Genomic DNA, 72,089 nt, shown 5'->3' on the forward strand with positions numbered 1-72,089 from the left:
GTATAAATAGCACATAACATTAGGTATCTCACTTCTGTCTATTAAAGGTAATATTTTTAATATCACCAGATAGCAAAATGGGACTCCAAATCTGTCTGGATATTTTAGATTAAATTCCTGCATCATCAAAATAATAAAAATAAAATGTACAAAGTTCAAACTAATTGATAATTATTTGCCTTTTGTGATCCACAACTTGTTTTTAGGCATGCATTTCATTCTCCCTCAGACCTCACCCATCAATTTCTTCCTTTTCTGTAATGTTTCTTCATGTAGATAATTTCTACAGTTAAATAATCATCAAATTTAAAGCAAAAATTGAAAAAAGGATTTTATTTGTAAAGTTTTTTTTTCTATATTGATATTGTTTCTGTATGATTTTGAATGTTTGATGGTGAGATTGTGAGATAAAAAAATCCTTTTGCCATAATTTGACTGGCAGCAACAAAAGCTGTGTTTAAATTTTACTGTGGACACTACTAAAAAGCCCCACTTACTCCATTCAGAAACCTGGGAGAATTGTACAAACACTAATACTGTTCCATGATCTAATTTTCTAACCTGACAGAAAAAGAGTTAACAGGTTTTATATAACAGCCAAAATTTGCATCCAAGGAAGAAAAGAACACATGCAAACAGGTAGATAGACAGAACAACAGCTACGTAATTCTCAGAGGATAAGTAAAATTCCTTAGCAGTCTTTTTCTCCAGGGAAGCAAGGTTTTTAAAATAACTACCTCTTAAATAGAACTAACACATACAAAGCCAAGTATGTCTTCAATCTATTTGTCCTTTTCATTTTTTTACCTCTTTGCTCCATGCAGGTATCTCTTTTTCGCGTGGCTTCTTATTTATTATTTCTGCGTCAAAGACTGTAGCAAACTTTTAGATGCTCTGTAGAACTTCTGAATGGCTGAACTTATTTTAGCAGCTAAATTTGGCTGAGATAAAATCTACCTGGGCTGCTTAGCTTTATGAAGAATGAAGAATTTTAGTAAGTTTCCCTAAAATACTGACTGTATGTATTGTGTTGTTCAACAGAAAATCTGGTTCCTACTTGCAAGCCCGTTTCTTCCAATCAGCAGCCAGACACAGCACCATGGTTCATGGACATCTATTCTGTTATTTCATTGTCTAGTGAAAAAAGTAAGTTTCAAGGTCCAGAAAAATGGAATTTACTTGAATAATAGCAAGTTAGCTTCTTCCCTTCACAATTGCTGAAAGGAATACACAGCTTCTTGCTGTTTTCTAAACCTGCTCTATTGGGAGCCCAAAAAACTGCACGAATGTCAAATGAATGATACTGAACAGCAACACATTAAAGGATTAATTCTGCAAATGAAACCAAAAAATTAACATTCAGGAGATACAGATTCAATTCCTGTCTCTGCTTTTGTGATGTTTGTTGAGGTCATGTAATTTCTTCGTGTCTGAGATTCCCTGTAATAAAAAAAAGAGATGTTACTTTGCATGTTAAAAGTATGCAGCAAAGATATTCCTTTGAATATTTATGGAGTCTAAACATATCAAGTCTGGAATACAAACACCTTTGGGACAGTCAATCATCTTATAAAAATGCATACATTTTATACTTCAAAATACTTTACACATCACACTGTAAGACTAATTCTTCTTATTCATATATTCCCTGCTTAAGAAGTGGAAAGTGAATCAGGTTGAATTTTAAATAAACCATGTTCTTTCAGAATCAAAGCTAAGATAACCTGGTCTCCTACAAGTTTGAAACTTTTTAAAAAAATTACACAAAACTAAGGATTTGAAAACTTTTCCTAAAAGACTCATGCAAAACTTGTGGAAATTAAAAATCTTCCATTTAGAAAACATCATTTGTCATGTAAGGGAAGCAGATGTTATTAATTATCAAATACAGACCATGCTCATACCGTGTAAAAGCATAAAAAAGTGCAGTAGCACTGTAAGTGAACCAGAAAATTACAATGTGCTGTTTTTACTAGAGGTGTTAAACCTAACATCGTATTCAGTAAGAAGGAATGTTGCTTTTCCTTTAAAAATGGTTACAGGAGAAATCTCTGTAAGTTATGTCTCTCAGTTCTCTTTATCTAAAAGACTCTTTCTGTTGCATTGATTTCTGGTTTTACAGAGTTACAAAGTGGATGAAGTTTGCACTAGAGCAGTGACAAATTGTGACAGAGTCCAACAAGTCAGCGTGATGTGGTTCTGCTTCACTGGCTTCCCCTGAGCCTAAATAACCTGAAAAGCTCGTTTTTCTCCCCTTCCTTCCTTTCCTTTCTCAACTGTTTGACAGAACTTACTTTATAGCACACCTGAGTGTCAATTAATATTATAGACACCAACCTCAACTGCTGAAATATCAGGAGATAGAAGGGGTTTTATTCTTATTTTATTTGCACTCAATTATATCCAGAATGCCCAAGATATCTAATGTATTGACATAAAATTGTGTCAGCTCTTTTTCTCCCAGCATCTTCTATAAGCCAACACACTGGATCCCAGCTTGCCACTCCTTCATACTTGCAGTTCTTTACAAATCATATGAAAAATTTGACTTTGACCCATTTTTATATTAAATTTTGACCCTTATTATGGGGTTGTTACAAGATTTAAAATTGTGTAAATATATCAAAATAATAACTACAATAAAACCACATAGAATGACAGAATAAGGGGAAAAGACCATGTAATACAGCACAGGACTTGTATGTCTTTCTTTAAATTCATTTCCACAGAAAACCAAAGCACTTTCTGACAAATGCAGAGTAAAAAATGAAAGCAAATAAATGCCTGAGTCAAACTCATCAAACTTTTTAATTTATGATATTGCTTTTGATTTGCCACTGAATTCGCTTTCCAAAATTGGAGACGCTCTCTCTCTCTCTGGGTGAGAATTACTTATATTTAGTTTAATTATTTATTCAACTTAAGCTAGACATTGATAGAAATTGTAAAGCATTAAAGTGAGGAGACAAAATACAGACCCTTTAAACAATAGTCCATCAAAGTTTACAGACTTACATATGAAAATTCATGTTTCAAATTGCTTGATTTGTAATTAAAAAGAAAACAAAGTAAATATTTTCAAAATCTATTATTTCATTTGTATATGTGAAACACACTTTTTCCTAAATACATGGACAGACCATTTAAAAATGAAAAATAATTAACAAATTTAAAAATCTGTAACCGAGTTAACATTGTATTTACAAATTTCTTTGTACAGGAAACTGCCACATGAGAAGATCCTTTATATAAGGAGCACAATAACCTGTTGGGGCCTAAATTCTCCAAATTACCTGCTGCTGGGCTATTTTGTAAGGATATCCTGCCAGACCCAGTAGCTAAGTTGGAGGCAGTGGGATTTCACTGGAAATCTTCTTGGAAACAGCAAGAGCTCTGCTTGGCAAAGCTGTGTCCTTTTCACACAGTCTGCAGTGTGCAGCTGCAAACGTGGTTTTGTGATAATCCTGAACATGCTCTTATCTTATACCGGGCCAAAGTAGGCACATTCTGCCGTGGAATTATGCACAACATTAATAATAAAGTTGGAAAAACAGGGTGTGAAAAAAAAGCTCAAAAATAGAGGGGTTTTTCTTGGTTTACAGTAAAAAACTGTACAGCTTTCATGTATTTCTGATCATTTTCATGCATAAAAAGTTGAAAACATGAGTTTCCAAACAGGCAGAAATTTTCCACATGGCTTTTCAAGATTTCTCAACTTTCAGGTTGAAGACCTTTGGAAACAGAATACTGAGTTTCATTTCTGTCTTTCTGGACCATGACTTTTAGCTTAGATTTTTGGTCTACATGTGTTCTGTCTTGACTTTTATATGAAATCATAGTCCAATACTTTATTATTTCAAAAAAAAGTATATTTAAAGTTACATGGAATATATTATCCCTTTTTAATATACAAATGACACTGTGCTATTTATTTAACATCATTTCCTGTTTCTGCTTCATCAGCATAATTTAACTTTGATCAGCTCTTTGCTTTTTATGCTGTAACAAATACTAACAGCAATACTGTTTCCTGTTTCTTTCCCTCTTTCTGTGTGAATTGGCATTTTAATCTGCACCAGAAAAACAGGGTGGCTTCAAGCAGATCTTGCCAAGAGAGGAATCATTTCCTCTGTGATGCAGATTCCCTCCCCACCTTCTGAACCAGCCTCCCTGGAACTTTGCAGAGTTGCTAAACAGGGAACGGGGAGAAGCAGGAGAAGCAATGTCTATTTGCAGCTGGAAACAATTGGATATTTAGAGGCAATGGAGTCATGGTTTGTCAAGATATTTCTTCTTCCCTTAGTGAATAAGCACCTTTTGACTTAGAGGCAGCAGACTAACTGATGGTCTCACTTCTATCCATAGGTGGCTGCTCTAAAAACAGGAAAAAATTTTGTGTGGGGTGACCATAGGTTCCAGTGTAGCGAATGGAAATGGAAAGTAATAGGATCTGTATACTCTATAATGACACTTGTTAGACTTTTTGAATATAAAAATTCAGCTCTTTGAATTACTCATAGTGAAGTAGAATATGCTCAGAGTATGTCTAAATTACTCAGGTCAACAAGATCATTTGTACAGAAGTGAGAAGTGAAGTTTTGATGAAAAAGATAGCCCAGGACAAAATCACATTACTTCCCCTTGAGGATATAGTGATGTGATTCTAATCCATCTACTAACAGAAATATTCTAATAAAATGATTGAGCAGCATATTGAGTTTATATACACTTAATGAAATTTTAGAGAATGAAAGAGGGTGGCTGCAAAAGACCATTGGGTTTTTTTCAATGACTGATATGTTTCCTAAAGCAAAACTTTTATGGTGGATCACAGTTGTCAAGCCCAGAATTTTTTCCTCTCTGGTGGAGGGAACCAGATAATTCAGAGGAGGATTGAAGGAAACTGTTAGGAAATATGGAGCAGCTTTTCACAGAACATTATCCCTTCTGCCTTGTTTGATGAGAATTACCAGCCATGATAACAACAACACCAACAATCCTTGATGAATGTATTCTCATAACAAGGCAGAAAAATCAGTCAGAAACCAGTAATCCTGTCTATGCTGCTTATATCCAAAATATTAAAATTGCTTTTGCTTAATAGTGCAGTCTCTGATAGTTCAAATGCATTGATGCTTTTATATTCTGTCGAGATCAGGACAGAGATGTTTCAGAGAGCAGAAGAAGATAAAAGATCAGTTGAGTAATGGCAAGAAAGATCTTTATTTTGATTATATTAATGACTTTTTTGGCTATGAGATCACATTCTTAGGCAATTCTGGTCTGTTGATCACTCTTAGACAAGACTGCCCAGAAATTTTTTCACTTTCAAAAGAAGAAGAAAAAAAAAGCAGTCCAAAAATATATTGCCTACTAAATCTGGCCAAGTAAGTATCAAACTGTGTCACCTCACCCTGACCTAAATTAGATCCTTAGTTCATAAGAAGTCCCATTAATTTCTCTGAGACTATTCCTGGATACAGGTGATACTAAGTCTGCTTAAAGTCATTCATCTGTTTTTAACAAAATCCAACTGAAGAGAGCCTGAAATAGTATTCATAGATCACACATATTTTATGTAAAAAACCACATATCCTGAACTTGTCCCATTGGCTGCACAATTCCTTCAGTTCTTCAACCTATCCTGTGAATACTGAATCAAGTGCTACTCTTGCAAGGAGAGAGAAACACAGAGTTTGCTCTGACACTCCCAAAGTTAAGAGTAATGTTTGTGTATTTCTTTAATATCATCATAGGCAATGAGTAAAAACAAAAAAAAAAAAGTGTATTATGCTGCTTATTAATAGTTTTTCCTGTGCTGTTATTAAGCCTTTAAAAAATGGGAATAAAAATATCAAGAACACTTTAATCTTGCTGTCAATAATTAAGTGAGGATCCAAATAAAATTGATAAATTCTTATTCCTTCTTTAAAAAATTCTTTCTTAAAACTAATAAATTCCTATTTCTTCTTAACACAATCATGTTACAGTCTAGGAGGGGGCATTGGATTCCCCACTTGTAAATCCCCAAAATGAAACTAATCAAATTTTGGAAACTGGTCTGTATTCACATGGAATTATTATCTTTCCTGCAGGAAAAGCTAGTTTATTTTTTATATTGAGTTACACTTGAATTAGATGTACTCTGAATTTTTCAGAGACTGAAAAATATGAGTTAATGATACTTAAGGTATTTATCAATGACATACTCATCAGAGACCTGTAACAGGGTCTGATATATCTTAAATTTGTCCTTTTCTAGGAACATGCCCATACTTATCAAGCTGGAGAGAGATTTATGCAGAGTTTGGTGTCAGGCCTTCTGTTCTCCAGGTATTTTCCAGGATGTTACATCCATGTGATGCCCATGAAATATGATTTTTCTTCCGTCATCACCACAAAGGATTCCAGCTAAAGCTCTGTTTTGTCTAACAGTGACCATTATGCAGCGCAGGGTTCCTGATGTTTGCAATGACAGCTGACTTTTGCTTATCTGACATAATCTTTCATTGCTATAGCTACTTTTCAGGAGGTTTGGTGCACTTGGCCGGCATCATGCATTATAACCATCAAATCCCCTAGAAACAGTTGTGGAGGCACTGAGGGCAGGCTGGCACTTCCTTGCATGGGGCTGGAAAAATCTGTTTCCAAATGGATAGCATGGCCCCAAATAGAGCACAGTTATAGTGGTTCTTTTATTGAGACTGACTTATGTAAAATCTGATTTTTGTAACAGTCAGCTAACCTTCTGAGTAGCTTAACTTCCAAAGGGACTGTGGAATACAAAGCCATTCTTTGGCTTTAAGGTTGCTACCAGCAACATGTAATAATAGACTGTAAGTCAATGGAAAACAGGAAAAAAAATGTTACATACTCAAGGCACATCTCTAATCCAGACAAGTTCTTTTTGTTTAGATTTTCATTTTATTCACAATATGGATCTTAATTGTTTTTATTGATGTTAATCCTAATGACTTTAAAGCTTTGAATCCCATTTTAATTGTAAAATCAGAACAGAGATTCATTATCGGGACTTAAAAACCAGAAGACTGTACAAGGATGTGTAACCAAACAGACAGTATTCAAAATGTGCAGTGATTTATTTTTAGGACTGTGCTTGCTGAATATCAATCACAAAGTTACCAGTGTTGTGGCAGTTGAAAGACAGCAGATTTTTCCGCTTGTAAGTACATGGGTGTTTCAGATTTTCCTTATTTCCTTTCTCAAGCAGCTATGCTGCTCTCTTCTTTCTAAAAGCTCCCTCAAAATCTGGGAATAAAAACCTTTGTGACACTTGCTATTTGCTCTAAGTCCCATCAAACCAGTGCACAGCCACTCTCTGTGGAAGGCTCCCCAATGTCCTGTTCAGCATCAGTTTGATTGCTTCCGACATGAAGGAAGGTTTCCCGAGGAAAGCATTACAGCAAGACTCTATTCAGGGCCACACAGCCACCTTCTTCTTTTATTTAGATGTCTTGGATTTGTCCCATTTAAATTCTCTACTAAAAGCATTAGGTAAAATCTTTGTATGACACCACAAACTAGAGCCGAAGAAGTTATTAAAATGTTGACATAGGAGTGTGGCAATTGCAGTCAAGGTTAAGGTTACTTGACTTGTGCTATTAAATAACTGATAATATTTTACTCAGTATTTAAGAAACTCAAAGTTTGTTCTAAGAGTACCAGCTTAGCATTAAGACAGATTTACTTTCTGGGTTAGCTCAAGTTGTGTTCTTCACTAATAAACAAGCTAGTAACTTGCTAAAATTCTTGGTGCATGAAGATATAAACTGTGTTCTGGTATAATCTTTCAATGACAAAAAGGAAATGAAAGTAAATAGATAGCCAAGATCCATAAATATTGTATAATAACACCCTTTCATTTATTCTTTGTAAAACTATTTACAAAGAAAATTAAATGTAGTATCTTGGAAGGAAGTGTTTTTTGCATTGCATCGGACAAAAATGTGTGACTTTATCTGGACTCTCTTCTTGGTTTTGGGCGCTGATTCCTGTTTGTCAGTGTTAATCCCTCATTGTTCCTACCTTAAAAGCTATCTGATTGAACTTCTTAATTCATTCTCTAACAATTGGGTTGATTCAACACATTCATTCTTTCCAAGACGAGACAGGACATGAGGAGAAATAACAAGTGTGTTTTCTTCTTGTATTTCAGAGAGACCCAGCAAGTCATTTCAGATACCCAGTGCAAGGTCTCTTGGGCAAAACATGTAACATCAACTTTTCTACTCTGGAATAAGTGGATTTGTAAAACATTTCTTACCTCCAGTGTACAGCCATCATTTCCATTTGACAGCTTCAGGTACAATCACATTTCTGCAGGGAACTGGGAACAGGTGAGGAGGTCAAGAGGCATTATTGTGCCGTGAAAAAAGGCAGGACTTCTGATAGAGACAGTGTGAGCACACTGTGTCCATTAATGCCATCGAAAGCATTATACCATATCTTGTTAGTGCATAATATGTGCTTCATTTTATTGCAATATATTCCTTTTGATCTGTGCAAAAAGGAAAGAAAAACCACTAAAGTTCCCACAATAACCTTTTTTGTTCTTGGTCAGCTACTATTCCTAATATAGGCTTCTTGAAATTGGAGTATTGATCCTCATCTTTTGCTGATTTATAGAATACAAGAGGGTGTTATGGGCTGAATAGAAGTGGCTGATTTTCACATTAAAAGTTGCAGAAAGCCACGCACACAGCTACAGAGCGGGAGCCATAGTGGTGGCCATCCAAATAATCTGTGCTGTACTGCTTTTCCCAATTGCCAGAACTGAGGCTTTTCTATAGGAAGAGTTAAATGGGAATTGCAAGAAACCGGATCATTTTTATTATAAAACTATGGCCAGAGATAGTTTTAAATTTTTCAAGAATTGACAAACAAGGTCATCTCTAGGAAAATTTGTCTATGTTTATCTGCTGTGGGAATGTGCAAAATGCAGTGTGCATTTATTGCTCTAAAGGGGGTGGAATGGGGTGGAGAGAGAAGCAAGAGGGAAAGAGAGCAGAACAGAGTAAAGTATTTTCTCTTTTGAAGTTAGGGCATCTTTTTTATCTCCTCATGTAAGTGATCGTGACTGTGCTGCAGAAGCTCAATTAGGCATGAACTATGATCCTTTGGGGTGCTGTACTGATGTTAAACTGAGATTAAGTTCTCTCCCACACAAATCTATTTCACTTTAGAGTTTAATATGGATGAAGTAGCTTTTATAAACCTTCCAACTGGAGAAACATAAGATTCTGACAACTCAACTAGCAAGTGTCACTTTGCAAATATATAAAGCTAGCAATTGATTTTCTTTCTCTTAGTCTTCTAGAACCAAGGTTTAGCTGACAATTCTATGGATCAGATCCATAATGGCATAAGAAATCAAGGATATATGCTCTTTTCTTGATAACAGTAGCAACTGGAATTAGCAGCCAAGATGTAGTTCTTCTCAACATGTTCTGCAAATATGAAATACTCTCCATGTAATTACTGAAATTTTCAAAAGAACTGAATGAAGAAAAAGGTCACATTTCAAATTTACATCTATTATCTTATTTGTGGCTTGAACTTACATAGAGAAAGATAAGCATAAGTCAGGAAAGGATTTACTAAGGGCAGAGGAGTAGCATCATTGCTGGAAATAGAAACTAAAGATAAATTTTGTCTCACCTCTGTTTTTACATGTGAAAGTTAGACTTCTAACTTGAAATCCATGGTGTCTGCTGAACAGTCATAAGCAACAAGGATCACTTAAGAATCACATACAATCAGCTCTCAAAAGAAGTCACTATTTCTTTTTAAATTCTAAAATATTTTTATTTGCTTAAGTATTCAGCAGTAATAACTATTCTATAAATAAATAAAATATAAATAAATAGAGTTTTGATATTTTTCCAGAAAGTCATGCTATGAATTTTCTGCACAAATACTACTCTTATTGAAGATAATTTTTGGAGGAATTTAAAATTAATTTTGTAGGACTCATGCTAAAAAGGGTCAGATTAGCTTGCAAGTTAGACAAAATCCACATATTTCATGATACTTGTGACTTTTTGAATAAAATCAAGTAAAGTAGTTTCTGAAATTCAAATAAATAATATTCAAACTTTACCCACTTGCAAATTAGAACCTTTCCTTCAACCGACATTGCACCTTTATATTTTATGAGAAAGCAAAAAAAAAATGTATCTATTAAGTCGGAACCATACCCAGTGAATGAGACTCTGCCAGTTGCTCCCTACCCTGAGTAGGCTTTATGGATGCAGCGGTACAAATTTCAAATCTGGGGAAAGAAATGTGCTATTGAGTGGATACATTGTGCAGTTCATATATAAAACACATGCAGGAAGTAGCATTGTGATTTTCACTTTCCTATATTACTCTTAAACCTTGACATTCGAGACACTTCCCATGAAACTGGGGCATCCTGTGAAGGTGTAGGGTACACCCAAGACTCTGTTCTCTGAAACATAACTCTGCTTGTGGGCAAACAAACACCAAAACTGCTCCCTTGGGGCAGCAGTTATTAAAAGAAAGTCTATGTTAATGGCTGCAATTATACCACGACTTAAATTCTTCTTCCTTTGCTATAAAACTGCTCAGAGAGTCAGGCCAGTGTGTTCCTAATATTGGTAAAAAACTAAGCATTTATGACCCAAAAAAAGCTCTATTTGTTAAAAATTCTGTAAAGTTCAAAGAAATTTCTTTTTCAGTGTCAAACAGGGCTGGCTACACTGGGCTGAGCGTTTATTACCACTCTTTTCACCACTGCCAATTAGCACCTACCAGTGAGCACAAAGCCAGATGGTCATTGCCACTGAGGGCTTGCTGTCAAGAATTTCCCTTTCCTAAATATGGGTGTGTGAAGGAGAGGGAGGGGGGGAGGTTGCATGTAAAGGAAGAGAAGTTGTATAAAACCTGCTTTGTGTTTTTACAGAAAGGAACCCAGCAAGAAATTTTATGATGTTATCACAGCTACTTCTAAAAAAAGAATTACATTTAAATGGAATAAGAGTTCCATTCTTCATCTTATTTTTGAAACTCTGTATAATAAAACCTGAAATGGATTTAGCTCAGGTACCTTGAAAACAGGAAGATTGACAGCATTGTTTTGGACTGCTTTAGCAGGAAAAGCAGTTCACAGAAATTCTATCTTTTACTGTTTAGAAATGAAATCATTTAACCCTTCAAAAAACATCACAAATCATTGCACTGCAAGGAAAACTCTGACCCAAGCATCAGGGATTTTTTCTGCAGCAATTAGTTACTAATAATTATAATTATGTATAAGAATACAAAATATGTCATGTTATGTTATGTTATGTTATGTTATGCTATGCTATGCTATGCTATGTTATGTTATGTTATGTTATGTTATGTTATGCTATGTTGTTATGTTATGTTATGTTATGTTATGTTATGTATTATGTTATATTAAAGAGAAGCACAATATTGTATTATTACAGAAATTCTGAGAGATATTATCCTTTGAGTAAGATGCAAATTTACTAAAGCTATATTCAAGTGGCACAGAGCCATTATTATTTTGGATCTTGATGAAATTTCACTTGACTAATTGCTCCTATATTTTTTACACTGATATGAAGATTCCTTATTATACTCCTACCTTCTGTGTCATCTTGTTGCACATTCACAAAGGATTTTGGATTTTTTTCTTCAGCCATAGCTGAATTTCATTAATAGACACAGAGACCTAACATATTTGCTATAAAATTTGAGTGCTCTTGGGTCTTTGGATAAGAATTGTTATATGCAAGACTGTCAGCTAAATGAAACACCTCTCACTGTGCTCTCCAGCTCAGCATTTTTTCTTCCAAATATCATGTCTTACTACTTTTGCCTTATCTGCCATCACAGATAGTTGGCTGATAGGAAAGCAGTTGAATAAATTAGAAGTTAAACCCTTGCCTGGTGGTGGAGGTTAATGGGGCACAAAATACAGATCATACTGATGGAGTGAATTAATAAGTAACATGTGTACTATTTTAATATATCCCTTTTTATTACAGTTGAGAAATCCTTCATTGTAAAGGAGTCAATGGTGCAATGTTGCTGAGCTCATCAAAATGTAGGAAAATGAATGCTGGTTTCTGTTGGTATTTGATAAGTCATCTATGAGAAACATAAATTATTAATTGCTTAGAAGATATAGGCTTGTACTGTTTACATTTGAGTGTGGTTTTTTCCTTAGTCTCACCAAATAAGTGTTTAAAGTTAAAATTGTAGAAATTTATTTTTAATATATAATATCTTATTATCAAATAAGTTACCAAGTTGAAGAGGGTGCCTCAAGAGCATGTATGCCATTTATTTAGAGTGATCCTCATTGAGACTCCCTCTGAACATTGAAATTCCTACTGAGATTAGAGCATGAACTCCAAAAATGAAAACGTTGTTCAGTATTTATTTCAGTCTGGGGACAGTATGGGAGGGTGGATGCTAATACTGGACTGTGCTAATATCATTATGTAATTAGTTGCTATTTTGGATCTGGGTATCTGTCACTGTAACTCTTTAATTATGCTTATGTATTTACATGGGGTGACATGTACACATTTACATCACAAAATAGTTTTCCTCTTTGAGAAAAATTTCAGCATCTAGTTAGGTGAGAGATTATGATTACTAGAAGATTGTCTTCCATAAGCAGAGCAGCTTAAGCTGTGTGATATAGTTGTCCACTGACACATCAGTACTTCAGGAAGCACATGGGATGCTCTGATATTTAACATTTCATTCCCATTTGTAGGTTGAGAACAGAAATTCCTTGGTTTAGTTTATTTTGTATTCCTTCTCTTGTCCTTATTTTATGTCTTTTCTACCCCTTTCATTATTTTAAAGACATCTTAGAAAGCTTCTGGTCCTCCAGTGAAATATTCCAGTCTTGGAAATCTGACCTTTTATGTGAACATTGCAGAAAAGGAGCAGATTCATGGCCTTTAAGTCCAGAGGGGACCATTCGATCATCAAACCTGACCTGTATAACACAAGCAAAAGAATTTACCCTCTATTGAGTCCAATAATTTGTCTGTAAAACATCCAGTAACAGGATGTTATGTTTTAAGAGTAGTTTAAAGCTCTACAGGTCTCCTTTTAATTTTTCAACAGTGGTTTCAGTATATAATTCAAGTAATACTTATAGAATATGTCTATTAATATTCCTGGGATTTTATATAGATCTTTGGCTAAGCCTTAATTTACTTTATTAATCTACTGGTGAAACATATGTTGCTTTGCATTTGTGTGGTTTCAAATCTGAGTCTTAAAATGCTCCAAATCAGACTGTGCTGCCATTAGACCAAATTATTTCATCCTTCTCAGAGGCATCCACTTGCACCCACATAAATCACCAAGTTTGAATTCAAGACTTTCTTGTTAGTTGTGAACACTGCACAGCTTTTCCCCGATTCAGCTTTCACAGTCCTATACAGCACAGAAAATGCAAGGGCACTATTGAATTGCCATTCACATCTATAATTGCCACATTATATATAATAGCAATTATCTGACCTTTATTTAGCTCTGACTCCTCAGCTGCCCACAAGTTGATGGGAAAAGTTGCATTATGCAAGAGCAGAGATGCATGCTGTGGAAACAGGCTCAGATAAAAGACCAGCAATGAGTATCATGTTCAAGCTATACAGTAGTTTTGTTTTTGAAAGTGTGAACACCAAATGCTCTGTTGAGTTACTGTGCAAAACGGTTCCTCTGAGAATAGGAGTAAATGGCTAACAAAGAGATTTTGGGATGAATCAAACCCAACTCAATCCTCCTAACCTGTAAAAAAAAAAAATTGGGAAGGAAGACTGCAATTCCCTGTCACAGCTACTGTTGAGTGGAAGATCTTTTCATTTTCACTGAGTAACACTCAGACTCACCTACTGGTAAATTTTTGCTCCAGAGTACAGTATGGGGACATACAGAGAGACACTAATTTTTTAACAACTCATCTCAGTTAGAAGAGAGATCAGTAGCTACAGTCAGATTGAATATAATGTAAGAGGTGTAATGAATGTCATAAGAAAGGCACAAATCACACTCCTCAAAGCTGACACATAGTTAACTACTGCTAGCACTGGTTGTCTGAATGTGATACAAACCAGGGAAAGTCATCCTTGGACACACTTAAAGCCTTAAGCAAGGAAGCCACAATTTACTGCTTTGTCAGAGCTGACTAAGAGACTTGCTACTTGTCAAGAAATAGCACACAGTTTGCAATTAAGCTTCTGGAGAATGAGTGGACATTGTCTGGGAGTTAACCAGCATCTTAGGGATGGCCAAATGCATTGGAGTCAAAGTCTCCAAAGTGAAGTGTGAATATGTTGTACAGGTCACTGTTAAGAGCTATTTTCCTGGGGAATTGGAGGGGCATCTATGTTTTTATATGGGAATTATCATCCTGCGTTGCCAAGTTAACTGTCAGTGATGCTGGCATATCACATCACAGGCTTGCTGGGCAGGGGGCCAGGACAGGAGCCAGGGTCATGAAGGAGCTGCTCAAATTGCCTTTTAGAGAAGCCTGCTCACACACACAGTCAAAGGGGAGACACAGGAGTGTAGTTACATTCTCCCCAGTCTGAGCTCCTGCATCCTGCTTTTTGTCCTGCTGGATTTTGCACGGCTGTGAGCTGGCTCAGAGCACAGGGAGGGACAGCCCCAGAGGCACAGCTTGGTTGTCCCTGCAATTTAGAGGTAAATGCCATCTAGACATGTATAGCAAGTACCATCTAATCATGCTCATTGTGGCCTCTGAAGCCACTGACAAGATATTTTAGAATCCAAACTGAATTTAGACATGAAAAAAGAACATTTCTGGAACTGCATGATCAAAAGATCATCTGAAAACTGTTAAAAAGCCTATGCAAACCACATAAAACTCTGGGAGATAAAGAAGCTACTAATCAGGAACAAGAAACAGAAGGTGGCAAAACCCTCTCACTGTGATTCACTAATTAGGTCACAACTGGGGGAAGATTCTGCAACTTGCAGCTTACAAACAAGGGAAAAAGCAAACAGGTATTTTAACTCAGCAGGGTAATACTCAAATTATGAAAAATATACAGTATATATTATATAGTATATTAAATACACAGTATATATTATAAAAATATACAGTATATATAATATACATAGTACTAAACTATGTGTTCTGTACTTCTTTGTCTCCTCATGAAGTGTTTTTTTCAGATCATGACTACAAGTAGAAAGAGTTGAATGAGGAGAAGAATCCACATGGATAGCAAGCAATTAATATTTGAGTGAATTTTGTATTCCACTGAACTCCATTAATTTTCCTGGTGCCAAATGTTTATCAACTACCCAAAGTAAGAGCTAGTCTACAGAGCTGGAAGTTCATTTCTGAACCACAAATGTCTAAAGATACAGTTAGGGAAAAATATTTTAAAGACTACTGAAATAGAAGGGTGACTCTTAGGCATTATTCATATTTTAAAATAACAGAACAGATAAGTAAGATACTGAAAACTAGAATGAAAAGATTCAAGGAGTCTTTGAAAAAAAATTATTTTGGGAAAGTATGTTTGTAGACACAGCCCAAAGTATTTATTCTAAAAATAAATGCAGAAACAAAACAGAAGTTTGAATAATAGCTATGCTATTAATATTTAGTGAATGGTAAACATGAAATGTTTATGAAAAGTGAACAGGAAATGAATGCAGAAAATACTTTCCAGGATAAAAATATTTATGACTTGTATCTGCTGCCTCTCTCAGAGACACTGCTTCTGCAGGAGTTGTGAACTCAACAGAGCTGGGAGCATCTGGGAGACAAAGCCTGGGAGCCAGGGCCTTATGGAGGGGCAAGGTGTAGCAGAACCCTTGGCCATTGGTGCTTTGCCTATGTGAGAACAGACGATTCCCCAGTTACTCCTCTCCTCAGTATTTACAGGAACACAATGGGGACAGGAGCCTGACATGGGGCAGGCAGTTGGATCATAGAATGATAGAATATCCTGAGTTGGAAGGGTCCCATCAGGGTCATCAAGTCCAACCCCCAGCCTGGCACAGAACATGCCAAGAATCACACAGTGTGTCTGAGAACATTGTCCAAATTCTTCTTGAGCTCTTGGTGCTGTGACCACTTCTCTGGGGAGCCAGTCCCAGCACGCAGTGACCCCCCAAGTGAAGATCCTTTTGCTAATATCCAAATTAAAACTCCCTTGACTCAGCTTCATGCCATTCATGTGGGTCATCTCACTGGTCACCAGAGAGATCAGTGCCTGCCCCTCCTCACCCCCTCATGAGGAAGCTATAGACTGCAATGAGGTATGAATTTGGTCTCTGAACCTTTATATGTGTTTTTTTTTGTACCCAAGGGGAAGATGTAAAGTTCCTTGCCTGAGCAGAGACATGTAGAATGGCAGTTCTATCTCGGCATTGTCAAGTAACTCAAGGCAGAGAATCTGAAACCTGGATTTTCATTGCCATCCATCCCAAGTTCATGCGCAGTTGTCAGGCTTTAATACACAGCATGCAGGAGTGTAACCCTTTTTCGTGCTTCCCTATGTACTGAGAGCATTCAAGAGAAAAGAGACAATCAAGAAATGTGGTAAACTTACACAGAATTTTAGAAGCTTTCAGGCTGAGAGACACAAGGTCAAATGAGAAGATAAAGCACAATGGCAATGAGCAGAATACAAAGGGGTGATTAACATGGAGAATGGATCAACTGAGATGGCACCACAAACCACAGCTGTGATGATTCAACAAAGTGTAAGACAAGCACTTTGAAGCCCTGAAAACATCAGTGATGTGGTTTTACTGGGAACAACTGCAGTGGCCTCCTTCTGTCCTGAAGCATTACTGTAAAGTCTTGCTAGTGAAATAAAAGCCAAGAAAGGTTTGCAATGCTGTATTGTTAATACAATACGAGACTAGAAAGATGCTGAGATATTCATTAAGGCTTTCTTTACAACTACTCCAGCAAACTGAGTTTGAACCATACATCCATAGAAATGTTGCAGTGAGGTCATAGAAACATAGAATCTTGGTGTGGTTCGGGTTGAAAGGGGTCTAAAAGATCATTGAGTTCCACATCCGCACACTCCTCCTCCTCACACAGGGACCCCTTCCACTATACCTGACCCTTTCTGACCTGGCCTTGAACACTTCCAGGGATGGGGCATCCAGAGCTTCTCTGGGCAACTTGTGCCAGTGCCTCACCACCCCCACAGGGAAGAGCTTCCTCCTTCTGTTCAATCTAAATCTACTCTCTTTCAGTTTAAAACCATGACTCCTTGTGCTGTCACTGTAGTACACTGTGTTATGCTTCTAAACTTCTTTTAAGTATTGGAAGGCTGTTCTAAGATGGCCCTGCAGCCTCCACTTCTGCAGGCTGAACATCCTCAACTTTATCAGCTTTTCTTCATAAGAGAGGTGCTTCAACCTCCCCCCCACCTCCCAAATGTTTTTATGCTGATTATCCAAGACCTGGCTAAAATCAATGCATGCAGTTACAGGAGATGCATAAAGTATTTTCCTCATCTATCAGAAAATAAACTTCCTTAACAACATGCAGTGTGCCAAGGAGCACAGTTTTTTAATGAAAATGATTTAGTAAAATTTTTTGAGCTGTACAGGAACACTTCCATTTCAACTAAATTGCAATTGAAAGCGCATCTTCAAAAAAGATTTCTTCATCTTAAAACATTAGTTGTATTTGGAACATATCCTACGACAATTCCACTGATTCTCAGCAGAAGCCATTGCTGTTCCACACCTTGCAGCTTTTCCTACAAAATCAGGTGGGTTATGAATACTAAGTGCCATACAGAAGTAGTAGAAAGTACCACAATACACTCATCAAATTGAACAAATAATCTAACAACTTGAGGGTAAAAGAAATCCATGAGGCAATGAGACCTTTTGTTTATATCACCTCTGTTCAGGTAAAATGATCACTCTGTTGATTTTACAGGCTTTGCTTTCATCTCTTCTTCAGGGCAGCAGGAAAATCCACCTTCTCACATGTGCTTTACCATAAGTACATTTAAAGGTTTTATTGCAAATAAACTTTGTGGTATGCAACCCAAATTGGGTTCATGCATTTATTTTTCATTGTTACTGACTCCACTGTATCTAGTTTTAACAGAAGAACTCACACCTTTTTTTTCTTTTATATTTTTTGGCTTTGCAAATTTCTTATTCAGCTTGCAGAGATCAAAGACTGAAAACTGGCCTCTTCTTCAAATACAGCATGAGTTATTGGCCAATGCAGATGTGAGCAAAAGCACCTTAACCTTTCTGTTTTCATACAGACAAAAGTATTGTTTTGCTGACACTAAAATGGGAACGACAATCAAGACATACATAATCCTTTACAGTACAATAGGCACCATATTTGTTCCTAAAAACAAATATCAAATAGTTCCTGTAGGATTTGTCACTACACAGGAAGTTTGGACAACTGCATGATTTGAAATGTACTTATTGTCCATGAAGATTTGGCTTGCTAAACCACGTGCATTTTCCTATTAACACGATGTGAACCACAACAGCCCATTCCTTTCTAACTCACACAAATTACTTCAGTGACATGCCAACATATGCAACATACTTGATGCTGTTCATATTCAACCAACTACTGCAGCAAAACCCCCATAAATTGCAAAATCTATTGTAGAACAATTGCTGTACTGTGATGGTGTTCACAGGGGTCTTGGATGAGGGAAGAGACGAAGGATCTGACTCCATATTTCAGAAGGCTTGATTTATTATTTTATTATATATATTACATTAAAACTATACTAAAAGAATAGAAGAAAAGGTTTCACCAGAAGGTTAGCTAAGCTAAGAACAGAATCAGAAACAATGATAACAAAGGCTTGTGGCTCGGCTCTCTGTCCGAGCCAGCTGACTGTAATTGGCCGTTAATTAAAAACAAACCAACATGGGCCAATCACAGATGCACCTGTTGCATTCCACAGCAGCAGATAATCAATGAAGAAATATGAAACATTTTGTTGCTGAGGCCTCTCAGCTTCTCAGAAGGAAAAATCCTAAGGAAAGGATTTTTCATGAAAAGGTGTCTGCGACACCATATCTTATACTGAAACTATTCTTTGTACAGCTCATCCCAGATCCAGCTGCTTGTACCCCAAATCTACCAAGTCATGGCACAAATTCCTAACACAGCTCCATGCTGAGTCACCCTCTGGCCCTGGTTTGGAAGGAGCTGAATATTTCCATAGGATGGGAAACTTCTGCTTCTGTACAACTGTTCCTACTCAAACTCTACCAGAAGCAGAATTAGTAGTACTTTCCAATTTCTTTTTTTCATTATATTGCACAGAATTATCTTAGGAATGTTCATACTTTATCCTTTTAATTACCCTTTTTGTAGTCCTACAAAAGCTAATCAGAATTAATAAAGGCAATTCTAGGACAATTAAAAAATCAAAGGCTGCTTCTCTAAAAACAGATCAGAAGTAAAAAGTTTTGGTGGGTAATGAATTTGCAGTTAAAGAAAAAATAATTGAAACTTATTTGAATGGAACAAAGAGCAGTCTTTAAACCTAAAAGTAAAATTCCTATCCAGAAGCAAGATGTTCAGCTCCATGAGTGAATGAGATTTACATTTAAGGACACTTAGAATTTTGCAGTATGAGTAGGACATGTATATTAAAACATTTTCATTTTGATACAGTAATTTGGAAATATACTAATATTAGCACTATTTATTCCCCCATAGCAGTTTTAGCTTGAGAAATGTTATCTACTTTCTCAGACACAGACATTTTCTGTTATATACTATATTTGATGTTAAAAACACTATTCCAGAAATACCCAGCTGACACACAGAAAAAATAAATAGGGGTCATTTGGAAAAGGACCACTTCCCAGTAGGAGTTCTTATAAATCCCTTGTGAAATGAGACTTATATTGTCTTGCCTGATACTAATAAGACATAATGAGTAGAATTTCTGAAAGAGCTATTGTAGTCTATCTGCCAAGTGGAAAACTGTACGTCCAAACCACTAATTAGACTGTTGTCATAACTTACACAAATTGAGAATCTAAACTGAAGGAATCCACTGGGGCTAGTAGAATGCTCCTGGTCTCCTGTTCACATAAATTTAAACCTAATGACTGTGCTAACAGAACTCATTTGCTCATACAGGTCTACCCCACATGTGCCATTTTAACTTCAGAAAGTACCTCCAAAAGCAAAAGTGAAATGGTGGGAGAGAAATTCTATTCATAGCAATTGGGATCAATTAACTGACTTTGTTCATGCCAAATCAGTATGATATGCCTTTAGCCATGAAATGCGTTTTTAAATAATATTTTGCAGATAAAATTAAGTAAAATGAGTCTTCCTTAAGGAAGTCTCTGTTTATTGAGGTAATAGATTTACTCAAGAATATATATCTCCCTCTTCAATTGTATTTAGATATATATATATATATGGGTGTATATATGCATGCATATAAATATATAATTGCTCTTCTTGTGTATGTATATGTATATGTATATGTATATGTATATGTATATGTATATGTATGCACAGACAAATACAGAAAGAAAAAGAAAGAGAAAAGTCAAAGTGCACAGACTTCAGGCGGCTTTTCTTGGAAAAGTAATGAGGAGAAACCAACTTAACTTGTGCTATAAACAGAATTATCTAGGCCTTTCCTTTATAATTAGCTCCCTGAAGAAGACTACACGGTTTTTAAGTCCATAAAAGTTACATTTTCATGAGAAAGAAAACTAGGATTCCTTTTTATCCAGAGGAATAATTGAGAACTATCTTTATCCAAGGAGTACAGGAAAGGTGAAAAATATTTTTGCACCAACTTCCCCTATCCCCATGTGCCCTTGCAAGTAGAACTTTGCTTTCATATCATGTTGCAATTAACTCAACGGTCTTTGAAATGCAGTAAACTTTCATGCCACATAATCCCTGGGGAGTTTCCCATTTGTTTCATCTAAACCTTGGCTGATCAGTCCATGAGTTTCACACCTTCATCATCACTGAGCTGCATTCCCTCAGTCCCGCATTTAAAAGATTTTGCCTGCCATCCTCTGAAGTCTCCGAAACTTTCTGTCTTTTCTGCCATGTGATTCCATCTCACCTAATCTTGAAAGAGAAAAATACATGACCAAGAAAAAATATGAAACACATCTCACCCATCATAAAGACTAAAATGCATGAAAGACTGAGGTTTGGAGGATAAAGTCTGGGAAAGAGAGGAAAGGGCCTTAAGTAAGTCTAGAATGTTCAGAAGCACAACCAATCAAGTTCTGAAATAAATCATTGTATCCATCCAAAAAAAGATATTCTCCCTTGAACATTAACAAATGCAAATCTCCTTCCAGACAGTTAAATGGAGTTATTTCCAGGCACCAAGTTGAGCTTAAATTAGATAATGTGGTGAATAGACTTCACAATAAACCTTCTGTAGTCAGTGATCTGTCTGCGTGACTATTTATTCCTCGTGAGGAGCTGTTACTGCTGATGCACATAATTACAGAGCTTATTTCAGCAGAATATGGGCCGCAGATTTGTTCAGGACTCATGCACCTTATGGATTTTACACTTCTATATTTTTGTATGGAAGTAATAATTATACACTTGCTTTCAGCAAAGTCAGGGTTTTTTTTACTTCTTAAAACTCACCTGTTTCCTGAAATACAAAAGTTATGTATGTACTGCCCAGAGAAGTGTTGGATGTCCCATAGATGGAAGTGTTAAAGGCCAGGTTGGATGGGCTTTGAACAACCAGGTCTAGCAGAAGGTGTCCCTGCCAATGGCAGGGGTGTTGGAACAAGGTGATCTTTAAGGTCCCTTCCAACCCAAACCAGTCTGTGTTTCTATGATAACACCATCAAAACACTGCAGAACTTAACAGCTGATGACCTCTTTCTCCTGAGCCCAAATAATTGGCAATCTGTTGGAAGAAGAAAAACTGTAGCTGATTATGCAGGTTTTCTGAACAAGCACTAATATTCCCATTTTCTATTCCCAATGTCAAACTCTATTCTGAAATTTTGTGACAGAAATAAAAAAAAAAACAAACAAAACCTACAAAAACAATCACAGTTCAAAACCCTTTATTCCCCTCAAATCAATAAAAAAGAAACAGAAGGCATGTGGGAGAAATTATTTAAAAATCACAGTGACAGTATTGAAACTCAGAAGCTGCTGCAAATACATTGCTAGAATTTTTCTTTTGTCTCAAGGTTCATTATTAAATACAATCATAACCTCATCAATTAAGGGATTGCTGTTTGGAATAACATCCTGTTAATAAAGAATGGGGATGGAGAACTGGCTAACCTCCAGTTTCAAATTTATTTTCACTGAACAAATATTCCAAATGTTATTTGCTCATCAGAATATGCTAGATTTTTAATCAATGAATGATGATTGGAAATCTAACTTTTTTCAATAAATTTTATTTATTTTTCACTTTGCCAGGCCACTTATACTTTAGGGCCAGGCTTTCCTGAGTTACTCTTGTCCTCATGATTGGAAATGACAACCCAGAAAAGCAGTATTCACTTTGTCTTTAGTTTAGACATGGCAGTGAGGCTCAGAAAGTGTAGGTTCAGTGTTTGACACAGAGAGTCAGCCTAGGTCCCGAGTCAGAGACACGTGGAAAGTCACAGTGCCATAATGAGTTACCCAATATAGCTGAACTGCAGCAGCATTTATCTTCAGTCTCTTAGCCTGTGACAAGTGTGAAGTGATTTACATCTCTTTGGTCCTCAACGAAATATGTGATGAAAGAGGATGAGGATTATTTGAATTACTTCACATTTGCCACAAACCAAGGGAACACAAAGGGACAGTTAAAGCAAGTTGGTTGCTCTTCAGTAGCTTGTTATCTCTGTGGGAACTTGTCCGTGTGCCTGAGCCCATAACTCTACTTCTTGAAAAGAGATAATACACCTTCTTTCTCTTCTCTTTTTGTCTCAAATGATTGTAAATTCATCAGGCCAAAGGACTCTCATAATAGGAGAGTCTATTCATCTGGTGATTGTAAACTCATCAGGACCCAAGGGGTCTCTTTTGTTTTGAAACTTCTTCTATATTAATAAAGGAAGTTCAGCTAAAGTTCAGTTCTTCTATATTAATAAAAGAAGTTGCCAGCGAAAGATATTTCCATTTTCAAATATTATCATGTGATAAATCACACACTAAACATGGGATATAACATCTACAGCAGTTGAATCTTACAGCTTGACCATTATCAATATTATCAAATTTTTTTTTAATCTCTAACTACTTAAACATTGGAAATTTAAAGGCAGAAATAGAAAATTTCTTCCCTAAAATTGTCTAGCAAACCAAAGGCAGGATAGAAACTATGTAAAATTTTCAGGCCATTTCTCTGCATAGCAGATAATGCTACTCTGTTATATGTTTGGCATATGGAAATAGAGCTGTAACAATTTTTGTGACAGAAACCTATTTGTACTCTGAATATTTTTAAAAGCATACCAATTTTACATTTTACAATAAAAAATTCAAGTTTCACAACTTTCTTAATTACTTCTGAAGTGTATCAAGAGCACATTGGAAGGGTAAATGTATTTTCCTTACAGTGTGGTAATATAACATCTAGAATAGAAAAATTTTTCAGATTGAAGTTTGTAATATAACATCTAGAATAGAAAAATTTTTCAGATTGAAGTTTGTCAAAGGAAAATGCCATCAGGAAAAATGACAATTCAAGAGGAGAACCATTTGGCAGCGGCCTCTTATGCTGGTCCAAAATGGCAAAAGCAGTAAGATCATACAGGAAGTTTTTCCCATACTTTGTGTTATTCTTGGTGGAAAAACACCTTCCTGGCCTTGGCATCAAAATCCCACAGCAGAGCAGTAAATCTCAACTTATGTGTGGCCAGAGAGTCCTGGCTGCAAGACTAGAGTGTTTTGGGAAGTGAGGTGAAAGAAAACATGGATGTTGGAAACCTGTCAGAGCAATTTCAGAACCAAAGAAGGGCTGGATGACCTGAGAACAAATTTGTTTCACAGCTACTTCAGGAAGTGTACTTGCAAAGTACAAGTGTGGTTCACCTACTTTTGTTTTCACATCTTGCTAACAAGAGCACCCAGTAATTTCCATCATTGCATTTAGTTAATTTCAGTTCTGACAAAGCTGGCATTTTAGAGTAAAATTGCATGTCTGCCATAGGTCACATCTTTCCTCTGAAGGTTTCAGTCACACAAAAATGTTCAAATTATTGAAACGAAAAGAAAACACGTAACAAACAAGAATAAGTCTGAAAATAACACTATGTGACTACTTAAATTCTTTTCTTCTACCCTATCTTTGAGAAGATCTTGCCTTAAGCATTTGAAATGGTACGAAAGAAACTGGAATATGACCTTTGTGTTCAGTGCAGAAACAGCTGAGGCAACAAAGCCACCAAACCTTCATAGAGGGGAAATTTGACTGAAACAGAAAGAGACAGGGGGCTCTACAGTCAGAATTAAAACTGGGAGAAGATGAAGTGGAATTAGCAAGATCTGAAAGGTGCCACTTGAATCTTGAAAGAGATAAGAAAGTTGGAGAGGAAACGAGGAGAAAGGTTTGAACTCAGTATTTGGCTCCACAATGTTTTGCAGTGAAGCCCAGTGGCAAAATGTATGAGTATTCATTCATCTCACCCACATAAAGAATAACAACCTGTGATAAGAGATAGTTAATAAGTGTTTACCTGTGCTGGTCAACGTCTGAACAATGAATCTACAGTTCACACCTGTTAGGGGATGAGAAAATGATAATGTAACAGAGTTCTTATTTTAATCAGTCTCATACTAGGCACCTGAAACACTCTTTAAATACACTCTAAAAATTAGGAAATAGGAGACATTCTTTTTCAAGTGAAATATGATGTAGTCTTTAAATATATGGTTAATTTGCTTCAGTCAGAGGAGTATATCACCACAAGATGTTTATTTATCTTTATACAAGTAAACTTAACCTTCCTAATTCCTTAATTGTCTGAGGCTTTTTTAACAATCTTGTTTTAACATAGACACATATTCAATAAACATACAGTGCTGAAACAACCATTATCTTATTCTATTTTCAATGTGTTTCCATTTACTGCTTCTCATTGGTTGAGTGCTTCTCCTTCTTTGCTGGAAGGACAGGAGATGAGTCCCATGTCACAGTTTTGCAGATACAGGGCTCAAACATAATGCTGATGAAAAAAAAAATCCAAATTCTTTCATAAATATGAGGTGAGGCACTTTAATTAAAATATTTTTAACATGCTTAGACCCAGGTTCACCATGAGTATACAGGATATGAAGAGTCAGTAGCTCTAGTTTGTGACAGTCATTGATTCAGGAAGCACTTACCTTTGACTGAGTTTAGATCTCATTCATAGTCTGCTAAATAGAAATAATCAAAGTACTAAAAGCTTATAAATCTAAAGCTCAAAATTGTGTACTTTTGAACAGTTGTTCTTGACTTAAATTTCTCATTCAACCAAAATTCTCTCTGTAACAGTAATTCTCATATCTGTGTTTTCCCAAGTGTTTTGTTTGCTGTCGCCATTTCATGAGGAAATGTTGGCTACAAAAGATCACCACAGGAAATGTTACTACTTTAATTTAATTTAATTAATTAATTAATTAAATTTTTTTTTTATTCATAATTTCCCTGATGTTTGTCACTGAGAATGGGAGAAAACATACAGAAACATTAAAAACTTATGCTCTCCAAATCTCTGTTTTCTCCACAGGGAAAACATTCTAACTATTGGGTGGGTCCCAATATTCTTTTTCTTTTAAACCCTGTGTAATTTTGGTTCTTCATTCAATTTTTACAGCTTTTGCTGGAACTATTCAACTAGCAGTATCTATATTTCTACGCACCTCTCTGCAGCTCTCTAATGAAGTCTGGGTAAGCCTCTTTCTTTCAAGAATTTGGCCAACAAAGGTAATTAGGAAAGTTGTTCGTGCCAGCTTTCCAGGGGGAATATTAAAGAAAATAAGGAAGAATGGAAAAGTAAATATTTTCTCTAGCTTAAAAAATTCCACTGAAGGCACCTGCACAATAATTCATCTTTTTCCAAATTTCAGATCACTGGATTTAAGGTTTTGAGAATGTTAAGTGTCAATTTGAGCAAGGGCATTTCTGCATCACTCAGATATAAACTAATCTCAGTCTTCTCAGAGGCAATGAGAGTCTTAAGCTCAGAAGCTTCATCTTGGTTCATTTCAAATCTGTCCATCTACTGTAGTATATTTGAAAATCATGTGGATTCAGATTTTATCTCCTTCATCAGTCTTTTCTCCAAGGTTATTTCTTGCTTATATATTGGCATATTCTTTGATGCTTTGTGTGAGTATAACTTAATTTTGTTTTCTACATTTACCGGCTCTTCTAACTTGTCTGTAGCCTCACAATCCATTTCCATTGGTAGTTGTTTGCTATCTCTCTTTTGTTTTATACATTTATTTGCTTCAGAAATTCCTTCACTTCTTCTAACATCGCAATAAAAAATTGATGTTTCTTCTTTTGCTCTTAGGACATTCCCATTCTCCCTATATTCTTAATTAACTACTATCTTACTCAGAAATTATTACTGGTATTCTTTAAATCACATTTTAGACCAATATTTATAGTTGATATTATTTTTTAGCTTCTCCTCTGTCTCTGTGGCTGATCTTTATTAGGGCACACTACATTGCATTGATGTAGAATCCCCTTTATTGGGAAATTCTCATTTTAGCAGGCCTTACCAGATTTGTCACTTTGGCCTCTTTATTGGGAGAAAAAAGGCATCCAATTACAAATGAGACAAATGAGAACCACTGAGTCTTCTTATTTGTATTAAGGACAAAAGGAATTTGTATAATGAAGTTCCTACATACTCCCCAGATGGCTTTGGGCTTCCACAATATTTTCTGTTTTTCAAGCTTATGAGATGATGCTTGGTTTATAATTCATGTTCTGGCCCTAAGTGCACTGAAATCATAAACATTTTTAAATGACTCATTTATGATATACATAGACAAAATGTTGCACAATAAAAAATAATATTTCTTTAAAATAGCATATAATTACCCATTATTTCTAAATTTAAAAAATTTAAAAGCTCTATCCTCCTCTAAACAATGTATTATGTTCTTCATTCTTACACAAAGTGAAATAAAGACCTCTGCCATGTACTTCAGTCATACTGGCTTCATAGCAGTTTACAAAGCTTCATTGTAAGGGTGAAAAAGAGATATTTCATTCATGCAGGCTGTATGGTTTTTTATTTGAAGGCTTGGCTGCACTTCAAAACAAGGCTCTAGGGTCAGTAAGTTCCCATTTACCTTGCTACCAAATTCCATCTTGTCTTGGACCAGAAGGAGAATTCTCCAAAACCAAATTCACATAACTATTCTGCAGTACTCAAATAAGACCAAAACTTATCTTTTTTTAAATAAAACTCATGAGTCAGAATTATTATAATCCTTGAAAAAGGTCTGTATTCTTAATGAATGAATATCTTGATATTCATGAAGAATATCAAAACTTAACTCCGTGTTCAAATTCTTATACTAAATTTCTGTCCTATGGTCAATACAAAATAAATCTCTTTCCCTGCCTCTCTCAATTGATATGAATCTCTTAACAAAGGTAGATGAGAGTCCCAGCATGATGTATTTCATCATCCCAAACTCAAAACCAGATGCTATTAGCAGTGACACAGCAGAAAATTAACGTGACATGAAATATTCAGCTTGTAAGAATAGTCAGAGTAGTTCTAAAAGTTGAAACATATTTCTTAACAGACTATCAGGAACATGTTAAACCTCCACTTTTTAATCTGCCATCCTAACAGACTATTAAATAAAGTTATTTTGTCCAGGTATTATTTTTATGTCATTCAACATTTTCACTCAAGTTAGTCAACAGATCTTGTAGTGGCAGATGAATAATCTGTTGGCAAAAAATTTCATTACCCAAGCACAAAAGTAAGGATTTTCTCCTTAGAACATTGGGGTTGATCAAAGGATAAATCAGAAATTATGAATCAAACCATACATCTTCATTATTTCTCTCTGATGTCAAATCTGAAGGAAAAAAAATCTCTAATATAAACATATTGCAGCGTGATTATGTGTAAGTAGGATTAAATAAACCCTACTATTCATAAGTGGAAGCATAGAAATAAAAATATTAGAATGGACAAGAGCAATGTAATTTTGATTATAAAGGTCACACACAACAGGAACAGCTCCTACAACCCTATAAAGCAAGACCTCAAAATATCTGTGAAGAAATCTGCATTTATATTCTGCTCTTGACCATGAAGGCTAATTATTACTTTGTAAATTCAATTACCCATCAAATGGGATAGAAAAATGCTTTCATAATGTGTGTTAGATTATAGGATTAAAAACGAATAACTCTAAGCACAGGAGCCCAGCATCATTCAGAGGAACAATGCAAGGCTGAGAATGCTCAGTGGATCAGAGGGAAGAGGACACCAAGAATCACTTCCTTGAGGATTTTCAAGAATCAGGTTGGGAGCTTTGTCTTTGGTGAGAAACCCACCAAGGACATTCATTCCTGCTCAGTCTTGGTAGACCTTGAACATGGAATCACAACAACCTCACCTTCATTGTTCATGGATTCAGGAGCCCCTAATATTTTAAAATAAAGAATTTCTAATTCCTTGGGTCTTGAAATGGTGATCCATTAGCACACCCACAGTTAGAATTGCTGGTCCTGTTTTATTTTGACACGTGCCACTCTCCCTCTCCACCCACAAAATATAATTAGAGGAAGTGCATGAAAATCCTCTCAGCAACAATATCACACATCCTCTACCAGAACAAGACAATTTATCTTGCATGGGTCTTAAAAAGGATGTAAAATTTTAATATTAAACAGATTTTAGAGTGGTATCAGGAGTTAGTGTTTCTACCATCAGAAAAGTGCTTTGTGTTGCAGTGATCCAAAGAGATTACTGAAAGGAGAGAGGATGCTGAAAATAAAAAAAAAAAATGAATGGAAAAAATAAACTAACATTTTAACTTTCACTTTATTTTTTTTTTCATGTTATGTTGCTGTGACAGTCTGTCAACTGTTGCCCATTCCCACCAACCTGATACAAGTGCTCTGACATGTTACTTTCTTCATGTCCTCGATTTTACTCCTTGGCTTCCTCAGAAACTGCTCCTAGAAACACTGAATAACTCTGATTTCTTATTTTTATCAAATTTCTAAGGCTGAAATCAGGGTTGCAAAATTGTACCTGAAGATGATAGCACATTTGCTGTCTTATGACACTTCCAGCAGAGAAGTGGGAAAATCCCTAATCATAGACATTAGACAGCTCCAAAGTTTCTTACCAAATTAGGGTTGATAAAGTGCTGGATGCATGCAAGCTGTGGTCTCATTTCCTAAGTTTATGTTGAACTGGGTTCAGCCTCACATCCAGGCAAATTAAATGTTCAGTTACCCAAAAAGATCTCTTGAAACTTATGCTGTCTGACAGTGGGTCACTCAAGTTAGCAACTTCCAGAGGGTTGTAACCCACAACACACAGCCTGGAGAAGGATGAGTCCACCAGCTTCTTCTGGCCGTGTATTTTCCAAGACAGAGTATTCTTCAGCTCCTTAAAGCTTAGAATATAAAAGATGTGAATTCTGATATGAATTTAGAACATCTTCTTGAATGTTTTCAGATTCAATATATTGAAAGTTACTGGAAAATGAATTGCAAAAATCTAACAACCAAACATTAAGATTGAAAATATTGAGCTGAAATTACAATAAATTCTCCTTGATATACAGCTTTTACTTTGTATAAGCATAGAAATTTAATAAGATACCCAATAATGTATGAAACATATATTTGAGGCCAAGCTACATTTGTAGTGGGACCCATCATGAATTTCTTGATTTTGGTGAAAGAAAAACCCATATGGGAATGCAACATCTGCATTTTCAAAATTTCAACTCACAAAAAAACTGAAAGGCAAAAAACACTACTAATTATTAATTTCTTAATTATAGCTACACAAAAGAGTTCTCCAAAATATCTTTGAACATAACTTTTCAAAATAATGAATTGTTCTTGTTCAACAAGAAAGAAAGGTATTACATTTAATGAGCAATATTTGAGTTTATGGAGTTTAAAAATATTTATTAACATCTAAAAAGGGAATCTTGAAAATTGGAAAATGATAATTTTTAATTTAGTCCAACAGCAAACTGCATAACCACAACTTACTTACCTACCTACCATGGAACAAGCAAATGAATTCTAACAAAATCCAGGTCCTATTTTCTCTTCTAAGCTTCAGACTTTGAGCATCTTTTCACTTTGGACCTAAGCTGGGGCAGTTGTCAAAAAGAAGATACATTCAAGAAGCAGTGGAAAATTGTCAGAAAGGGAAACACTGCCATAGCAAACAATCACCTAAATGAAAACCCCCTACAGTAATTCTACATTGGCAAAGAATTATGTATAGTCTGCACATAAAGGAAACTTTTTTATTCTTCTAGTGACAGTTCAAGAGTGACTTAAAGCAGAAACTAATTGAGGAACAGATTCACAATAAAATGTATAAGGAAAATTCCCTTCTTAGGTACTCAGCCAATAGTAAAGCTTATTCTCCTTCATATTTTGTTTTACTTAATGCAGTTCTCTTTACTTTAACATCTCCATTTTCACTATATTCCATAACAGCACTAGAAACACGGTCATTATTTTAAGTCCACTACTATATCAAAACATTTCTTGCATTAAATATAGCAAGCCAAATATTTTTCAAAAACTTCTCAGACAATAACCACATAATCTGGAAATCTGGAAATAGCACAAGTGAAAGCATAAGTGTGATGAGAGCCACACTTACTGGCTCCTCTGAAAATAAAGAACTTAGAGTGAGGTAGTTTAATACAGTAAGTATGTAAGCTAAACAAAATATTACTAGAGTAAAATTTAATCCTGAGATCTTTCACTCCCTTGAATTGTTTGCTTCCTACAACAAAAGAAGGAAACAGAAAATACTGGGTTCATGTGCCACTCACTGTGAATTGCTTTGTGTCAGGATCAAGAAAAATCTAGAAGACACCTGGGGCAAATCTCACTGATTTCAAGAACAAACCATGGTCAGCTTACTAAGAAAAAAAAACAAACAGGTCATGCAATTTTTGATTATAAAATTTTCTGCTTCTTTAAAGACCTTTTATTGAAATCATCTTCCAAATGTATAGTGCTCAGGTTAAAGAAATTCTTTTTACAGAATTTCTGTTAAATAGTCTTCCATGAAACAATTATCAATTATAAAAATAGGTTGAAGCCCCAGCTGTAAATGTACTTGTAAATTTTGGCAATGACTTGAAACAGCACAGGATTTAGACCAAACTATTTTATGGGCAGGAATGTGAAAGCACTGGAAAGTTAAACAGAATTACTCTTTTAGGAAACCTTCAGATATCTGAAGTACTCTGTATAATTGAGGTATATATTAACAAAAGAAAACTGAGTCCTTTTAATGAGCATGAGGGAACATTCTTCCTTTAAGGGTGGAAAATGAGAGCATTCTTCCTTAAAGGGTGGAAACAGAGAGATTCAGGGCCTGGAGGGATGGGATTACCTTATGTGTTATGCTTCCAGCTTCATCTGTGACAATCTGGTCAGGACCTGCACCCTGACACGCTGGCAGACACATTCGTGGATCTGTCTTGCTGTCTCCTGAACTAACACAAAGCTGTTGTGCCTGGATCCACAGTGCTGGAAGAATATGTGAAGGAATGTTGTGGGGCTGTTGGAACAAAGGACCTGTAGATTTTCAGGTTAGAAACAAGAATTAAAGAAAGCAAATATGAAAGTTTACTAAGCGATTTAATTATTTTATGAAGTGAAAAAAGTGATGAATTTTATTATTTGAGGAAACAGAGAGCATTCAGATTTCCTACACTGGGGGTAAGAGTAATACTAGCTTTCAAACACTGTTTGCTTTTTTATTACTCCTTACATATTTTTAAAGACTAATGACTATTATTGGAAGGAATTGACATGATCTTTCCATATTTGTAAAGGCAAGCTCCCTACTGACTTTGGCACAGGCCATTTGTACAGAGAGGATGCTGGGTTGTGTCCACAACAGCTTGGGTTTACTTAAGCTATGATTTTCATTACTGCAGCTCATATTTGTCATCTTCCAGGGAGCAGTTTGTTCTCTAATCCTTTTCTTTAGGATTTACTCAGGCTGTGTCTGTTCTGTAGCATGAATGTGTACTGATATGCATGGATATGTAAAATTATTTCTGATTTTATCATACACGGAGGATGTGAAACACAGTGCCCTTAGACTGGCAGTATTTTTCCAACCATGAAATTATCTTGACATTTTGTACTGCTTACAAGGTCATGGCTATTGCTACGTGGTCTATATCAGTCCAATATTTCTTTATGTCTTACAATTATATATTTGGCTGCAAGGTAGAGAGGCCCAAAGGAAGGTGCCGAGAGTTGGGTCAGCCTGCTGGTTATCTAGGTAGATATCACTTAGATGAAGAGGAAGGTGAATATGTAAGGAAGACCTTGACTGAAGCAGAAAGTGTTGGTTATCTCTGCATCTGTGGAAGCCTAGAAAATGAGGTGTCCATCTCATGTGTCCATCTCAAACATGGCTAGGGAGCCAACCAAGGATTGCTGGTAGGAACAAATAAGGTTTTTCTGGTAATAACTCATTGTGAGAAATAACATAATGCCACATGAGCTGGGAACCACACAGAGCTAGGGCAGCATTTTCCTGGGACTTGACAATGGTTCTTGACAAATGCTCCTGGAAATAAGCACATCACTGTCCAGCACAAGGGCACAAATGAGATTGAGAAATGGATGTGGGATGTAGGGGAGGAACAAGACGACCCAAGGCCCTCCAAGCTCTCAAACACATTTCCAGAAAGGATTAAAAATGGAGTGTGCATGATAATTAATTGGCAAAAAAGCAAGAAGCCTATCTCCAGGGCACGGAAAACTTATCTATAGAAATGTTCACTCATAAAGCCCAGAAGAACCAAAACTGGAGCCAGGAGGAGGAATCTCCCTTCCTTTCTTCCTTTCTTTCTCTCCCCCCTCTTTAATCCAGCTCTTTCTCTTCCCTTTATCCCAAACCTGCTTCTTTGTGCTTATGCCAGGAGATCAGGGGCTCGATGATACCGTTACCAATCAAACTTCGTAAGCTTTTGTGGAACCTCTGACTTTCATCTTTCCTTTTGATCGCAAACATTTTGACTCTTCAGTGCTCCCTGCCCCTTTTGAGAGGGACACCACACCATGCATGGGCACTTTTGCTGGCTGCAGGGCTGTTTGCCCCCACAGCAGCAAAGGCACAGGTGTCTCACGCTGGCTGCAGGACGGTGATGTGCCACTTCGTGCTACCTGATAATCCATCTCCAGTCTGACAAAGCACGATGGCAAACTGACTTACTTTGAAACATCTGCTTAGCACTGTTATGCTTACAGTGAGGGCTTTGATTAAGTGCTTTGATGACTTAAAGCCTAGCCTGAGATTAAAGAGCAGCAACAAAGTGTTAAAGTCAAAACCACCTCATTAATCTTTTTTTTTCTGATTTATTGACAGATAAGAATTTCTCAAGACTTCATGATAAAAAGTTATACAGTAGAAAGCTAAAGGTGTATTTTCCAGATCATGCATCATCCTTACATTGATTTTCATTAGCTTTTTAATGTTGAATCAGCCATTACCTACTATGTCAACATGCATTAAGAGCTACCATTAAATAGCTTTTTATTTATTTAACTTCACTTTGAGAGGCAGAGAGGCCTACTTTATTGAAGACTTTCTTACCAAGAATGTTAAAGAAAAATTTAAAATGTTACACTTGCCGCAGACAAAAGTGTCTCTTCAGGCTTCATACAGAGTTTCAACTTTCTTTTTAATTGCTCTGGTTTGTTTGTACAAGGAAGCAGTGGTTTTTGTCAGTGTTGATTTGCACACTGAAAACCTGTTTTCCCCTTTGTTCCACAATCCTGGCTATAATACCTGAGATTTCTTCTTTTTTTTTTTTTTTCTTTCTAAATGTGTTAAAAAAATTCAAAAGAACTCAAGACTATAGGGCAGGTGGATACCAAGGGAAAACAGATTAGAATAGGTGGAATCTTACAGTGCAGAAGCACCATCACTATGTCCTATTTATATCACCCTTTCATCCACAGTTAGCTGTGAATGATTTTTTCTTGGAATATCTTCCTGAGAACACTTATTACAAGATAGGAAGATAAGCATTGAGGTAAGCATTGTAGCTCTGCTTCCTTTTAATCAAGTAAATAGCTGTAGGCTTAACTGACAAAAGATACACTAAACACAGCTTCCATTTGGGATTTTTTTTCAACCTTCCACCTTCATAGTTTCTTTCTATTGTTTGGAGTTTCTTTTTATTGTTTGAAAGATTTGGACAGGATTTTGTATTTTTTTTTTTTTTCAGAGAGGAGAGAAGAAGAATCTTGTGGGTGGGTGGATAAATTTATTGCTTGCTTGTTTTCTCTGCTATTTTCAAAGTATTCAGAAGTATTTCAACACTTTAATGCAACACAAAAAAGGCAGATTCACAGAGGAGCTCAGTGGTCTGGATCCTGAGAGTTATTTACATTCTTCACCTTCTCTTATGAAGGTTTCAGGTTCCGAGCCTGTAACAAATGAGTTCTACTTGACATAATGATAAAAACAAACCTTTTTTGGCAAAAGAAACATAGGAGGGAGGAAAACATAGGAGGAGGGAAACTCAGTCCACCCTTACAAGTCATCAAGAAAATCACTCTTTAATTTAATTCGTGGTTTTAACAAAGAATAGTGGCACATTGATATATTTGGTACAATGGGATATTAGTTTCCATGTCACATCTAGGCCAAGTGATGACAAGGTAAGTTATTTTGCTTAGAAAAAAAACAATGGAAAATATTGAAGCAATTAAATATTGATTCTGATGGCATTAATCAGGGATATTTCAGTTATTATAAGTACAACTACATTATTTGCTGTGGTATCCTTTGACTATTTCAGCACAGTAATGTTAGCAAAGAAATGCTACTCATTAATTCCACAAATACAGCAAATGAATTAGTTGAATAATTATGTTCTTAGATTTGTAATGGGCTACCCAGTCCAAATAAACTACCAAGTAGGAATATCAGTGAAGGAAAAAAAAATATTAAAAGTAGTCTAATTCTCTAATTCTCTTTTAAAGGCTGAAAAATTAGATTTGGCTATTTTTGCCAGGGGTATCAAAGTGGTGAAACAGGGGTCTCCTCCAAGAGCTGTCCCTTCCCTTGGAAGTCAGGGGGCTGCACTGTTTGCTTTAAGCTACAGAGGTATTTAAGTGCTTTGCTGTAGTGCCTGCCATTCCACTGGACAGGCTTGTTTCCCTAATTCCTCCATCAAGCAACTGCCTTTCGAGGAGCACTTGTCCCCAGACTTAATAATAGGTTGGCCTGTTTGGAGATACAGGTATGTGACAGCTTGAATCCACTGCAGGATCATGTGTTTCAGGGTGAGACTGACTTCGGTGACATGTGACTGCACCAAAGGCTCAGTTCTTCTCTATTAAACTCATATAATTATGCACAAGTTATTTTGAGAAGAACTGTCCTCAGCCATGTGTACTTAACATCACAATTTTATTTGACTTCTCTCATAGGTTAAATTCATTCATGAGTTTTGTGTAAATTCAGCCAAAGGAAGTGGAACCACATATGCAAAGTAAATATGCAACTAAAGATACCTTGCTGAATATAAATATGCATACTAAAGATACCTTGCTGAAGCTGCAACAGATTATTGAAGTTTTCCTAGCTCATAAAAATCTTTTCATTCATGGGTTCATAGGTAGTTATACAGTTTATGTCTGCACAAAATCTTCACTGAATCCTTTATCTGTATTTTTCACCCTCTGACTGAGGGCAAAAATATGACTGATCTTTGGCATGACAAAGAAAGAAAAAAAGTCCATTTGTTCTCAAGAATCCTTGAGAGAAACTCAATCTCTCTATCAGCACTGGCATGGGCTTTGCACTGTATACATCATTCCTACTCTGAAGCAGCTTGCTCATTCCTTCAGGATAATTCCTTTATGGAATTACCTGAGTACTGAATAGAATACATATACACCATCTGCCAGACGTTCTTAGTAAATCATTGAGAGGCTCACATTAAAAGCTAGCCACCTGTGTATTAATCTGTTCTTTTCTTTTTCAATAAATTATTTAAAATGCTGAAATGTCTGTTTGAATTTATCAGTGTATTCTTGTTCATTGGTCTTTATATTGCATTTTCCCAGGAATTAAAATACAGGAGAACCTTTTAAATATAATTGTTAATTTATATCAAGCAGCATTATCACTGGGTGCAATAACTCAATTTCTGGGAAAAAACCCAAAAAAACAAAACAACAAACCAAACCCAAAAACTTTAAAAGACGCAAGGTATTCATGTTTCATCAGTTTTGCTATTTGCTTGTTGCTTCAAAATAACACATGCCACCTGTAAAATATGTGGTCCAAAGCAGACCTAGCACAGACTTTCTGCTTGGGCTCAGCAAGAAATTTGTTACCTGCAAATTCTAATAAGTTCTGTTTTTCTTTTCAAAGTGGTTCATTGATAATTACACCACAAAGCCTTCTCTTTCATATTTGTGCTTGGGTGCAGAGAGAGAATTATGCGAACAGTTTCTGCTGTTGAGCATGTTTTCTTTGACAATTTAAATTCAGTAATATTGAATCTATGGTCTGTTTTTTCTTTTGTTCTCCTGATTCTTGTCACCATGGTATAATTAAGCCAACTGAAAACTATAGGGGTTTTTAGTTCCCTCCCAAATTTGGGAGATCATTAGTTAGAAAATGTGAAATTAGCAGTTTGTCAGTGTGGGCACATCTGGAGATCAAACAAATTATCAGAGCTCAGGCATTTAGCTGAAATCTGGCATTAGGTACTATAAATGAAAGTAGTTGTTGAAGTTCTTAAAATTTAAACCAGTCCATCTGCAACTAACCAGCTTCCTCCTGATTGTACATGTAAGACAGGAATTATATATATTAAATAATACCTTGAAGATCACCTGGACCTCATAAAAGCCTGCTGGAAGCTTGGCTGAGAGGGAGATGTAGATATTCAGGCTGGCTCTGGTGAAAGGGTGTGAGTTGATGAAAAGACCATGATTGATAGCTTGAGCTTCTGCTGAAATATTTTGTTCTGAAACAGTTGCATTATGTGTCTGAGGAAAAAGCACTAAATTTTCTAACTAGGGAGTATTTCATCTGATTATGGTTTGATAGGGGACTTATAGTTAGGGACCTTTCCTTTCAGGAGCTTGATTTTTCTCACAAGCACATTCTGAAATTGCTGCAAATAACTAGGTCAATTTGTAACTGTTTTTGCTCTGATTCATCCTGTCTCTTTTTCACAGCAAAAGCTGCTTGGGGATGTTAGCAAATTTGGGTGATAAAAATACTATGCATGGTAGAATTTTCCCATTTTATAAAGGTTTCACCTTCAGTATCACAAGGTTCTCTAAATACTCCATATAAGAATAAAATCTTATCTTGTCAAGGATATGATCTTCACTTTTTCCTCTCAGAGGAAGAGAGGAAATCTTTGAGCGATTTTGTAGTTTTGAATTCTAATCTGAAACAGGTATCTGCCAAATTGTCTAAAGGGTAAATGTTAAACCACCTTATGCTTCTTTATAATTTCTGACTGTTCAGCCTCTTGAGGATGGAGCTGCACAAAAATTCCCCTTTGTAGTAGGCTCATGCACTGTTTAATGAGACCTGATGCTTACCCTTAGTACATGGGTGTCCAGGGATTGGGATAGCAAAACATTTGGCTGAGACTTTGCTATTGTCATGTTATATGGCTTCATGCTCCTGCTTAACTTGAAAGCTCTGCTCCACTGCTAAGGTTAGGAGAGGATAATAATGTATTGACTTGAAAAGGGAAGCAGAAAATGGAAATAAAATGAATTTCTAAAAGTCAACTTGCTCTTGATTGGTGTTACTGAAGAAAGTTATTACAAGAGTGCTGTAAAGAGTGAAATGGAGATGTTGAGGTTTGGATGTAAAATAAACCAATTAAACCATGCTGTTTGATATCAGATGAAGTCACATGTGATGACCTGGTCAGACCAACAGCATTAGTGAATAAAAGCAGAAACTCCATCAAACCACATGCTACATCAGGATTTAACTATCATAAGCAAAATACATTTGGAAGTCAGTGCAGTGAACAAAGTATTGTAAATTCATCCCCTATTTTGAATATAAGCACAATACCCTGAAGAAAGCATACAACCTAAAACCTAGTCTTAAAAAAGATAAATAGGGCTATACAAATAAGGAAAAAAAGAAGAAAAAAATCCAGCCCTTGTTGCTATGTTACTAGTCTTTGGAGCAAGATCCTGCACACATGGAAATCAATGTCAGTTCTGTTTTTCAGTTTTCCTCCTGTGTCATAACTCTCATAGTTCCTGGCTGGGAAACAGATGATAACAGAGCCAAGTCTTAATAAACTCTGAGTGGGGTACTCCAGCTGAACAGAGCATATTTTGAGCAGAGAGATTCAGTAATTGCTCATAGCAGGAATTGTAGACTTTTATTAATTGTATACTGAGAGTGGGGAGTATATTAAGGCACTTGGAATGTGTGGCATGGAGGCCAGGAGAGCTCTGGGAGACACCGTGGCTGAGAGGACACATTTCTGGAGCATTACTAAATTCTACCTCTAATGCCTGCAACAAGGGCAGAGCAGGAGGGAAAGCAGTGCCACAACACCAAAATCAGCACTGCCAGGGCATGGCTTTGTTCTACTGGCTGCTGCTGAGGCAGAATTAAACAATTTTGGCCCAAAAGAGTGGCAAAAAGTACGAGAAATACATGGGCTCACAAGGAAGATAATGTGGGGACACATAGTTTGGTTCAGAGTACCAGGCAGAAATCTCACCCCCACAGGCATTTAACTGCTTGTTCTTGCTTCCCTTCTCATGGAAGCACTGAAATCCCCAAGGGAAAAAGAGTTAGTATGTTGAAATTAAAATCTGTGTGATGAAGAAATCTTTTGCTGCTGGCTGATATTTACAAACGAACGGAGACGGGGCAAATCCGAACTCGTGTCGTGGGCTATTTATTCAGCACATCAGTCTCGGCACATCGTTAGGACAATGGAGACAAGATGTTAACAGCTCTCTGATCTAAAGGAAATGCTAAGGGGTTGTTACATTACAGCATAGCATAAAACTATTTCAATCTAGATTTCAGCTAATCACACATAGAGCAAAACATATTGACAAGAATTCTATCTAATCATATGAAACACACGTAATGGCAGCTAATACAATGGCTCGTTTATGAGAGACAAAGCACAGAGATCCATTCATGCAAACCTTCTAAAGATATACATTAAATAACCTTGTTGCAATCTATAAGTCCAGTTCTGCAGAGGTCTATTGTGCTATTTGTCACGTCTGCTCTACTGCTTAGAAAACTTTTCGCTGTATTAGCAATGTTCACAAAACTTCTCTCAAGAGCCACTTTTAACTATTTGTTCAAAACCTTCTAACTTTATGAATCCCAACAATCTTCCCCAGCCAGTTTACCTCTGAGAATCACGGAAAGCAGTTAAGTTAGTCTTCCACTCATTTTCTTTGTGCTTTCCCTTGGGCGAGCCCAGGGCCAGGCCATAGAGGGTTGGGGGCTTGAGCTCGTGGTACCTGAGCAGCAGCTCAGAGATCTGCTCTGCATCTGTGGAAAGAGAGGGCAGGGAGCACATCCTCATGGCACCTTGAGCTATGGAGTTAAAATTAGTCCTGCTGAGACTGCTGGGGCTGACTGGATGACCCTCAAAGGCCTTTTCCAGCCTTTGATTATGTGATTGTAGGAACAAGGTCTGTAAACTGTCATAAATGAGTATTCAAAAGATATTTTACCCAGTGAACTTAATATGAAGTATGACAGTATTTTGAAAATCAGAACAACTACCAACACTGCTGTGACACATTTTGGGACTCAAGATGAAAACAGATGAGGAATCACACAGTCCTTAGCTCTTCTGTAACAATACAGCTTAAAGGCAACAAAAAAACCAGCTGCATGGTTTCAAACAGCCATAAATATTAGTATAGTTACTTCCCCAAAGGGAAAATATGCTCTTCCCCTTTCTTTCCAAATTAAATACTCAGAGCTGCTATTGCATAAGCATTTTGTTCCATTTATTTGTCTTTCCAGCAGATAACCTTAACACTTTTCTCTGCAATATATTCAGAAAACTTCCAAATTCCCAAAAGATTAGGTCAATACCAAGGTATAAACAATGTGTTTTCTTTATCTTCCCAAATGTATATTCAGGGGTATTCTTCAGAATATATTTTGTGTACTTTAATGTTTTTATTTTAATATGCATATATCTGGATACAGCTGTAATAATCAATAGTTATATTTTCTCTTTTATACAGATCAAGCCAAACAATTTCCAGTCTCTTTGTGATATTCACTAAAAGTTAAATCCTCCAGTTCTCCACAGTCTTTTGTCTGAGTGTCTTTTATAGAAGTCAGATTTGCATAGGTTGTAGGAGGAAAGGAAACATCTCTTTCCCTTTCTAATTAGGCTATAGAAAGGCAACTGAAACTCTCCATCATTTCTACTAAAACTGGTTAATTTTGGATAAATATCTTGAATTTACTAAATATTATTTCATATTTTATGATCAAATTATGTGTTTGCATTGGTCTACTGTCTATAAAGAGAACAATGGTGATTAGATCATAAATCTACAATTAAAAAAATCTACATTTATCCATTGAATCTCAGTATTTTTACTCAAAATCACTGTAACAACATGTCACAATGGATTAATTGTGTATTGGCCATAATCCAATTTGTGCAATGATATTCTTCCCACTAAAACTTCCATGTCAGTAGTACAAAGATATTTAAGGGCATGGCTTAGCCCTCAAATTTGTGGCATGCTGCTATTTTTAATCAGCATCTTTTGCATATAAAGAAATACTATTTTTTACCCCCAAACACAACAGAACTTAGATTCATTACATTTTTGTCAACTGTTTAATTTGATTTTCTGGCAGCTTATATTTAGGAAAAGACTCATATATAAGTTTTAGCATTTTCTGTCAAGATACATTCTTTGAAGAAGTTTTATTAAATGCAGATATGTTTACAAAAAAGCAAATAGCCTTTTCAGACTAGAATTTGTTCACCACACTAACATTCTTAGATCTATGCTTTAATGGAATTGCTTTTAATTTTGAAAGAGTGAATGAATTTTAAAAAATTATCGGTCTTACTAAATTAACATAATTTGGAAGAGATTGTTGTTAATTAATCAAAAAGGTCTTCCTCCTATTTTAAAGGAAAAGCCAAGTTCAGAAATTTAAATTGTAGCACAGATATTAAGGGAATTCTGCTCTCATCTGCAGCTGCAGCTCTGGTAAGGGAGCAGAGACCCTGTGAGAAGCATTTTTTCTGTGTCTGAAGAAATTTAAATATGATCCATGAATGATTTCTCAGTGGATTAGTCCCTAACCTTTAACTTCTGTGACATTTGTCACATCTCATCCTAACATCTATAATGGAATATTTTCCTATTCAATTGTTTAAAAAATGTCCAGTCTGACTTCTGATTGACCTCTGATGAGAGCTGAGCTCTTTAAAAGGTTTTAACAGTTGTAGCATCATTTGTCTTTCTGTAAGAGACTAATGATAGGTGGGAATTATTTCTATGAAGCTAAAAAAATGCAGCAGAAAATACTTTCTGAGATTAAAAATAGTTAAATAAATGATGCTGGGCTTGCTTCCTTACATTAAATATGTAGAAGTCTTCTATTCCAAGAAACTATAATATGATTCTTAGGTGTTTCTCTGATCTATGGGGGAAAACCCAAAAAATCCAAAATATCGTTACAGGGAAAACCCCAGCACATTTAAAGGAGAAATAAAATTTGGACTGAGAACCACACTGATATTTAGATTTATGTTATTTCATGAAAAAAAAAAAAAAAAACTCAAGTGGTATTTCAAAACACCACTCTGCAAAATTAGTCTCTAATGTATTTAGAAGGATACCTTAAATACTTTAAATACATCCCTGGCTAATGTTAAGTCTAGAACCTTGAATTGCCAATGATGATTATAAAAAAAGACACCAAGATTTTGCATAGCATTCCCCATGAAGACTGTGAGTGAGCATCCAGATCCAGAAGTGTGAAAGGAATCAGCATCTCTATCCAAAACAGTCAATTTGTACTGATGAGAAAGGCACTAAAAAATTCACCCTAAGTTGTCCAGTAGGAGAAGAATCTTTCTTCATGCAACAGGAAGAATTAGTTACCACCTGTAATGGCTGAGGAAGAGGATGTATGTTGTTATCCCACCAGCCTTTGCTCCCCACAGCTGGAAGGGTTAATTTCATTTCAGTTACATTAAAATACAAAGGCAATACAAAACTGCCGACAGCGATGCTTTATTAAGAAACCAAATACAAATAAAAATCCTCATCCCTAATGCAGTTGAAAGAGATTGAGTTTGTTCTTGTTTATTTTCAAGTCCAGTTAATGATTTGAACTTTTAAAGCCATTGGCATTTGTTACAAGAATTTTCCAATATTCTTGGAAAACCTTTTTTCCATGATGGGGACACAGAATTTTTATTGAACTGATTAGAAGTGCTTATTTATTTAAGCCAAAGATTATTATATGTGTCTTTGTGTTTCAGTTTCATATATGATACCATCTGTTGGGCTGGAAATCCAGAGTTTGGAAAGCTGTAAGAGAGAAAATCCTGGAAATTTTAAAGCTTCCTCTGTACTACATTGCATGAATTCTTTAAAGAATTCTTTAAAGTAGATGCCAGCTACTGACTATGCACAGACCCTGAGTGTTTGCTGGGTCTCTACTTGACAGGAATTCTGAAAGAGTGGTCTAATGAATAATATTTGATTATGTTAATTTTAAATTAAAAATTGTTACTGAGAAGCAGCCTGTTGTTATTCACCTTTGTTAAGGAAATATCCATAGCAGGGACACTCCTAATGAGCTCTTTCCTCTTGTGCTGCACAGATACTCATAGTGACTAAAGAAACCCAAAACCTCATCAGCTTTGCAAATGATCATAAACAACAAGTTTCCTGATCTCCTGGATACTTTTACTGTATTTCAGCAATCCCATGTAATTCAGAACAGCACAGGGAAACTGGGACCTTTGAAAACAGATTTATTCACAAAAAAATAACTGTTTTAAGGCATTTGAGCAACAATCTTTCCAGTATGCTTTAACATAAAATCTTCTCATTTCTGAGAGTCAAATTTTCTGCCTTCCTCACCATGGGTTTTTCCTTAGGATTACTACAAATAACTTACAGTTTTCCACTTTCTCTAGGTGCGACAGATCTTAAGTAGTTTGGGGTTTTTAGACTTGAAAATCTTTCAGTACTTGCTTTTCCTTTTCTCCCTAGAAAAAAAATCTTGTTAAGTAGCAGCTGTCTCAGTGAGTCATCAGAACTAGCATGTCTAGCATCAACATTTACTAGCAATCTTCAGAAGGCATAAATCACAATAAACTGGACTGTCCTGATTTATGCCAAGAAAGAATACATAATGCTATGTAATGCTCCAAATTAATTTGAGAGCCTTTTAGAAGAATCATTTGGAATGGTAGAATGGGTTGGGTTGGGAGGAAGATTTAGAGGTCATCCAGTCCAACTTTCTTGCATTAAGCAGGGACATTTCCAGATAGATCAGAGATTTGTCCAATTTTACCTTGAAGATACCCAGGGACAGACACTTTAGTAGACCCTGTAGCTATAGGACAAGGGGTAATGGTTTAAACCAAAAGAGAGTAAATTTAAGTCAGAAATAAGGAAGAATTTTTTTTACAGTGAACATGTTGAGACACAAAGAACTTTCCCAGAGAGGTGTTGGATGCCTCATTGTTGGATACCTTCAAGGTAATTGATTATTTGTCATTAAAGTGTAAGTAAAATGAAACAACCAAAAAACAAAAGGAGTAGAAAATAAAAAGCCACTTTTTCCAACTAGTTTCATAGACAATAGGCTATGTGCATCAGCTATACTGATCAATGTATGTATAGTAAATTTTTCATGAAGTGAGTTGGACTAGCACTTCTTTATTTTAAATATCTAAGGTATTTTAGTCTAAAGGCTGTAGTCACCTTAAATTTAAGATGAGTAACTCACCAGTGGGATTTAGGAGCCTTTTTTCCATGCCCACCTGCATGTTGATGCAGACAGTGCAAGCTGAGGAACTCAAGGGTACTTGCCTCAGGTCACAGAGACTGTTCAGAGCTTGTTTTCAGTATGTAAGACCAGGAAGCTACCTTCTGTAGGGGGAAAAAAAATCCCTTAAAATGTTTCCAACTCTAGAGTTTCCCTAGGGCTTTTCATAAAGAAAAAATGTGCAGAACTTCTCTGCTTGTATGCAACTACTGTGTCCCAATAACCATCTTCATAGGTGTGTGGGGACCTGCAGGATGAAGAACACTACATTCAGCCAGGTTTTCTTTCTAAGGAATCTCTATGGATCAAAACTTTGTTATCCAGGGTGTACCCAACACAGACCAAAGTAGTCATGTATTTTGATCCCTGGAAACTAGGGAGGGATGATTTACCTCCCTCTCACCACAAATCTATTTGGCAAACATGATGTTATGTTGATACTAGTGTTAAATTCCTAACATACAGGAATTTTGAACTCTTATTCAGTGGAAACAATTTCACTGCATGAGGATTTTTACTTTGTATTCTATAAACTGCCCTTATTTCCTGAGTATCTGGAAATTACCTTTATTATTGATTACCCTTAATAAATGATTACCCTTATTAAGATGACTACAGCCTTTAGACTAAAATACCTTAGACATTTAAAATAAAAAGGGCTAGTCCTATTCATTTCATGAAAACTTTTCTATATGTATGTTGATCAGTGTAGGTGATGACATAGCCTATTGTCTATGAAACTAGTTGTAAAAAGTGGTATCTGCCTTGATCATCATCTCCTTTGAAATGCCCTGCAGGATATGAAATGAACAAGTTTGGTTTTTTCTCTTATCTTTTAAAAAACTGACAATTCTGTTGCCATTTCTGTAGTGTTGCTATTTCCCCAAGAAAAAAGGTATGTGCATTTGAATTGGCTGCCTCCCTATCCATCTGTTAATTTCTCTCCCTGTGTTCTCTTCCTAATCACCTTTGAACATTTCAAACAAATTTGAAAGCAGAAAGTCTAAAAAAAAATTAAATTCCTGCAAGTTTTGTGAAAACAGTCATCTGCCTCTCAGAAAGAGATTTGAATTGGCAGTCCCATTGTGGGAAAGACAGATCAAATTGAGACAGATAAGGCTCCTAGATCAGACAGAACTATATATTGCACTCAGACAGATGGCTGGCCTGCCAGCATGGCAACAAAGAGCATGTGTACTCAGGATTATCACCAGCACATGTTAAATCTATTCCAATTGTTGCCTGTGTCCTGCCATGGTTACTGCTGGAGGAAGGTTTGGGTCATAAAGAACTCAAATCCATAAGAGATCAGCCTACATTATCTTCACAGCACACCAGCAAATCAGAATAAGTGCTGAGCACAGAATCCTGTGCTCTTTTGCTTTTGTTTTATGTTTGCACCAAGGTTTATAATAGGAAATCAGAATAAGTTTGTATTGTTTTTTTTTTATTAAACCAAACTACCTTATTAAGCAATATTCAAGACTAAAAAGCACCTGGAACCTAACTATATATCTTCTCTTTTATTAGAATCAAGGTCAGATATAAAGGAAAACTTATTTCCAGAAATGTATCAGCTAATAATACCAGCGCCTTCAGGAAAAAGTAGGTACAAAAGACATACTGATGAAGATATTATTTGTAACATGTGAATTGGATATCCAAATTGTGATGATTAAATCAGTAAGTCAAGCAATATACTTGCTGAGTTTGTACTTCCTAAACTATTTCAACTTCAAGACAGCAAAATCTTTTTTATAAGAAATTTGAAATCACATTTTCTGTTTACGTAATATAAAGAATAATGTTTTTCAAGTACACTGCACAGCTGTTGAGGTAATTATATTTGAGGTTCACCTTTTTTTTTTAATTTATCACTGGCAGTCAGTGTGACTGCAATCGATAGAAGCCATTGTATGACAAATGAAGACATGGAAGCTAAACTCCTCAGTGGAGGTAATTAAGGTGGAAGAGAAGAGGTCTCTCTGCCTGCATTTCTCCTGTCAAACTTGGAGATCACCAAGATCTGCTCAGCCACCCTCTCTTCATCTTTCCTTTAGGCATTTTTCTTTCGCTGGGAAAGAAGGAATACAGACCTGTCTGTGCTGACTTTGTATTGCACATAAGGAATTCCTAATGTGCTCTTGAGGACACATCTTCATCCTTCTTGACTTCACAGAGAGGAATAAACAACTCCATGAGGCCCAGACTGGCTGACACCATTCCTGGGATGAGCTCTGGTTTTTGGGAATGCTGCCCACACCTGCAGTGGTGGGAGCTGTGGGCTGGGGCAGGCTGTGGTGCATACATGACATAAGGAGCCCTCAGACCATGCAGTGCATAATTGGTGGCCACACTAAATTAAATGCTCATTCAACACAACATTGTGAAAACTTTTGATGAAAATACCAATGGTATATAAGCTGTTTAAACAGCTTTGCTTAAGTTTCTTATCATTGACATTGATCCCCCATGGCTGCAAAGCAGAGAAAAATTTAAAAAGTGTTAGATACTCCTTTTGTTTTCAGCTTTGCCACAGATTTCCCAAGTCTATATAAATTGCCTTTGTTTTGTGCCACGGCACCCATGTCTAAACTTGAAGGTGTGTTTGTGGATGCATTCATTAATGTTTGTAGGGTCCCAGATGTGCCTACCTGATCCCAGAGGAATTAATTATGCCTACAAATACCAAAGCAGAGTAAAGAAAGTAACTGGCTGAAAAATATTAGATGTTTTAATTCATTATTTATACTGCAGAGAGTTTATACTAAACTAATTATTGAATTTCCTTTCTTTTCCTACTTCTCATTATATAAATGACACTGCTGCACTCCTTTCAGGTTCCTTCTGGAATAATCATAAACTGTGGAGCTACAAAGTTCTGGCCCATGAGTAAATAATTCACAAAGGAGTGGTTTATTAATAAGCATTTAAAATGGAGTTTCATTTAGTCTTTGGCTTCCTCCTGAAAGAAGAAACAGTGTTACATAACAGGAAATTTTGTTGTGCATCCTGTGTGGTCCATCCCAGGATAAAAACATTCTCACTGCTGCTACAAAGACCTGGGTAGGCTGCAGGGTAAGAAATTCACCATTTGAATTCCTCTGTACACTGACTAACCAGCCAAGTCCTCTACCCAGAGCACACAAGTGACATAGTGAAAATTCATGGAAAATTCAGGGATGAAAGGTCCTGGCTCTTATTAGGTCAGTTTTCAAAAGGGTGTGTTTCAACAGCTGAAAGTTCATATTTAAATGCTATGGAAATTCTGTACTAGGTCTGGTGCTGACTCCAAGCTGTTTCCATGGAGGGAATCTCAGTAATGCAGGATGCAGATGGGGATGGAAAGGGAAGGGGAATTAGAGAAATCCTTGTTGCCTAACTTGTGTACAGGGGGCCCTCTGGCTGCAAGGTGTGTGTCAATAACACAGAGAGCAGCTTGTAGCAGGCTGATGGAATGGAAGAAATAAATGGAAATGGATTTTAATAACCACCAAGGAAAAACACAACCCAAAAATCAGTGATACAAATAGTAAACAATAATTCTCTTCAGGTATCTAGACATATATAATACTACATTACTGAAAAGATCTAGGAGTGGAAAAAACAAGAAATGTGGTTGTGAGGTTATAATGAACTTGGATCATTGCAGTTCCAGGTTTTATTCTGGTAATTTCCATGAATAGTGAAAATTTCCTAAAGTAAAGCCCTGCAAACAATGACTTTTACTGAGGGAATAGAAAACCTTGTCAGAAAAAAAAAATGCAAATTACAGCGAATCTCAGGGACTGTGACTATTTCTCAATTACTTCTCAGCAGTTGTAATCACACTCCTTACACTTCATAGCTGCTCACACTGGGGCAGTAAAGCTGGCCTCACAAAGCAGGGCCAAGGGAATCCCAACCAAATCTCAACTAATGAAAGCCAAAGTTGTGCCTGAAATACGAATGCACTGCACTTCTTGATTTAAATCAGAACTTCAGAGAATCACAATGGAGAATACAGCACAATAGGCGTAACATACGCAAAAAGAGAAGTATGAAATATTGAACAGATTTTTCTCTAAAACCATCTTTCCATTGCACTTCAGTTTTATGCCTGTATTTGCAAGATGTTGATATGGTTTCAAGTGAAATTATAGCTTTTGCAAGCTTTGCAGAGGGACAATCAGTTTTCTAGTTTTTCATTATGACTTTTTAAAATATTTTTTAACCTTTCATAGAGGGAAGCCAGGTCCAACATCTAAAATTTCCAGGAAAATATTTTCTAAAAGTTTTGATAATTATTATATTTAAATACATATGTTTTCAAAGAAGTTTTAAAATAATCTTCTGGTGTTTGAGGAACAGGTATATAATATAGTATAAGTGTATAAAGGATGTATTTCATCTGAACAAGTCAGCCCCTATAAAGTCTGTATGTCAATGCCTAAATATAAAAGAGTAAAAATAGAATTTTACAACCCTGTAATGCTTCCAATAGTTTGATTCTGGGTCTTCTTGAGGTTAAAATGATGTCCCTGAGGGTTTTTCTTTCCAGGAAATTCTTTAGCTATTTTCTGTATTAATGCAGAATTTACCACCAGCAAGTTGTGGCAAGAAGTTCCTTATATTCTTCATCATGCTATTGAATAGGCAACACCCATGTTTATTTATTTGTTCCATTTTTCCCTTCCAGAATGTTTTACATTTTTCTGTTTTCCTATTGAAAGAGAAGGTAAACAACAATCAGTATTACCCATTTTCTTGCCACATTTTGAAGATGAAAATGCTGTTGCTTAGATATTACATTAATATATTAAAAAATACCATTTATACCAAACTATATGTAGTGCTGCTTTTTCATTTTTTTGTAAAAGCTTTCATTTTAAGCACAGATTCTGAAAAGACTGAAATTTCCAATCCATTAACATCATGCTGCCATGAGAGAAAATATCTCAAATTGCTTTGGTAACAAATATTTTTGTTACGGTTGGAGTCTAACATATCTATTAATGCTTTCTCCCCAAAGTTTGCCACAGAGCTGAACACAGTACTGAACATAGATGGCTTCATGCTGTTTCAGTCTCTATTACCATTAGCTTATTTTCAAGTATGTTGGTCTATTTAGAAGAGAATTTTCAAGACAGACAACAGTGGAAAAGGGCTGTAAAGAAACTGAATCAAGAAAACATCATAGATTATATAGAATAATTTCTGTCCTTAAAATAAAATCTGTTTGCTTAGACAAGTGTAAAGGAGTGCAAAAATGTGTAAAAGAGATTAAATATATCACAATAGAAGTCCAAAGTGAATGGAACAGAATTGTTTACACCTGCATTTGTGAAATAGTTGAGACACTAACACTGGATGTTTATAATAATTTCTTCCTCATAGGATCATCTTCTAACTGGAGGTATTTTACCCTAAAGCCCAGCAACATTCTCTAAACTTCCCAATCTCTTTCTACAGACCCTTGTCCCTAATTTGAGTTTTTACAGAAATAAAGAGATGAATGGACAATTTTAACTATAGAAGCCAACTCTTTTATTAAGAGACAAATAATTTTAGATAGTTAGAGAATTAAATCAGCTTTATGAAATTTTCTGTGGCAGTCTAATTAAGCAAAAAGACCAGGACTATCTTGAGATGTGGAGGAAATGGCTGGATTGCACACAGAGCTCTACAGGTGGGGCAGAGTTTACGGAACCTGCGCAGCTCCAATGGCAGTAGCTGTCACTAAAGCTGTGGGCTTTTCCACAGGACCGAAATACACATGAATGAATCCTGAAGGAACATCTGCTACCAGTTCTGCAGAGCTGCTTCCCATACCCTTGAGCACCAGCTCTTTGAGCGCTCACCATATGCCTGCACCTCTCATCCCTGACAGCACGCACCGCGCCAAGCCTGCCGCGACAACGCCAGGATTCAGCAACTCAGCCTTCAGAGCCAAGGATGTCTGTGCTCCTGATAACTGGGGGCTCTGGTCTTCTCTGCCACCAGTGCTGCAATCTTCCCTACCCCCTTTATCACTGGAGAAACACTCTTGTCCAGTGCCACCAGCACTGTGTATACTTTTGTGCCTTTAAAGTACGCACACGTGGTGCTTGTGAGGTCCCCAGGATGAGGTGAGAGATGAGAAATCAACTCCATCTTCTCAGAAGGCTTATTTCTATTCTATTCTATTCTATTCTATTCTGTTCTATTCTATTCTATTCTATTCTATGCCATTCTATTCTATTCCATTCCTTTCCATTCCATTCCACTCCATTCCAAAAATGCTCTACTAAAACTATACCAAAGAAAGAGAAAGGATACATCAGAAAGCTTAACAAGAATGATAAAGAAAAAACCGTGACTCCTCAGAGGCTCCTCCTGTGAGCCAGAGCTCACAGCTGGACCATGATTGGTCATTAAATTAAAGCAATTCACATGGAACCAATCAAACATTCACCTGTTGGTAAACAATGTCCAAGCCACGTTCCAAAGCAGCAAACACAGGAGCAGCAATCAGATAATTATTGTTTTCATTCCTCTCTGAGGCTTCTCAGCTTCCCAGGAGAAAATCCTGGGCAAAGAGGATTTTTTCAGAAAATATCATGGTGACACACACACACTTCAGCTTGCAGCAGCTGTTGGCTCAGTTGAGTATTTTGTGAGGGTAATGAACCAAAATTTGCAAGGGATTTGGGAGAAAATGATAAATAGTTAAAAGGGGATGTTTTTCAACTGACTTCAGCCAGTTTGGAGACCAGATGTTTATTTGTTGTGCAAACATTGGAAATGTTTGCTCCTTGGATCAAGTTGGTACCTATTTGCATAACTAATAATTACATGGGGGCACATTTGGCTTGCCCCAGTCTGCATAAAGAGTAAAATTCCCTTGTGTGATGCTACAAGGCACACCTTTTGGTTTGTACAAGTCAAGGTTAACAAAGATCCAATTAAGAGTATAGTTCAAAGATTTAAAAAGAGTTTGGTGGCATTAGATGTTTCTTTCCAGTTATTGACAACTAAGAGATTTAAAATTAAATTTATTGTTGAATTGCAAATTCACATTTCCTGACTCTTGTATTATACAAGAAGTTATTTTTCCCTGAAATGTAATTTATTCTGTACTAAACAGTCTCTTACCTCAGCTTCAATCAAAATAATATCTTTACATATAATATAAAATGGTCACAGGTCAGACTGTGACAGTTTCCATACATTTGCAATGACAAATTTGGCTCATTACAGTTAATACTGACATAAATATTTTAGGATCTTTTCATTTTCTTGACTTCCAGTAAAGTTCCAAGACTAAATTAAGATCACAAGTCCAACAGGGACCCATCCTTTAGGTACCACTTGTAAAACCAAGAGAGGCAGTGAGTCTTTCAAGAGAGGCAAAGGAACACGAGCACTGGAATTATTGCCTGTTCAAATCTTCCTGTGTTCAGAGAATCAGGCCAGTGTGTCCATTCCTTCTAGAATGAAGTATCAGATCTAGCTGACTCTATTGGCACTTTCCTTTCAAAACAAACTTGGTATTTTCTATTATTCCATCATTTTTATCCATCTTCCAAATAGTTGTACTAATTTCCATTAAAACTGATGAACTTTTAAGGTAGAAATTTATCAAAATTCTACAGGCTGGAAGCTGATCAGTCCAAATAATATTTTCCTGTTACATTATGCAAACATTTACAAAATTAAATATTGAATTGTAAAGCCTTTTAAAATTCACCTTTTTTCATATAAAACTAATCCAATTTGTCAAAAATTTACTTCTAGACTCTTGACAGGTGATGCACTTGCAACCGGGTTGTCTAAAAACTCCGGCTTAAATAACTTCTTGTAGCAGACTAAAGAGCTAAGAAGCAGCAGACACATCTTCATTTGAGAAGAACATATATTTGAATTTATTATGTTTCTAGAACACATGATTATTAAAATCAAATACAATCTGGAAATTATTGCTTATTGTCATCATAATTTATTGGGTGAAAAGGAAGGTACAATTCCTGTTCCAAGAACAAGCATCACTGTTCTTCAAGAAATTTGGAAATCAGTAAAACAGGAAAATCTACTGGAAATCAGTGAAGTGGGAAGATTTTCTTCCCTGGATGGAGATACATCACGTTGACATTATCCTGTGTTGGCAGTTTGTGTGAGCTGAGCAGGGTGGACAGAACGTGCTCTCCCTAAGCACTGTGGGAGGCTGCAGCTCCCTGTCCTCTCTGTGCTCCCTCTGCAGAGCTCAGCACACAGGTGCTGTGGGCACTGCGGGCAGGATTGAGTCTCCCACCTGCAGGAGCCAAATTAACATCTTACCAGGTCCAGGGAACAGAACCAGGCACCCTGAAGGTAGAGCAGGTAAGAGGTGGCTTTAATGACCTCCCGGAAACTCAGCTTATATTGCCATGGGAAGGGTTTGCGTCTCTCCAGTGACCATAGAAACAGCTTTGAGACACTTGGCTCCCAATTTAGATGTCTCAAAAGCCTGGGCTTAATTGGCATGAGTAACTCTACAGCTATTAGTGTTGAGCAGGATGCAATCAGGTTGCCAACTCCTGCTTCCCATCTCCTGGCCTTTTTGCTGTTCCAGTATAAAGTTACAACTATAATCTGGGGTCAAACTGCAGCCCTATGAAGGTACTGGATATTGGTTAACAAGAGACCATGAAACAAATCACATGTCAGTTTATCTGAGAGTTAAACATATTTGTGTGGATCCTGATTTGGTCATTCATTTAAACTTGTGAGAGTCACATCATTTCTTTCTGTCTATTTCTCCTTGTTTGTTTTTTCTGGTTTGCTTCTCTGCTAGAAAACAAATATTTTTAAATAAAATACTTGAAAAAATGTTTACATAACTAATAAAGTAAATGGGTAGCTAATGGTTAGCTCCATCATTTCTAAATATGTAAAAGTTAAGTTGGCCATCAAGAAAATTTTCTAAATCTGGCTTGATATTTTTAAAGAAATATCTGTTCAAATTAATTGTCACTACAGAGATTAGCTGCATCTCATGTGGATATGGTGGTTGGAAGATAAAAACTTCCACTATGAGATCTTCTCCTATTTCAACATTTTAAAAATGCAGACAAGACTATCCCTAATCTGATTAGGAAAAGAAGATGTGCAGCCACAAAGACTCTCCCATATCCCACAATCAAATCTGAAATACACTGTTATCTGTGGGGCCAATGAAAAGACTACGAGGACCCTCATATCCCTTTGCTTTTCTCAAAATTGTCTGAATAGAAATAGAACACTAGAAATATTCCTCATTAAAATGCAATAGGTGATAATATTCATGGCACATACTGGACTTAGCCACTAGTTTCAATGTTCCCTGGATCATTATACGAAGGTAGTATAAAACTGCCATCATTATCAATATGACTATAAAATAATCAGGACACTTACCGTCAAAGAGCATAAAAATGAAAAGCAAGATTTAAATTGATGATTTAAAGGAAACATTAGCCATGAATGTATCAGTGTCCTTTAAGTGGGAAAAGCATATCTTTTGTGCCTCAGCTGTAGATTTTTCTCTATGTGTACCAAATAAATTCCACTTATAATCCTTGAAATGTATGGAATGTTTTGTCAGTGTGTTTTAAGAATTCCTACTTCAAGTTGCCTTCTGGTCAATGGTTTGCTTTTTTCTACTATGTTTAGAAGACTTTTTTGCACCTAATGTTACAAGTGTTTAGGATAATGTTTACTTTCACAGATAAGTGAATACCTTAATTTGCAGGCTTGCAAGAAGCCCTATTTGGAATACCTCACTAAAAAGCCTGCATTTATCCTGCAGCTCCAGCTTTCTTAATTAACAGGATTTCTTATCTTCTTCATCTTTGGAAACATATTAAAGTGTCATTAAAACTAAATGCTACTTTCCAAGGCAGTTTCAAAGATTGCTGGTCCTACATATAATTATTTATTATTCTTTATTAGAGTGTAGAGGGGGTGGGGTGGGAGTGTTCCAATGGAAACTTTGAAGTCAAATATAAGGAAAATTCCAATCTGGAGTGGAAATTAATTTCTGTTCCTAAATAGAATCAAGGTAAAATAATTTTTGTACTATGAGCAATGTCTGTGGCATTTGATACTCCATGGAATAATATCAATTCACAGTTGTTCAAGACAGGTTTGTAGCTTATGAAGGAATTGCTTTTGTGTTTGTGTAAAATAATAAGATTTGTAAGTGGAGAGTGCTTAATGATAAAGATACAAAATCCTCTAACAGTCACCTGTCCAGAAACTAACATTCAAAAAATCTTTTTGTATTCTCTCTCTCCTGTAAGTCTGTTTGTAAGTCAGCAGAGACCCCAACATTCTCTGCTGTCAAGTTTATCCTAGGCACAAAGAATTTCCCACATATTGAAATAAATTCCAATTCTTAAAGTTAGGGGTTTTTTTACATTTTCCTTCACCTATCATTTCAAAAGCAACATAAAACTAAAAGTCTACCCCATATTGCCTGCTTTTCAGTATAATTAATGACTGTTTGCCAAATTGTGAACAATTGCTCCCACTTGTTTTTCCAGCAGAGAATAAGAATCTTTCTAGTGGGTCTCAAGATCTTAATAAGATCCATTACCAATTCCTTCCAGATTTCTCTTTTTGCTATTACTTGAGCAATTCTCAGCTATTTTGTTTTAATAACAATTCAGTTGTCTCTCAAACCTCTCAGCTAATTAATGAGCCATGGGGGATACTCTGTGATGCACAACCATAATGATCACTTCAGATCAACCTCTGAGACTGTAAGGGTAATAGATATTCCAAACCATAAGGCAGAAGGATTAGCCTTCCATCTTACATTCAGACACAGCTGAGATTTATTCCAATTTATCAGTATAAATAATCTAAGACCATCCCTCTCAGACAACCTGTGTATTTTTGCAGTTTTAATGGAACATATATTTAAAGAGCAATAGTATTGGATTATTAAATTCATATGCAACTTGATGGAAGGATCAAAGCATTTTAATATTCGCAAAACTTTGCAATGCAGCACTTTTCACATATTTGATACTTTATTTTTTCCACCAGCTTGCTGAGTCTGGATATGTCTGTACCGATGGTCTTGGCGGCAGTGACCAACTTGTATTCATAATACCTTCCATGAATTTCTATGAAATTATATAATAATGTATATTAACCCTATTCACTTGAATAAATAAGTTCATAAACATGCATTATATTTTTCTTATTGCACTTCATCTGTAAATCCTAATTCTCCTCACAGAGAAATCCTTTTCATTATCACCATGTTAGAGAGGATTAAATGGAAGTAGTTTGTTCAAGGTAGCATAGGAAATCATTTAACCTAGCAAGACTGTCTTGAACTGCATTCTGCTATTTAATTTACCAAACCAAAAAGATTTTTGCTGATATTTTTATTTTGTACAGTGTTAATGTAGATGATTTGTTTATATAACTGAAGAAAAAGCATAATAATCTGCATTGAAGCTACACAGCCTAATGAAAGCCAAAATTAATGTTATCCCAGGAGTTCCAGGAGAAGACAACAAAAGAGATCTTACAGAGAAAATTATCTATACAATTAAAAACATGACAGCTACATTAAATCCCAGACAATTAGCTTGACAGTACTGATAGATTTTATTTTTCATTAACTGTAGATGCAAATGGGGACTTTCTTTTAAATTAGACATTCAATTTCTTCAGAAATATTTCTTACCCTTTTCCCCCAAGCATCACATTTCTGATATAATGTTGGTTGCTATCTACTCAAGCATTTTCCATAGATAGGTCATTAATTTTGGAATAAAAGAGAAAGTAAGGAACTCCAGATCCTGGTTTTAGGCTGAATTCTAAGGAAACTGAAGAGTGAGTTCTATGTATCTGCCTGTATGCCCTCTAAATAGCCTGCAAAACAGTGACCAATTTTAACACAATGTGACAGACTGATAAATGTTTTAAAGAAGTGCTATGGGCTTCATAAAAAAGATAGTCTGGAAGAAACCTAAAACCATTAAAATTAAACTCAGAAAAAGGATTCAAATTTTTAGAAATATGATAAAGTTATAGATGAAATTATTAATATTGCTTATTACAATAATAATTACTAATTATTAGTATTACTTGCCATGAGTTCAGGCTGACAGTTTGTGATCATTAAGATTATTAGCTGGTAATATCAACATACCAAATTTGGTGCTATTATGTTTCAGAATGACAACATTTTAATATTGTTAAATATTATTTCAAAGATAATCAATTAAAATTAGTCAAAAATATAATCTGCTGGATTTCCTAGAATCATAGAATGGTGTGGCTGGAAGAGACCTTAAAGATCATCTTGTTTCAAACTCTCTGCCATGGGCAGGTGCATTGGGTTTGCATGGCAGGGTTTTGGTAGTGGAGAGGATTCTACAGGGTTAGCTTTTGTGAGAAGCAGCTAAAAGCATCTCCAACACCTCTGTGTCCAACAGAGCCCATGCCAGCCCAAGACAGAGCCACCATGGCCAAGGCACTGTCAGTGGCTCAGCTGGGCACCTGCCATCGAGCCAGGGTCAACCCAGCAGAGTGGGGACATCTTCCACTGGACCAGGCTGCTCAAAGCCCAGCCTAACTGCACTTGAGCACTTGCAGGGACAGGACACCCACAGTTTCTCTGCCCAGCCTGTTCTGGTGTTTCTCCGCCCTCACAGCAAAGATTTTCATCCTAATCCACCCTCCTGCAGTTTAAAGTCATTCACTCCCATCACTACATGCCGTTGTACAAAGGCCCTCTCCATCTCCCTTGCAGGCTCCCTTTAAGTACTTAGAAGGTGCTTCAATGTCTCTCCAGAGCCTTCTCTTCTCCTTCTGAATGAGCTAAACTCTCTCAGCCTTTTCTCATAAGCCCTGTGAACATCTTTGTGGCCTCCTCTGGATCCACTCAAGCCTGTCCACAATCTTTATTTTATTGCAGGCCCCAGAGCTGGACACAGAGTACCAGGTGGGACCTCATGAGAGTGGAGAGGCAGAAACACCTTCCCTGACTTGTTGGCCACCCTTCGTTAGATGGATATGGATTTACCTGCTTCAATTACACTTCAGCTTCTTCAGTTTTTACAGGGACTTTGCTCACTTCTCTGTGTTAATTATGGCATGAACTGCATATTCTAAAAGCTAACTTTCAACAGCAAAAATTCAACAGCCGTGTCTTTACTGTAAAAATAAAACCATCTTGGTAGACTGAACTATTTATGTGCATCTTAAAATCTAATAAAAAGCCTGAAAGTGACAGAATGGCTGCTTTTTCCTCCTGACTGCCTGAGAACCCAAGGGACCTAAGCACAGATCCTATATGCAACTTCCTGACAGTGTATGTAACCTCTACTTAATTCAAGGTTACATACCAGCCTGAAATATATTTTTTATCCAAAATAAAATGTTTTTATCCTACTTGGTCCATTCTCTTCACTGTTTGCCAGTTATTACCTCAGGCTATTCTGTGGGGCTTCTGAGTAGTTATAACTTCTCCTCTGGATGCTGTTGTGTTAGATTAACCTCTGGTTCTCAAAAGGTCATGTTTTTATTCATTCTCAGAATCAAACCACCAATGCATTCTCCTAGGATATCCAAAAACCCCGCTGTATTAAACAAAGGAAATTGTTCATATGTCTTCCACAATTTCTATTTTCCAAATATATATATATATATTGACCTTATAACACTATCTAGCCTGAACACAGTTTCATTGTAAAGCATATGTGAAAGGCAAGAGCTTTTCTTCAGTAGAAAACCAAAAATAAAGAGCCCCATGAGTTCTTTCTGTCAGCAGGGTGGCATTTCCAGTTTATTTATAGCTGTGTAAAATGGGTGCTTTCATCTCAGATTTCTGCCCATTTTACAGGAATTCGTAAACGAATGCAAATAAATGTATTATCTGATTTTCTCATGTTCCAAATATATTTTTCTCCTAATAGCTCCAATAGTGTCCAAATCAAAACCATTTTTCCTACTGAACCTAGACATCCAAACTAGAAAGCAATGGGCAGGATCCACTAACTGGGGATAATGACTTTTCATCCATGAAGAGATAGATTTTTGTTTCTAACATTTTATGAGGAAATGTTTATGACTTCCATTTCATTCTTAGAGGAAATAACCCATTTAGAGGATTCAGTTACCCAGATGTTATAAAAATATGAATTCGATTAGTGGGGGGGATTGGGGCAAAGAAAAAAATATTTTGTGTGCTTTACTTTAGAGGACTATTCTGAACCTTATGGCCCAGTTCCTAAACATCTCCTAATCTGATAGGACAACTGGCCTCATGGTCTGACCACTGAATTTTGTTCTCTTGTCACCTACCACAGTTAAAAATCTTTGCTAGGAAGTAGGATACACCAGGCAGTTGGCCACATACTGTAGTGGATAGCCTCAAAAGCTGGAATTCACAGGACCTGGATTTACTTCTGTTTCTCTGCTACAGACTGATGTGTCCATGGAAATGGATCTCACATCCCTGTGCTTCAATCTCCCCTTCTTCAAAGTAGGAACATTCCTGTATAATGTTCTCACATGTGCTGATGGAAAGTGCTCTGAGAGAGTAATTTATTAATTGATAGCAGCTGGTTTATGTCCCGTTGGAGTTCTTTATGCTGGCTTCCAAGCAAGCTATGGTTTAAATTAAATAAAATTAAGAGGGAAACAAATATTGTGAGCATGTCCCTACACCCTTTATCTTGTTTTAATTCCACTTGTTTAAATTGCCTTCACTCCTGGGCCGTGGCATTTTGCTGAATACTGAGACCCTGTACACCTTCATTTATGAACTCTGGCTTGTTATCTCCTCCCCACTGTGGTTGCAGGCTGCCAGGAATTATACATGGAAGTTATCCCTCTGTACATCAAATCAAGGGAAGAACTCTGTCCCTGACATACCAAAACATAAGTGTGAGGGATTTTCAAAGAAGGTTTTAAAGGCAGCAGAGGAGCTGTTTGGCCTGGAATAATCAGCAGGCTGTTCCAGAGCTACAGGGTGGCATAGTAATAAAGGTGTAAAATGTTCAGTGGGTTTGGAAGACAAAGAGGGCAGTCAGAAAAGGAGAGCTGGCAGGCTGCAGGGAGAGGAAGAGGTGAGGAGGGCAGTGGTGCAAACAGGGGTGGACCTGTGAAGTGTTTTAAAGTGAGGAAGAGAAGCCTGAACTTAATATGAAAGGAAACCAGGAAAGAGCAACATAGAAAACCTTTGCAGATGTATTTTGGATGGAATGAAAAGAGGCCAAAAAGCTAAGAGCAACTGGAAGCTGCTCATCCAGATTTGGAATTTTATCTACAAGATTGCCATAGCCTAACCCAGCACTTTTGATCTTTATCTTTTTCAAGTACTCACAAGAGCACAAGAGCACTGCTGCTGTTGAATTGAAATTGCATTCCACTGCCAGATATTGGATGTAACTTAGCTCCACTCAGCTTAATCATTTTGTCATATCATCATTTAAAACATCAGTTTCCCATTCTTCTTTGAAATTACATAATGATGTTCCTTCTGCTGCTGTGAATCACTTCACTGTTCATCATGTAGGATAATGTATAGGTTCTCATGCCAGAGATGCATCCAGAGTGCTCAAGCAGATGTTTTCTTTGCATAACTTGACAGGAGGGGTGAATGTAAGGACTTTCACTGATGGTACAACTTGGTCTTTATTTGGAAGAATTTACTCTATAGCTATGCACCACATTGATTTTTCACACTAACCTTCACTGCATAATGCAGCAAAAGTAACAAGGTCCTAAATACGTCTTATATGTATTTTACAGTACTTGGAATATTTTAAATCACATTAAACCTGGTATATTGATTAAATATACCTGGTATATTAATTTTTTCTGACCAAGAATTGAAATCTGTCTATTTGGATTTGACCTCTAATATTTATTTATTTGTACCTAAAAAATTATAAGCTGGATGTATTTGATGTTATGCATAGCATATTGCCACTAAAATTATTGAGAGTATTATTTCTTGTTTTAATCATAAGTATTTGAAATACATGGGATTAGTTTGACAATGTAGAAGGAAAAGTCCAAATTTAAATTTACATAATTTATGATTATCATTTAGATGGGTGGAGGAAATTAAAAAATATATTTTCTTATAGCTACATTTACCAGGCTGTTCTTTTTAGTTAGACACCTTCAAGAACTCACTGTGTTAGATTCCTTCCCTTGCACTACTAAAAAGGAAGGCCATAAATCAAATTTGAATTCCTGCTAGCACCACAACACCAGACTTCCAGTATTAAATCCTCTATATAGAATAGTACTACAGGCATGTGAGCTATTTGTGTTCCCATTTATGTGCACTCTCTCTGGATGCAGCAAAAATTTTTTATCATGTCTGAGGTCCAGGTCCAACACTGTCTCCTCTCATAGTTCTACATCACAGGTTTTCAGAGAAAAAAAAATCAGTATTATCTAGGAAGCTTCTTTTCACTCTCTGCAGACCCTTTTTTTTAGCTGTGGTAACAAAATCAGCCAAAAAATTGCTAACTTGCACTGAGCTCCTCCTTTTATGCCCCATTGCCAAAATACGGAATAACTTTGAAAGGGTGATAGTTCTGGCATTTCTACTTCATCCTCAAAGAGTGAAGAACTTCATCAGTGGGTCAGATTTTATGAATCTATCATCTCTTGATCAGTAGACAAAGCACTCAGACAAAAAAGGAACTGAGTTGTAGGATCCTGGAGGATAAATAATGATAGAGTAAAATCTCAGTATGCAAACAGATGTCTCCTCAACAAAAATAAATACTGCATTTTAATTTAATCATGGATTTTGGAATATCTGATGCTTTCTCTAAACTTCAGCTCCTGGAGTCATATTTTTACATAAAAATCTCAGCCTTCATGTAAAAATCACCTCACCTTAGCCCTCATGGTTAAAATGTTAACTGTAAAGTCTCATGTAAAATTGAAGAGGGAAAATAAAATATGTAAACATGATCATGTAAATGCATATTTCTAAACCCAAGCTCATTATTATTCAAGAGCCAACACATTTCTTTCGAGTGCCTGAGGTCAGGGATACTGCAAATGACACAATCTTAAGCCTAGTAATGTAGGAGATCAACATAAATCAAAAAGGATGGGAAAGAGGAAGGATAGAGTGGAGAAACTGGCAGGGAAAACACTGATTCCATTATGTGCCCTTTCCATGGGTGCCTGTGTGCAACACAGCTGGGTGAAGCAGCTGGAGACATCAGATCTGACAGCAGAAATGGCTGAGGAACCCCAGTGGAGAAAGGGGATGTAGCTTTTGTGGACAATATACCGGAGACAATGTTAGAGAAAGTGGGAAAGGGAATGAACAGGCTGTTAAGGACATTGTGGAGGGAGAAAAGGAGGGGTTACACATTAGCTTACTTTATATCTGTCTAAAGCTCTCTGGCTTAGAAATAAAATATGTTTTCTACAATAACAAGATATAAAATAGGGGGTTTATATGTTTTTAATTCCATAAAATAATCACATTTCAACCCTCATGAAAAGTGTATCTAAAGCTTCAGTATAAGAAATTTGCAATTTTGATATTTTCAAAATATCAACACTTTTATAATATAACACTTCTATAAATCTAAGAGTGTTAAAGAAGAGGTAAGAATAGATCTGCATTATGATTTTTAGCTTAGATCCTAGTGTAGAGCTCACATTCAAGTGCAAACTCTTCGTTCCTCCTCTGCCCATGTCTTGGTTTGCACTCTAGCTGTGCTCTGGGACAGCCAAGAGTGTCCCGGTCAAGCTTTAGCTGCACAGACTGTACAGTTAAAGATATTCAAGGCACTTGTCTCCAGTCTCAAATTAAACCTGGAGTGCGTCAGCCTAATCTAAAGATGGTGTAGTTGTATTACCTTAGAATGACTTTGAAATTACTGCCTTGCAACATCAATGTCATATGTGGACAGGGAGATGCTCTGTTCATCTCCCTTGAGCAGCTACAGGACATCACTCACGTGAAATGCAGAAAGCATCTCATGGCTTTACAGCATCTCACGCAAGACAAAGCCAGAGCAGAAATGAATTTTACAGCCGCAGCCCAACCCAGTTCCCACTGCTCTTCCACCAGGATGGTGCAGCTGCCCCTGACAGTGCAGGGACTTTGTGCAGCCTGGGGACAGCACACGCTGTCCCCAGGGCAAGGTGGCCTCTCTGCAGAGCCCGTCCTGGCCTTGCCAAGTCTCCATGGAGTAATGCTTGGCATATGCAAGCTCTCATTTTTTAAAGGCTCCTTAAAGATGTTTTTCCAAACCCCTTTAACGAGTTCAGCAGTCTCTAAAAGTGAAGTACAAAGCTCTTGAGCTGTTAAGTCTGAAGCTTTGGAGCCCCCTAAATACACATAGTTTATTTAAGTTCTGCTCCTTTACTGGGTGATTTTCTGTGTTTATTGCAACTGTACTGTATGATTCATATCCTGTACTTCTTACTTCAATAATTTCATTCTTCAAAGAGGAATCATTTTTCTACCTGTCTAAAACAGTATACTCTCAGTTTCCCCCTTATTTATTTTTCATTAACTACTCATTTCTAAACACTTAATTTTATCTGGGGTTTCATTGACTCTCTGCTTTTGAATACTGCCAGCTTGAGAGAGGAGTCAAGTCACAACAGTATATTATTTTGTATCTATGCCTACACCTGTGATATGAAGAAAAAATCATACAGGATGTAGCCTAGAGCATCAAATTTTGCCATGCAATATATTGAGCACTGATTAGAACAATTCAGCAACAACTCAGGGCAATTAGCAGCACTGGGATCTGCTCAGCCTCATAACCTATACAATTTTTTCAGGAATATATTCAGTTGCTGTGTCACTGAAAGCAATTCATTGCCTGAAAACATATTCTCTACCAGCTTTTATGACACCATGCAATGGAAATGGAATATAATTTAGTCTGGAAATTTAAATGCTGTCATGTCAACATCCTGAAGACTTAGACATGCTTGAATGCGTGTACACACACTTTATATTAGTTCCAGTGTAAGGGGTGCTGTTTCATGTAAAGAAGCCTGGCCTAGAGCTTAAAAAAACAGGTTTTGCAATTCTGATTTTTCCAGGGCCTGTTTGCTATCCTTAGGAAACATTCTAATGCCTTCTGTTTTCTATCTGCCTAATATGAAGATCACTCTACTCTCTTTTATGCTGCTTGAAGAACTACAGATGGAGTTAATGAGGGATAGGAAATCAAAAAACCCAAAAAATAGTAAGTCATTACATTGTCTCAAGCTTCCTTAAAAGCTTAGTGTTAGCAAATTATGAAAATAAGTATGCAATGGCTAGACTGCTCTTTGATAGTTTTCACAAGCAATTTTGTGAAAAGACGGTCTGATTTCCCCTAAAATTTCCCCCCACCTCACAAAACACCACAAACTTGTATTTTATGTCTCTACTGTCTAGGCTTTATCTAAAACTTGGCCAAACTTGCACAAAATCATCCTTGGGTTCTAAAAACTGGAATGCCATCAAACTTGGGTCTGGCACACCACACGAATTTATCCTGTGATAAAATGTGGGTTTGCATAAAGTTTATCCTGAGTTCCGATGTATATCTCATAAAGCATGGACTCAATGAGTGTGACCTGCTCTCAGGACTGGCCAAAAGTAGAAATATGAGATTTGATTGAGGGTATCTCTGCTCTCCCTTGATCCCAGTGCCAGCTTGGCTGCTGGTGTATATGAGAACAGCTTCAATAAATGTGAGGTTATATACAGCCCCAGAGGGGATGTGTAAACCACTGGGGATGTTCATTATTCTGCAATTATCTAACTCTGCCTCCAGCTATGTGTGCTATGGCAATCATCTGGCCAAAAGGAGCTGCCTACAGGAGTCATTTAAATCCTGTTTATAGTCAATGGAGAGAAGTAGATATTTGTAGGGCATGGTTCATCTCACTCTGAAGAAGACATCTAACACAGATCAGATAAAAGGCACCCTAGAAGTGCCAGAGCCTGTTTCCAAGCTGGATCTGTGGAGACAAGAATTTGATTTAGGACTGGAAAGTGGAAGAGACAGAAAAACGCAAATAAAGAGGCCAAGAAATCTAGCTAATTTTATCTTATATAAGGATAAAATTTTAATCCTTCCTGGAGATCTCCACTTCTTTGTCTAAGAAGAGATCATGGGATGTCAGTCTTGGGTAACAATATCTGTGTGTGTAATTCTGAAATGGCAGGATTAATCCCAATGTGAAACAGCTTAGGCCCAGTTTGACCAGATCTGCAGGACTTAAAGACCTTTAGGTTGCAAAATCTTCATGGAAGATTTATGGGAGCAAATGAAACATATTGGTTAATAAAAATCAACAAACAATAAAAATATAGTGTTATTTTAGGAGTATCAAATCACATATCTGTCTTTGAAGTTTTAGTTGCATCTTATTGTGAAATGGATTTTTCCTTTCTTATGTTCCTCCTGTGTCCTATCCAATTATTATTATTTTTAATAATAATAATAATAATAATTATTATTATTATTATTATTATTATTATTATTATTATTATTATTATTATTACTATTACTATTGCTATTTATTTCACAAGGCAGACAAAAATTGCTTTGCAATGGATGTTAATTCAAGGACTTTGTCCAGGTCATGCCCCAAAAGCAGCATGGCTGTATCTCTGTGACACAGCACCATAGTAAAGTACATTATCATCACTTGATTCATGCCTTTGAGTTACTCAGCAATTCCTGGTAGCTAAGAAAGTAGCAGTAATTTAATATTTATTAAATTAATTATTAATTTAATTAATAATTTAATATTTAATATTAAATTAATATTAAATTTAATATTGTAACTATGTCTTTAGAAGCAAATATGATTACAACCTTAATCAGTACACCCAGGACCAAAGGACTTGTTGAGAACATAGGGATTTTGCCGGATTTCAGCAGGATGGGACATGGATAAATATTATTTGAAAGTCGTTTGAAACAGAGCTTCACATTATTTACATAAAGGAGTCCATGGTACTTTGCAAAAGTAGTTTTTAATTGCTATGGATCTATTCATTTTAATGGTGGACTTATGAAGTATTTATACATTTGAGCAAATATTCCTGATATGACTAATTTTCAGACTCACATTGATAAGGGGAGTAACTTTGTATTGCAAAAGAAATTTCACTTCAAATTATGCTCATTTGCATCTCTGAAATTCATCTTGACAAGCTAAAATGAGGAAGAAAGTTCCAAGCTAGGAATTTCCCCAGAAGAATTTGGCAAAAAACTAACATAAGAACATTGTCTTAGCAATGTGTTAATTTTTTAGTGATTGTCTGGTCTGACTTAATTCTTCTCAATACTTTAATTATAAACACAACTTATGTGTTTATTTTCTGTAAAATTTTATTATGTAATTTAAAAAATACTGTACCATTAAGTATAGGAATTGCAGTTCCAGATACTTTATAAAGAAGTTACCTGCTTAATGTTTTCAGACACCAAAAAATATGTTGTGGAATGTAATATCTTTTCTGATAAGATTGCTAGTTGCTATACTTGCATTGAAAATAACTGATTGCACATCAGTGAGACTTAATCCTGTGATGTCAGTATGGATCTTCTTCATTTCAATATACTGCACAGCATGCTCAGCAAATGGGGGCTCAACTAATGTTAGTAAGAATGAAGCATAACAGTTAAGAGACTTTCATATTTATTACAGGCTTTAACACAGTAGCCCAAAGGTTTTGGCAGATATCAGATGTGGCTTACGCTTTTTTTGGTAGAAATCAGATCAGGCTTTCACATTTTTGTGTCACAATTTTCTCTCCAGGCTATCTGTAGATTGTAATTAAGATGTTCCAATGAAATGTCTCTTCACTTGACAAAGAAAGTAGCAGCCAGAACTGATAAAAAGAATATTTCTTTAATACTGCTTTAGAGGAACATCTTAAATTTACTGCCAATAATTGGGGAGAAAAAGTACTTAAAGATTATAATGTATAAAAGAAGTGTATTTCTGTTGGGTCTCAAAACAAATGTCTAAAATCCAATAAAATAAAACTACTATTCTATCCACTAAATTTATCCATAGAGTTATGAAATAAGAGAGAGAAGACATTTTCAGGCACTTTAGAGAAGCTTTTGTGACAGAAGACTTGAAAGAGTTGTTAGAGTTCTTTGTGAATACAAAAGACTGCTGAAGGATAGTGTATAAGGGAGAAGGATGTTTACTTCCTTTATCATTTGCTCTGAAGCTCTTCTATGAATTTATGTACAGAACAAATTCATTGGTTTTTATGTGTTGACAGTAATATTTGTGGAGACCAAAACTGCCTATAGTAGTTTAAAATAGTTTCATTTCCAGAATTCATTTCCATTTTCCCTCCAAAACATGCAGCACCCTCTACAAAATGTTGAGACTACATTTCCAACTGCAATCTGACTAGATAGATAATTTCCTTTTTCAGGAAGCCCTCATGTGTCTCTTTCTCGGCTGTTTTATGGCCTGGAAGGCTTGGGGTGGCCTTGGGCAGCCCGCGCTCCAAAGGACGAAAAGAGTCTTCAGGTTTTTTCTCGGTCTTCAGTGTTTATTAGTTTCTTATCTACAAAATTTTCTCTCGGCCCAACAGAGGTCTGCACAGCAGCCAGCCATGAGCACACTGAGAGCCCCCGGGGCGGTCACTTATCTTTATACTCAAAATTACGTATACAATATTTACCTATTTTCCCCAATACCTTTCACCCTTATTGGCCAGTGCACCTTTAGTAATAACCAATCCCAAAGTGCCAACATCACAACAGAAGATGGAGGCTAAGAAGAAGAAGAAGAAGAAGGACAGGACACGCCCCAATTCCTCCATCTTACTTCTCTAGACCCCCCTGTACAGAAATCCTAAACCCTGTGTCTTACACTCTAATTAACTTATCCCTTCACCATTTACCCCAGTGAAATCCTCCCATCCTCATACAGGTGTCGTCTCCTGTGCAGGATCAAAGTCCAGCCACCAGACACTTCTGGCAACATTCCAGGACCTCCGAGCCCCCCAAGGGTGGTCTCGGTGACTCAGCACATCAGTCCTGAGGCGCTGAGATCCCACACTCATGCAGCTTTGGAGCTATTATAGCAATTTAAGAATAGAATCAACTTTTAAAACAGTAAATGGTCACACTGTGGGTCACCAAATATTTCTACAATTCAGATGAGGGAGAAAGAAATACCTTTCACAGCAACACAGCGTCTCTCCCTACAACTGCACTGAAGCCAGCCAGGGCTGGAAACCAAATTTAGATCAAGATCAGCCTGTATGTTCTTGATTGGCTTAATATACAGAACAAAGTGATTTAGGTAGCTGTAGATAGTATCTTTGTTTTTCAGGAACTGATTCTGATTTGCATGCTACATTGAGGCTCTGGAAAACTTTTCACCCCTGGGGTCAAGAAATAATTTATCTATTACATACATGCATAGAACTTTATAAGTGGGATTTATTTTACAGAAAATGGTGATCCAGTTCCGATTCTAAATAACAGTGTCTTATAACGGAAAAAATAAAGTACAGTTTCAGTCTGATAATTTAAAAAGGGAGCAAAATTTCAGGCTTAGTGAAAGCAGAAATAATTTTGGAAGACAGAGGAGCAGTGTTCTCCTAAACAGAAAACAGCTACTAGAACCTCACTGATGAGTTTGTGGAAAATGTTACTCCTATGACACAGTCCCCAGGCATACTCTGGATTCTGGCTGTTATTCTTAGAGTCTTATTTACAGCTCTTTTCAACAAAATTGTCTTCCTGAACCTTTCCAGGGAAGAGCAAATAATAATCATTATTCTTCGTTATTTGCATTCCTTTAATGCCTACAGAAGTAACCAGGAGGCATTCAACACATTATTTAAATACAAACACAGGTCCAAAACTTACTGAGTGCAGCCAAAAGGAACTCAACTGAAATTCAATAAGAACATGAAAAACTTAGTTCCTTATCAGGAAAATGTTGTTGGACAGGTTTGTCTTTGAAATCAGGATTTCCTTGTTGGTGCTTGTTTCAAGAATCAGAATTATTCAATCAGAGCTCTTCTTCTGTTTCTACTTTGGTACAGATTTTCAAAGGTATTTTAAAGCCTTAAAGGATAACAATTAATTTAAGATAAACCAAAATTCTCTCTTCACACATCTATAAAGGACTGAAAATTCACACAGATGAAGTAAGTCACTGGAGACAGATGAAGGAAAACCTTTTATTGTTTTAAATGAACAGAAGACAGCCACATTTCCTTCAGTAGAATTTCCCTTTACAAGGAGAAGTTATGTTTTGAACATGTTAATGGCATGGCTATCTGCATAACAAACCCATCCTATCAGGATGGATATGCTACCCTGCAGTCCTGTAGCAGTCTGACACTGACTCCAGTGAGATCAGGATTAAGCTGCAATACATTTTTCAATGAGAGATCCTTCTGAGATATTTTGTTGCCACAACCACTGTTGATTTTCCTATCTGGCTGAAAATAAATGTGAAAGAATTGCAGAGAGTTTTGCTGAGTGATTAGTGAGTAAAAATTTACTCCTATCTTGCCCTTCAATTCAACCCACACTTCTTGAAAATACTCTTCTCCCTGCCTGTTCCCACTTGCTTATGTCTTCAGTTCTTTATTACAGTGAACTGCCATCTGAAAAAACTCCTTTCAGACAAAATTAAGACCCTGAAGTCTAGCAAAGATTTAAAGAATATTAAACTGTTGAACCTCTTTTGGTCAAAAGAAAAAAAAAAAAAAAAGCTCAGAGTAATGAATTTTGCTTTTTAGATCAGCTGACATGTCTGCATTTGGGCAAAGATCTGGATAAAGCCTGGAAGGAAGCCTCCTGGCACAGTGAAGGAAGTCCTTGCACCTCTCTGATGCTTGTCAGACTGCATGGAGTGAGTTAGTTTGCTTGTCAGTCCTTCTGGAGCCTGCAGACACTTGCTGTTGGACTAAGACATGCAGGAGAGGCTGCATGGCCCCCCTCCAGCTGCCCTGTAGGGTTTCCTTCAGGACAGCAGTGATTCCAAGTCCATGATGCTTCAGATAAAATAGGAAGAGGTGTTCTCAGTGCCCAAGAACTGAATCCATTGTCACAAAGTATTATGATAGCTTCAGATAAAAAAGATGCTACAAGAGCTGCAGCACTGACTTGTCACGCAATGTTGAAATGAGACACACAAGAGGCAGCAAGCAGCATTTCTAGGGACACTTTTGGGCTGTTATTCTCCAGCAACATTTCTGCCACTTACACTATCCCAAGAGTATCAGTTAAAGCATCTGAGAGTCTTATACAGGAGACCTCTTTAGCACAAGTGCACAAACTGATTTTTTTCAGCTCTGTGAAAGGTGGTTACAAACTTATTTGCAGTGGGTTCCAGCTGTCCTTTCCTGATCTCTAAGCAAGGATAACATGGGATTTCATTATTTCCACTCTAAGTATCTAGAATGTAGGTTTTTCTATCTGAGCTTGGCATTACCCGTCAAAGACAGCCGAGAGAAAAGGATCTAGAAGTCATAGAAAATTATTATAGCATGAGATGGTAGCACCTGTGTCTTTCATTAGCCAGAAAGCAGCTCAGCAGAACAACTCCAGTTGTCTGCATTTGGAGAGATGAGTCTTATCCTTGGAGTCCAGATACAGGAGATGCCAATATTTCACACTCATTCAACCTCTCTGGCAGTGCTTAGTCCAGGAATTATTATTTCAATGGGTGGGCTTTGCAGTATGTTGTCTGTTGCAACAGAGCTTCTCGATCATTTAAAAAGCTGCATTGAACAGAAATACAGCTCAGCTGGATCAATCCCTTTGCTCAGTGTGGGCTCACAGTGCCTGTCCTTCAATAGCTGTTTCAACAGGTAGCAAAGACAGCAATTCAATTTATCAACTACAGTGCAGCTTTCTTAAGAACTCAGTTGGGTTTGATGCAGTTAACCCTGAAAGATGCAACTCATTTGATTACCAAAAATTTTTTAGAGATTAGTACTCAAATAGCTTCTCAGTGATAATCTTTATTTTGTCTTATGACATAGCCTTCACTATGACATGGCATATGTTCTTAATGGCTACAATATTATGTTTGTGACAATATTACTATGTTTTATATAATTAATCTCAGTTCACTTTTATTTCTTTACATTCTTTCAGTTTATATTTATAGTTGTATATCCATTTTTCACCATACCTAACTGACGTGCCAAAGATAATACAAATAGTTCTGCAGCAAAGAAGAGAGATGAACTGCCATCTCCAAAATCATAAATAAAATATCTAAGAAGTTGTCAAATTCAGCAAAAAAATTGATAAGAATATGTTCTTCTGCATTGGATGCCTTTTGAAATTATTACAACTTTTGTTTAGACTCTTTAGAATTCTTTACAAACACAATACTTAAGAGAAACAGAACACAATAGAATTTTATTCCTTAAAAAGCTGTTAAAAATGCAATATCCTGAGTAACACCAAGCACAGTGTAGAAAGGGAGCAGCAGTGTCTGGAATTTCTTGAGTGGCGTGTGTGGGCAGACTGAGCATTTACACAAACCAGTGTTGGTTGGTGTGGATACACTGAAACATTTCAAAAGTAAAAGCATCAATAACCACTTTGTTGTACTGGAGGCCAGACCAGCCAATAACCACATGATCCCATCCTGTGCTCTTGGCAGTCTGAAACTTGAGTTCCTGCATATAACAAAGTATAAATATAACTCATTCAATAAAAAATTAAATGAAGGTTTTCAAACTTTTTTTTTTTTTTTTTTTTTTTTTTAATAAAAGGCTTTTGGATTTGGTTCTTTTCAGTGGAAATCTTCAGGTCATGTTCTTTCCTCCAACCAAACCAGTCAATCTCCTCATATAAAATAAATAAATAAATAGTGTTTTCCCTACTTCCTGTCCCATTTTTGAACCTGTAATGATTATAGAATATGTATCTATACAAGTTTGAATGTGAGAGTGTGTTTCTCCTTTTTTTTTTAAGGCAGAACTTTCTGGATCAATAAAAAGCCAACAATGCTCCTCATTTAGCACTGCTTTTGGCTAACTGGACGCTTGCAAAGCTGCAATCACATAGATCAGACAACCCTGGTGAGCTAAACCTAATACCTTTGTAGTTATATTTTAAAGGCAAAATTCTATTAAACCCGAGATATCACAGGAGGTGATATCTCAGACTGAGGTGTTGAAACCTGGGGCATAGTAAAATCATTGAAGCAGGAAGAGGAAAATAAAAAAAAATAAAAGGAAGAGAGGAGAAGGTTTAGTTTATGTGAGAAACTTGCTTCACTGAACTCTGAATTGATGTGGTGAATGACATTGACAACTGATGCAGATGCAGGTTAGGTTTGGTGGCAGATTAAATCCATATGTAGTTAGCACTTGGTGATACAATGTTGATCTGTCTGTGTTGGGCCATTCCAAGGCTCCCCCTTCAGCTAACTGTATCCACACAAGAGAGGCTGCCTCCACTAATATCAACCAAATCTCTTGGGAGATCTGCTACGATCCTCTTTTTGTTGGCCTGACGAAGGCAATAACTTAATTTACTTTCACTTCTCGCTGCTGTGACACCTCATCTTTTGGAAGCAGTTTCTTCCATCCTGTTTTTTGTATTAAAAAATTTCAAAATTTTTGGTCATTTCTGCTGTGAAGTAACTTTTAGTACTTTCTGAAAACTTAACTCTCTATATTAATGCTCCCAAAATACTTGTAAATATTAGTCCTAGTAATAAAATAGTAGCATCAACTGGACCAATCCAGCTGATGGTATAAGAACCACACGGATTTACAAGATGTGTTTGTTAGCCTGGTGAACTCCCTTGAGAAGGTGGCTACAGTGGGTACT

At 36.4% G+C, this 72,089-nt stretch overlaps 1 long non-coding RNA gene across 1 annotated transcript; it reads right to left on the minus strand.

Annotated features, from left to right (window-relative positions):
* Positions 1-18,947: 18,947 nt before the first annotated feature.
* Positions 18,948-39,780, minus strand: LOC131558193 (uncharacterized). The gene is made up of 5 exons (XR_009274786.1): positions 39,636-39,780; positions 31,618-31,802; positions 24,718-24,759; positions 21,668-21,938; positions 18,948-21,127 (listed from the first exon to the last, which is right to left on the minus strand). It is a non-coding gene; the product is annotated as an uncharacterized LOC131558193 (long non-coding RNA).
* Positions 39,781-72,089: the final 32,309 nt, after the last annotated feature.

The sequence above is a fragment of the Ammospiza caudacuta genome, chromosome 5 (assembly GCF_027887145.1).
Source record: "Ammospiza caudacuta isolate bAmmCau1 chromosome 5, bAmmCau1.pri, whole genome shotgun sequence".
NCBI lineage: Eukaryota > Metazoa > Chordata > Aves > Passeriformes > Passerellidae > Ammospiza > Ammospiza caudacuta.